The sequence below is a fragment of the Pinus tabuliformis genome, chromosome 2_2 (assembly GCF_031772625.1).
Source record: "Pinus tabuliformis cultivar Carrire ecotype Pingquan chromosome 2_2, CPIR1, whole genome shotgun sequence".
Taxonomy (NCBI): Eukaryota; Viridiplantae; Streptophyta; class Pinopsida; order Pinales; family Pinaceae; genus Pinus; species Pinus tabuliformis.
Window position 1 is genome coordinate 455,898,997 of NC_142300.1, and position 72,089 is coordinate 455,971,085.

General features: G+C 34.2%; 1 protein-coding gene across 1 annotated transcript; it reads right to left on the reverse strand.

Moving 5' to 3' along the window:
- Window positions 1-1,739: 1,739 nt before the first annotated feature.
- Window positions 1,740-45,296, reverse strand: LOC149193218 (jasmonate-induced oxygenase 2-like). The gene is made up of 3 exons (XM_089404818.1): window positions 44,625-45,296; window positions 44,142-44,415; window positions 1,740-2,151 (listed from the first exon to the last, which is right to left on the reverse strand). Exons 1-3 carry the CDS (start codon window positions 45,131-45,133, stop codon window positions 1,882-1,884), a joined length of 1,053 nt encoding a protein of 350 aa, XP_089260944.1. The 5' UTR covers window positions 45,134-45,296; the 3' UTR covers window positions 1,740-1,881.
- Between the last annotated feature and the right edge of the window lie 26,793 nt (window positions 45,297-72,089).

Consider the following 72,089-nt stretch of genomic DNA (forward strand, 5'->3'; position numbering starts at 1 on the left):
CCATTAAACTACTCACATTAAATAAAAACACAAGAATATATCTAAAAAGTATGCATCTATTGCATTTTGAGAACATAGGTTTGGGACTTCGTGTCATAGTTATCGAGTTTTTCTATTAAACTACCACACGTGTAACTTGTAATTTCATTTTTAATGCAAAAATAGAGAGAAACCTTATTGAAATATTTTGTGCAAGTAAAACCATATAAATCAATCCTAAAATATTACATTTAATTTTGTATAGATAACCTTAATATAGTGATGTTAGCTTGATGTAACTTCTCTTTTAACTCCTTAGTTTATCGGTTATCTGGATATAAATACATTGAGATTAATTTCCATACCTTAAAATATCTTTTTTTATCATTTTCCATGTTAATATTTTAATGACAGTTTCATATTGTTTTTTTATATTAAAACACGAGAATAAAACATAACACCATTCGCTCCAATTGCAATGTTATTGATCAATTTATCTTCATTTGTTTTGAGTATTATCTTTTTAAAACACTTATTGATCTTCATTTATTTTGAGTAGTATCTCTTTAAAACACTTAGAGATACACTCTTAAAGTTAGCAAACATTAACTTTGGAGTGAGAGAAAACAACCAAAGTGATCCAAATTCCCATAAGTTTTGTAGGATGGAATTTCTAGTTTACAACATTGTATATTCAAAATCTTGGCATGGGAATTTTTAGTTTACAACATTGTGTATTCAAAATCTTGGCATTCTCTATTGTAAAATGTCTTAAGTAGCCAATTCTTTAGTAAGATTTATCGAGTTAGTTAAGGAAATAATAGATGTCTTTTTAGTGTTGGTTTTCTGATTAAATGGTTTCTACACCATATCTTGATATTAATGCTTTTTACTTTGTGTTTATGTCATTTATCTTAACATGCTCCATTTTTAATAGAAACTTACTAATAGAAGATGAAAATACATTAAAGATATTCTCAAATACATACAATGAGCTTTAAATAGAAGGTAGGTGAACATGCATTCCCCATTCATGACACATGAGGGGAACATGCATTTTCCATGTGATGGCACATGGGGCTTACTACTACTGAGCCTCATATTAAACATTCCATAGTCCATTAATTATTATGCGTGTCTTAACCATGCAAAATGATATCCATTCACATTTTATGCCTTTATTACATATCTAATAAAGGTACATAACAAATTAGAATGTAAAGTTTTAAGTTTTATCACATGAGGAAAGCTTCTTAAAGAGGGAAAATTCTAGGGGATAAACTCTCATGCGTTGATTCAATTTTTGTTTCTAGAAAAAAACATTCACCAATTTCCATTTTTTTTTAATTATTCACCCAAATTCAATAAGGTAGGTTATTTTACTTTAAAATCGTCAAAATTTTATAGAAACTACAAAAAATCCTTATAAATTTGAATAATTTTACAAAAATATCACCAAATATATTATAGTTTCTATTTAAAATTTTTACGATTCACCAAGGTTTTTACATTTAAAAGTAAGCATGGATCCTTCAAATTTTCCCTAATATTAAAGCGCATGCCATATAGTCCATAATACATATCCTCACCTTATGATTGATATTACTTATCTAAAATTTACGCACTAAATCAATATTTAATATTTAAACATATGGCCAGTTCAAAGTCATAAAGAATATATTTAAACAAGTTGAAAACATTTTTTTATTGAAAACTAATCAAGATATCATTGATATTGTAAATTCCATATAATCAAATCATTCAATAAGGAAAAACCTTACATTGAAAGTACATCATTCTTATTCATTAACTAAGGTAGCTTATTTATGATCAAATATATGAGGGCTTGTTAAAACTGCAGATAATTACTCTATAATATCCATGGATAAAGAAAAATATTATTTAAGAAGAATTTGGTGAAATATAAAAGTGACGGATTTGAAGATTCTCTTTACCCATCTTCTTGAAATTGCTTTCATATTTACTCTTTAAAAACTTCCCCCAATTGTACTCTTTATATTTGGGAGGATTTTCCTCATTGACCAGCTCAGGTGCAGGTCTCACCATCACATAATGTGAAGTATTAAAAAAGAATGGAATAGAGAACCTTTCCTTCTTGTCATTCACCACCACCCTATGCTCTACACTCTCATATTTGTCATTGCTCCAAACCTGCACATTAAAACATTCCCTTAAAAATTTTATTTGTATATTGTGAATTTGCTTCTATGATAAGATAAGATGCTAAGAATAGATTAAGTCAGTTATAAGGCACCATAAACATGATCATAATATGATATAGATAGTCATTCATTCATAAATCAAAATCATTTTCCACTATACTAATGCAAAACTTACATTGTATTGAACATTTAGCAAAGAAAAAAAACATTATTTTTTTAGCAAAACAACTTATTTTAAATAATTTCAATGAATAAATCAACTAAGTATTACTATTTTTGGTCCTCTGAAATGATGATTTTGTGAGACACACACAAACACATACACAAGCACAGAAACATACACACCACACACCACACACACGCACGCACGCGCGTGCACACACACACACACACACACACACACACACACACGCATACACACAATACATTTATTGTGACATAAGATGCACACACACACACACACACGATACATTTATTGTGACATAAGATACAATTATTCCGATATAGGGTTGATGAAACTTGACAATGAGTATAGACAGAGAATTGAACGATAGAAAATTGAACCCCAAAATTTTAGGAAATGATAACAAGGTAATTTATGGGTAGATAAAATTATTAGGAAAACTAGAATGAATTATAAAGAATAATAGAGTGATATGCATCAACAAAAAGTTAATAAAATGTTAATGCACACATTAACAAAAAATAAAATATCACATTTTTCAAAAACTAAATTATCAATATAAATCATGATGAGGGCTCGATTCATCAAATTACTCACCATATCCAACAATGATTTAGCATAATTTTAATAAGGCCCTCCTTCAACCATAGATATGCATTAACAAAAGATGAATTTGTAAAATTTTGAATAGAAAATAAGAGATTCAACTCAGGTGTTCCAAGTTCCACATCTTATTCCAAAGAAGGTTCACTCGTATATTCATCAACCCCATCATACATAAGGTACAAATTTTAATTAAAATACAATAAATATTCTACCATTTGCAATCCCAACCTAAAGGTACAAATTTTAATTAAAATACAATAAATATTCTACCATTTGCAATCCCAACCTATTGTGCTTCACAAAATGAATAAATCCCTAGTTCTCTTTCTCCTCTCTACTAAGGATGAGTTTGCCACTTACAAAGAACACAAATGGACAATGTTTTCACATGTACACCAAGGCCCACCTTCAATTATAGATATGCATGAATGAAATCTTAATATGTAAGATCTAAAATAAATAGTGAGAGATCGATTTAGTTTTTTCAAGAGCCACAACTTAATCAATAGAGTATCCACATGTATATTCATCATTCTATTAATGCACAAGACAATGGCTTAAATCAACATATACACAATCCTCTTTCCTTTGCAATCATATCTAATTTTTCTTCAAAAAGTGAATAAATCCCTAGGTGCTCTTGTCCCTCTATGCTAACATCAAGTTTTCCACTTATGTAAGAATACAAATGTCCATTTCTTACACATGTACGCTACTTACCTTAGAAAGAAAAAAAATGGACATTGTTTGCATGTGTATATCACTTACCCCATGAAAACTCCATCATTGAATATAATTCATGGTCCTTTTTCCATTCCAGGATGATATATTTGAATTCTCTTGTTTCTCAACAACAAACGTTTCAAATTCTTCCTTCACTTCAGTCTATAGAGAACATGTAAATAAAATCATGAAGGTTTCCTTCATCTATTTGCTACTTTCATATTATATGTTGGTCCTTCTCCTTCCCATTTCTCTAAAAAATGAGGTCATTAACATAAAAATATATAATTTAAATCATGAGATAAAATGTGAAAAATATAATCAAATTAGTTCCACTATATCAACAATGATTGATCTCACAATTCTGCAAAATATACATCAACAAATAGAATGGTTGGAGCTTCTTGTCAAATAATTTTCATGGTTTTATAAATAATTTTATCCATGCCATGATAAACCTATCAGAAAATAATCTCATTAATGTATTGTAAGAGCTTGAATATAGGTGTTATGAACTAGAGCAATTCACTAAATCTTACTGCATCACAACTCATTAGTGACTAGTCTATGCACCATACTACCCCTTTCTCATCCAAATTTCTATAAATATCCCAAATATCACTCATTTCCATAGTCAATAATGCAAATTTCACTTCTACTTGGTGATGCAACATAACTAATATAGAGGAATATCTTTCCTTAGCAACTTCAACTTCGAGAATTATCAAGAGTTTTCTCGAGAGCAATGATGATTAAGAATGAATTTTATAACTATATAGCCTCCACTATGACATCCTCCATCCATGGTATTCTGGGATCCAAATTTTTCAAGATAAGGTTAAAATTATGGACTATGCATGAATTATAAAATATATGATTTTATTTGCTAAGTGGCTTGGAATGAATTTTATAACTATCTAGCATCCAATACAAGATCCTTCATCCATGACACCCTAGCCTCAAAATTTTCCAAAATAAGGTTCAAAATATGGACTATTCATTAAGTACAAAATATGTAATTGTACTTTCTATTCAAAATCAAGCATATGCCCTTGAAAAGTGGTGCATTCTATGTGATAACTTGTGCCATCTTAGAGGGCCTAGTGACACCCAATATCATTTATTAAAAAAATTAAAATAAAATGAATTTATTTGAACTCACCTAAACAATATTTAGCCTTCCAAAAAATATCATCTTTTGATGAAGAGAGGACACTGATCAATGTCCTATACCTCATATATTTCCACCCATTTGCTAGAATAGAAACCTATGTGTCACTCCATGAAAAACAAATGGGATCCAATGCATCCTCAATAAGTTCCATCTTCTTTGCGAGAAAAGTGAATCCAAAAATGTTGCAATTTGAACCCTTGAAACCTTAAGGGAAGTGTTATAAACTCATATCAACAAGGTGTCAAACTACGATGAAGGGGTTTCCACATGCATACATGTCCCATGGAATTCTCGTATCAACTTCTTCCTTTCCTTCAGCATTCAACATTTTTACTAGTTTACTATCTTTAGTTGGGCATTGTAATTTTGAAGGTTCTTGTTGCACCAATATCCTCCTAGCAGTTTCTTAAACAATCCTTGACTTCTACCTAATGGAAAATGGAGAAAAAGATTCAAATTGGAATCTCCCTTATTTGAGCCATTTAGCATCATTTTGAACCCTTTTTATATGAATTATTTCATGTGCTAGGGTCATTTTTCTCAAAATCATGACCACCATTATTGGTTTCATGTAAAAATGCGCATTCACTAATGTAACTCATAAGGGTCCTTGAAGAGATTCCTAAAAATAGTGTAGTTTGTGTTGGCATTATGACACAGGCTTGGCACTATGGCACAAGTATTGTCCTTGATGGCAACTCACTTGGAAAATCACTCAAATGACAGTTCAAGCTCACAGGTTCTTAGAATAAAGGAAAAGGAGGTATATGCAGGTTCCCGTTGACCAAGCCGCGTATACACGCGGATTCACAGACCAAAAGGCGCGTATGCATATACACACACTTTCATACAAAGAAAAGCACGTACAGTTTGGAAAACTTGGTTTTTGGTCCTCGGTATTTGGACCTATGGTTTTGGACCATGGTATCTCATCCGAAGTGTTGAACCCAGGTATTGGTTCTAAGTGATTTTGGACCATGGTATTGATTAAGGCCTAAGGCTATAAAAGGAGGAGGAGATCATTAGGCAAATGCACTCAAGGATTGAATATCTTATAAAGAGAAAGATCTAGTATATTGATCATTGGGTTATGGTGCATAGCTGGATCTGAATCAAGGAGGAACCTGAGCGCTAGAAGAAGGATAAGTTCTATTGGTGGGTCAAGATCCTAAGGCTTGAAGAGAAGTATCTTTGTAATTTTGATCTTTTATATTTGGCGCATGACTTGATCTATAAATCTGATGATCTGGGTAAAACTGATGTCTGAATAGTTGAAAAGGGTAAATTATCTTTTACAGATCTGTACGAAGATTCATCATAGCAAAGGTGCGTATACACGCTCGTTCGGTAATTCAAAACTGCGTATACGCATGTTTTCCTTGATATAGAAGCGTATGCATGCAGGTTCTACATATTGAAGTAGCGTACGTCCCATAAAATATGTTTTAGCTACTTCTGTTTACTGCTACAGTATTCTGGGTTCAGGATTGGTTTCTGGTTACTGTTACTGTATTCTGGATACAGCAGTCAGAGAAGTAATTGTTTGATTCAGTTTTGGTTGGTGCAAAGAAGATTGGTTGATGCAGATATATTTAATGTTTGATTGATGTTATTGATGGATCCAGTCTGAAAATTTATGAAACGTGGTCCCTGGAAGAAAAGAGAAGGTTGTAGACTTCTGTAGGCAAGCACCTATGTACTAGTACGCCAGCTAGTACAAGAGCTAAGGGGGTTGTAGCTCCCTTCCAGGAGAATCCGGAGAACAAGAGAAGGTTGTATCCTTCTGCAGGTAGAAGCCTGTGTAGTAGTATAAGACTGCACTAGTACAGAAATATTGTAAAAAGAATTTTCTTATTAAAAGAAGATAGAGACGAATTCCAGTAGGCGGTTTTCACCCACATTGGGTTTCCACCTTATATCTTGTGTTTATGTGTGTGATTTTCTGTACTGTTTATTGCACTTGATTACTGTTTTATGGTTCTGATACACAGATTAAGATCAGCTAACTAAATTATAAGTTTGTAAGATATACGCGGTTTTCTCTAAACACAGTTGCATATATACACAGGTTGAATTAACAGAAGTAGCGTATATCAACCTGTTTATGGAAATGAAAACTTGTTAAATTTCTAATACTGATTCACCCCCCCCCCACTCTCAGTATTATTTCCAACAATTGTTATCAGAGTAGGTCCTTCAAAAGAAGCTTGATCGCTTGAAGGAAGATATATCATCATGAGCAACTATGAAAAAGAGGAATCCATCATGCCACCAATTTTTGATGGGAGAAACTTCATCTATTGGAAGGTAAGAATCACGACCTATCTTCAATCTCTTGGAACAGAAGTTTGGGATATCGTGGAAGGAGGATACACATTTCCAACAGCTGCTCCTACAAATATGGCAGGTAAAAAGCAATATGAAACAAATGCAAAAGCTATCGATACTCTATTGGGGAGTCTATCACAATCAGAATTCATCAAGGTTATGTAGCTAAAAACTGCCAAAGAAATATGGGACAAGATCGTTCTAAGCTATGAAGGAGACGATCAGGTAAAATGTGCAAAACTACAAACTCTCATAATTCAATATGAAACTCTCAAAATGCACCATGATGAAAGTGTAGCTAATTATTTCCTACATATAGATGAGATTGTTAATCACATGAAAAATTTGGGTGAAGAGATAAAAGAAGTTACTTTAGTTGAAAAGGTTCTAAGATCCTTGTCTTCTAAGTTTGAATCAAAAGTTTCTTCCATAGAAGAAAAGCAGAATCTTCAGAGTATTACTATGTCACAGCTGCACGGAATCCTAACTACTTTCGAAATGAGAAAAGAGGGTCCATCAAACATGAGAGAAGCCGCATTCAAAGCTTTAGGAAAATGAGAATACAATGAGTCAAAACATACATCAAAAGGAGAGGAAAAATCAAATTTTGTCAAGAACCTTCAACGGGGTTCTAGAAGATTCAGAGGTAAGTTACCCTTTAAATGCTTTGCTTGTGGAAGAGTCATTCACTATGCAACCAAATGTCCTCATAAAGATAAGCTTGATAAAGGTAAGGAACCGGTTAAATGGAATAGAAAACAAAGCGTAAGTAAGAAGAGATATTATACACATGAAGACAGCGATGGACTGTGAAATAGTGATGAAGATGAACATGGTAATGAAAATAGACTTTTAATGCCTTTTGAAAATGATGATTTCTTGGATGCTATAGATGAAGATGATCTCTATGAAGAAATTTCTAAACTTAAAATTTGTTTAGAAGAAAAGAATATGATTATAGATACTCTGACATTCCAACTTGCTGAAAGGGAAAAACACAATGAAAAGTTAGAATGTGAAATTGTGGGACTTAGAAAAGATATTGAGAAAACAAAAGCTCTTAATCTTAGATTTGCTAAAGGATCTGAAACTTTAGATGAGATTTTCAAAGTACAATGTTCTCCTCTAATAAATACAAGTTTTGGATATACTAAAGAAGCATCTCAAGCATAGAAGCCATCCACCTCCAAAATCTATCTTGATGCAGCAAGGAGAAGTGAACAGGTTGACAATCGGCAGCAAAGACATAAAGTGGATCACCAGGTAAATCAGGGTCAATCTACTTCAAGGATGAACAGAAGCTACAACCAACCATAGGTAAATCATTCCCAATTTGCTTCAAGAATGAATGACAATGGAAACTACAATCACATGGTTAGTAGATTTGATAATCACAGGAATTTCTTTAATGGCCAATGTTTCTCATGTCATAAATTTGGACACAAAGTTGTTCAATGTGTTTCCTACAACACCATCATGACTAGAGAAACACAAATCAAAGGAGTGTGACTGGGATCATGAAGAGGACCTACAATAATTTTTATGCTCTTGAAAATGAAATAGAACGCTATATTTGTAACAACTTCAGTCACGAAGATTCTGAATGCAGGAGTAAGTTTCGGCAAACATCTCAGAAGGATCAAGTTTCATTGGGTCCCAAAACATGGAGAAAGAAAGAACTGAAAACATAAAGATGTGGTATAGCCTTATATGCATAAGGAAAGGAAAATCAGTGGTACATTGACAGTGGATGCTCGAAACATATGACAAGGATAAAGAAAAACTTCAATCATATAGTGCCTTAGAAAATGAAAGAAAGGTCCATTTGGAATGACACCCCTGCACTCATAAAAGGTAAAGGCTCTATTCTATTAAAAGAAAAGGTCAATGCTGGTTGTTATGTATGTTGATGGCTTAAATCATAATCTATTGAGTGTTAGTCAAATGTGTGATCAAGGAAATGAGGTAGTATTTCGATCAAATGGATGTATTGTTCGTGAGCTTGATACAGGAGAAACAATGATCAAAGGCATAAGAACTCCAAATAATTTATACATACTCAAGAGAGGACAACAACAATGCTATCTAAGAAAAAATGATGAACACTGGCCATGGCACAGAAGATTGGGGCATCTGAGCTTCCCTCATATAAGGAAAGCATGCAAATATCAGGCTGTTCGCGATCTTCCTGACATCAAAATTCCAGACAATACAATATGCAAATCATGTCAGTTTGGTAAGCAAACCAGAACACATTTCCCTAAGAAGGAAGGATCAGCTAGTAAGCCACTTGAACTTGTCCATACTGATTTATGTGGTCCATTAAGGAAAAAGTCACCTTGAGGAGAAGAATACTTTATATTGTTCATTGACGAATTTTCAAGGATGTGTTGGATAGGACTTCTGAATCATAAATACGAAGCTTTCGAAAAGTTCAAAGCTTTCAAAGCCTTGGTTGAAAATGAATCAGATCACAAAATCAAATGTTTCAGGTTTGATCAAGGAGGGGAATTTACCTCGGATGAATTTTTCGACTTTTGTGAAGAACATGGAATAAGAAGGGAATTCTCTACTACAAGGACTCCTTACAAAATGGAGTAGTAGAAAGGATGAATAGAACAGTTCAACAAATGGCTCGTGCTATGCTTGATGAATCTAGAACTCCTGCAACCTTCTAGGGTGAAGCTGCATTTGCTACCGTTACTATTCTCAAAAAAACAAACGTCTTGGTAAACAACACTCAAACTCCCCATGAAATTTGGTATGGTAAGACTCCTACTGTAAAATACTCCAAAGTTTTTGGAAGCAAATGTTACATCAAAATGACTGATGAAAAGCTTGGCAAGTTTGAACCTAGAGCATATGAAGGCATTCTCCTTGGTTACTCTTCTTGAAGTAAAGGATATAGTGTTACAATAAACGACTTGGTAAAATTGTTGAAAGTATTGATGTGGTGATTGATGAAGAATGCAACAATCCAAAGCAGATAAAAACTGAAGATTTTGGAGATGATGAGGACTATCCTTCAACATCAAATCAGACTAATGCTGAAGAAGAAATTTATGAGGCACCAAAAGAACAGATAAGGGTAGAAGAAAAGACTCCATCTAGGTACGTCCAGAAGAATCATCCAGAGACTCAAATTTTGGGGCAGAAAGAGGCAGGTGTACAAACATGAAGAACTATTATAGAACCTTCAAGCTATCTAGCATTGCTCTCCTCTGCTGAACCACAAAATATAAGTGAGGCATGTAAAGATGAATGTTGGGTCAAGGCCATGAATGAAGAACTTGAGCAGATTGAAAAGAATAACACTTGGGAATTGGTTCCTAGACCTAATGATAAGAATCTCATTGGGACCAAATGGATATTCAAAAACAAGCTGAATGAAAATGGAGATGTTATTAGAAACAAGGTTAGACTTGTTTGTAAAGGGTATGCTCAACAAGAAGGTATAGACTTTGAAGAAACTTTTGCACCGGTTGCCAGACTTGAAGCCATAAGAATGTTCCTTACTCTTTCTAGCTTTCAGAAGTTCAAAGTATATCAAATGGATGTGAAATCTGCCTTTCTAAATGGAGACTTAGAAGAAGAAGTGTATATTGAGTAACCAGATGGATTTATCCTTGGAAATGATCCAAAACTTGTATGCAGACTCAAAAAGGCTCTCTATGGTCTTAAATAGGCTCCAATGGCTTGGTATTATCATCTAGAAAAATACCTCCATCAACAAGGTTTTTCAAAAGGATCAACAGATAGCAATCTATATATTAAAATTGACAATGATAAATTGCTAATACTTGTTGTGTATGTTGATGATATCATCTCTGGTAGCAATGAAGAAGCCATGAGTCAAATCTTTGCTTTGGTAATGCAGAAAGAATTTGAAATGTCCCTGCTTGGTGAGCTCACATATTTTCTTGGTCTACAAGTCCAACAAAACAAAGACGGTATCTTTCTATCACAAACCAAGTACCTCAAGCAGATCTTGAAGAAATATGGCATGGAAGATTCGAAACCAGTATGTACCCCTATGGTAACAGGATGCGGCCTCAGCACAAATGATGAATAGTAGTAGTACATCAACCAACCTATAGATCCATGATTAGTAGTCTACTCTATCTAATAGGTACCCGAACAAACATCATGCATGCAGTGGGAATAGTTGGAATATTTCAGGCAAATCCAAAGGAAGCACATCTTCAGGCAGTTAAAAGGATTTTCAAATATCTTCAAGGAACTCAAAATCATGCATATACATATGCAGATTTGGCAAGAAGCGTGGATGACAAAAAAAGCACTAGTGGTGGTGCATTCTTTATGGGTTCTAGATTAGTGTCTTGGTTCGGCAAGAAACAAAGTTCAATTGCATTATCTACAACTGAAGCAGAATATGTGGTTGCTGCATCGTGTTGCACATAACTCCTTTGGATGATGCAAACATTGCAAGACATATAAATCACTTTTACTCCACCCATCTCCATTCTATGTGATAATACAAGCGCAATCAGCATTTCAAAGAATCCTTTCATGCATTCGAAGACCAAGCACATACCTATCAAATATCATTTTCTTCGGGAACAAGTGCTTGAACAAAAATTCAAATTGGAGTATGTTTCCTCCAAGGAACAAGTTGTTGATATATTCACCAAACCACTGCCCAGGGAGACATTTGAATACCTCAGACAAATGTTGGGAGTAGTTGATGCATCATCTTGTTGTTGACACTTATCTGTTTTAGAGAAAAGTGGGTGTACGTGAGTATCATGAAGCGTATCCGCATACATACGCCGGTTTCTATGGATACATTTGCATATATGTTGGTTTGATGAATATCAGTGGGTCAGACTCATGATGAAAAAATTCTAATGTGGGCCTGATCATCTGCCACAGGTTCAAGGGGAGCATATACTTCTAATAATGCATTGTTGGCATTATCTTAGAAGATCTTGGTACAACTTCACAGTTTTTTTTGTTTCAGGTGGAATAGGTGTAGAGGGAGATCATGGTTGATGGTACAGATGGTGATTGACAAATGTTGCTAATGATAGTTGCTAATATTGACTTAGATATTTGGTCTCTACGTCATGTATTTCTTTTAGTATCAAGGTCATGTAACAACCTATTTTGTTTCCCCACTATGCCTGGGATGGATGATGTAATGTTCTTGTTTTATCATGTATATACTTTTGGTATATCCCCACTTGGTTGGGAGATGGATGTATGTATTAGTCTTTGGTGATAAGAAGGTCATCTATGATGTATAGAGTCATGTTATTTCTTGTATAACATCTTTTTGCAGACCTTGCCTACAGTCAAGGGGAGCATGAACAGCATAGCAGAGCAGAGATTTCAACACGTACTCAAGGGGAGCATATCCCTTTGCCATTGATGACAAAGGGGAAGAATGATTTGGGGTTGCCATCAAGTCCAATCCTCTATCCTTTGCAATCATATCTAATTTTTCTTCAAAAAGTGAATAAATCCCTAGGTGCTCTTGTCCCTCTATCCTAACATCAAGTTTTCCACTTATGTAAGAATACAAATGTCCATTTCTTGCACATGTACACTACTTACCTTAGAAAGAAAAAAAATGGACATTGCTTGCATGTGTATATCACTTACCCCATGAAAACTCCATCAGTGAATATAATTCATGGTCCTTTTTTCATTCAAGGATGATATATTTGAATTCTCTTGTTTCTAAACAACAAACTTTTCAAATTCTTCCTTCACTTTAGTCTATAGAGAACATGTAAATAAAATCATGAAGGTTTCCTTCCTCTATTTGCTACTTTCATATTATATGTTGGTCCTTCTCCTTCCCATTTCTATAAAAAACGAGGTGATTAACATAAAAATATATAATTTAAATCATGAGATAAAATGTGAAAAATATAATCAAATTAGTTCCACTATATCAACAATGATTGATCTGATAATTAGTTCCACCTGTCAACAATGATTGATCTCACAATTCTGCAAAATATACATCAACAAATAGAATGGTTGGAGCTTCTTGTCAAATAATTTTCATGGTTTTATAAATAATTTTATCCATGCCATGATAAACCTATCAAAAAATAATCTCATTAATGTATTGTAAGAGCTCGAATATAGGTGTTATGAACTAGAGCAATTCACTAAATCTTACTCCATCACTACTCATTAGTGACTAGTCTATGCACCATACTACCCCTTTCTCGTCCAAATTTCTATAAATATCCCAAATATCACTTCATTTCCATAGTCAATAATGCAAATTTCACTTCTACTTGGTAATGCAACATAACTAATATAGAGGAATATCTTTCCTTAGCAACTTCAACTTGGAGAATTATCAAGAGTTTTATCGAGAGAAATGATGATTAAGAATGAATTTTATAACTATATAGCCTCCACTATGAGATCCTCCATCCATGGTATTCTGGGATCCAAAATTTTCAAGATAAGGTTAAAATTATGGACTATGCATGAATTATAAAATATATGATTTTATTTGCTAAGTGGCTCGGAATGAATTTTATAACTATCTAGCATCCAATACGAGATCCTTCATCCATGATACCCTAGCCTCAAAATTTTCCAAAATAAGGTTCAAAATATGGACTATTCATTAAGTACAAAATATGTAATTGTACTTTCTATTCAAAATCAAGCATATGCCCTTGAAAAATGGTGCATTCTATGTGATAACTTGTGCCATCTTAGAGGGCCTAGTGACACCCAATATCATTTATTAAAAAAATTAAAATAAAATGAATTTATTTGAACTCACCTAAACAATATTTAGCCTTCCAAAAAATATCATCTTTTGATGAAGAGAGGACACTAACCAATGTCCTATACCTCATATATTTCCACCATTTGCTAGAATAGAAACCTATGTGTCACTCCATGAAAAACAAATGGGATCCAATGCATCCTCAATAAGTTCCATCTTCTTTGCGAGAAAAGTGAATCCAAAAATGTTGCAATTTGAAACCTTGAAACCTTAAGGGAAGTGTTATAAACTCATGTCAACAAGGTGTCAAACTACGATGAAGGGGTTTCCACATGCATACATGTCCCATGCCATTCTCGTATCAACTTCTTCCTTTCCTTCAGCATTCAACATTTTTACTAGTTTACTATATTTAGTTGGGCATTGTAATTTTGAAGGTTCTTGTTGCACCAATATCCTCCTAGCAGTTTCTTAAACAATCCTTGACTTCTACCTAATGGAAAATGGAGAAACATATTCAAATTGGAATCTCCCTTATTTGAGCCATTTAGCATCATTTTTAACCCTTGTTATATGAATTCTTTCATGTGCTAGGGTCATTTTTCTCAAAATCATGACCACCATTATTGGTTTCATGTAAAAAATGTGCATTCACTAATGTAACTCATAAGGGTCCTTGAAGAGATTCCTAAAAAGAGTGTAGTTTGTGTTGGCATTATGACACAGGCTTGGCACTATGGCACAGGTATTGCCCTTGATGGCAACTCACTTGGAAAATCACTAAAATGACAGTTCAGGCTCACAGGCTCTTAGAATAAAGGAAAAGGAGGTATACGCAGATTCCCGTTGACCAAGCCGCATATACACGCGGATTCACAGACCAAAAGGCGTGTATGCGTATACACACACTTTCATACACAAAAAAGCGCGTACAATTTGGAAACTTGGTTTTTGGTCCTCGGTATTTGGACCTATGGTTTTGGACCATGGTATCTCATCCAAAGTGTTGAACCCAAGTATTTGGTCCCAGGTATTGGTTCTAAGTGGTTTTGGACCATGCTATTGAGTAAGGCCTAAGACTATAAAAGGAGGAGGAGATCATTAGGCAAATGCATTCAACGATTGAATATCTTATGAAGAGAAAGATCTATTATACTGATCATTGGGTTACAGTGCATAGCTAGATCTGAATCAAGGAGGAACCTGAGCGCTAGAAGAAGGATAAGTTCTATTGATGGGTCAAGATTTTAAGGCTTGAAGAGAAGTATCTTTGTGTGATTTTGAGCTTTTATATTTGGCGCATGACTTGATCTGTAAGTCTGATGATCTAGGTAAAACTAATGTCTGAATAGTTGAAAAGGATAAATTATCTTTTACAGATCTGTACGCAAGTTCATCACAGCAAAGGCGCGTATACACGCTGGTTCGATAATTCAAAACCGCTTATATGTAGGTTTTCCTTGATGTAGAAGCGTATGCACACAGGTTCTACACATTGAAGCGTACGTCCCATAAAATATGTTTTAGCTACTTCTGTTTACTACTGTAGTGTTCTGGGTTTAGGATTGGTTTCTAGTTACTGTTGCTGTATTCTAGATACAACAGTCAGAGAAGTAATTGTTTGATTCAATTTTGGTTGGTGCAAAGAATATTGGTTGATGCAGATATATTTAATGTTTGATTGATGTTATTGATGGATCCAGTCTGAAAATTTATGAAACGTGGTCCTTGGAAGAAAAGAGAAGGTTGTAGCCTTTTGTAGGCCAACACCTACGTACTAGTACATCAGCTAGTACAAGAGCTAAGGGGGTTGTAGCTCCCTTCCAAGAGAATCTGGAGAACGAGAGAAGGTTGTAGCCTTCTGCAGGTAGAAGCTTGCGTACTGGTATAAGACTGCACCAGTATAGAAATATTGTAAAAATAAGTCTCTTATTAAAAGAAGATAGAGACGAATTGCAGCAAGTGCTTTTCACCTACATTAGGTTTCCACCTTATATGTTGTGTTCATGTGTGTGATTTCCTGTACTATTTACTGCACTTGGTTACTGTTTTATGGTTCTGATACACATATTAAGATAAGCTAACTAAATTATAAGTCTGTAAGATATACGCAGTTTTCTCTAAACACAGTTGCATATATACGCAGGTTGAATTAATAGAAGTAGCATATATCAATCTATTTATGGAAATGAAAAATTGTTAAATTTCTAATACTGATTCACCCCCCCCCCCCAGTATTATTTCCAACAGTTTGATTCCAAAGAGCCACCAAAAAGAATAAAAGTCACTTACGTTGTGTAATCTTAGTTTTGGAACAAGACAAACACCACTTTGAGAAACCATGGATGCTCAAAAATCAACAGAAAATGATGTTTGTTGTTGATAATGAAGCCAACAAGAATTCTATCATTGCAGAAAATACATTTGTTACTAAAAGTTCTCTAGAAGTCATTATCAACACTGAAAAAACTCACAATAAAACCTTGTTGTTATTGTAGGAATTTCTCATTGATGTACAAAGCTTAAGAAGAGAAAGTCAAACACATTTCTTTTATAAGCAATGAAACCTTCTTATGGTTTACTTTTTTCCTTCTCAATAAATAGAATTAATTTTGAATTTCTGCAAACAAAGTTACATTCATTTCATTTTTTAATATATTAAATTGTCACTATAGGAAATTTCAGCCTAAAGGTGGTCTCCTAAAGAAAAATAATAAAATAATAAAAAGAGAGTTATGATTTTTGGAGGGAAAAGAAGAAAACTATTGTTTTAATTGTATTTTTGGCTTATCTCCTTATAAGTTTCCTCAAATTTTAAGTGTAGACAGTAATTGGATGCGGAATTAAATTCCACATCCAACGAGTACCCATTATGCATACTTCTGAGAAGACCCGCATTGATAAAACATGAATACACATTAAAACGGCGCAGTGAACAAACTTTTTTAATCTTTGTTCAATTGTTAACAATGTGGATCTTCTCAGAAGTATGCATAATGGTTACTTGTTGGATGTGGAATTTAATTATGCATCCAATGAGTGTCTACACTTCAAATTTGAGTAAACCTATAAGGAGATAAGCCAATAATTAAAAAAAAAAAAAAAAAAATCTTCTTTTCCCTATGAAATATTTGCATGTACCTCATTTTAAATTTAAAGGATTTTGATTGTTTTGCATATTATGACATCGCAATTACATGAAAATTTCATGGGCACTTTTACGCTAAAATTTCCTCTAATGCTTTCTTGATTTTAGGCGTCATGCGGGATCACACTATTATGAAACCAGCTCAAGAAAAGATAGAAAAGATAGATCAACGCCTTAGAATTCAGCCTCTTCGAGGGGGAAACCTCCTTTATATTACATAAATGAACAATTCTTGGATGATACAAATGAAAAGACCTCCTTTCTATATATAGAAGTCTAAGGAGTCACAATATAACCTAGCCGACCTAACAATAATAATACAAAGCCACAATAATAACAATAGTGGGCTTCTATGGGGCACAATAGTAACAATATGGGCACTACATGGGTACATCAATATAATAAGTGGGTTGTACTAATAACAATAAGGGGTTACACTAGTAGTATAGGGGCCTAACATGCCCCTCTCCTTCAAAAAGCGTTGTCCTCAACCCTTGAGTAGTTCTTGATGCTTCTATATAAAATTCTTGTCCTCCCATGTGGAATCTTCAGTGGGTAAGTTCTTCCACTTGATAATATACTCTGAAATTGATCGATTTCGTATCTGTCGGGTTCTTGTTTCTGTGACTGCTCCAGGTTCCAATATGATTTTTCCTTCCTTTTCAATATCTATCAATATTGTTTGAATTGGGATCTTTTGCAAGTTTTGAATAAGTGGCCATACTTCTTTGTCCTTCTTCCATTCATCCCTTGCTTCGTTTATCCAATTAGGTTGGATAATAGAAATAGCACAAAACAATGCTTCCACATCCTCATCCTTGAAGAGTCTTCCCATTCGGTAAGGTCGCCATTTTTTAAGTGCATGTAGTATTGCCAACATTTCCTTCTCATAAATAGTTTGCTTTAGATGTAGTAGTAAAAATACCCAATCGCCTACATCAAAACATTTTTCACTATGATGTTGATCTACCTGTTGTTTCATTTGATTTTGCACCGAAGTGGTGCTATCCTTTAAAAGTTGGATAACTTGTTGTTGATGCTCGATGTGATCTTTCACTGCTTGAACCTTTCTCTTCTTGATATGTCCTTCTATCTTTAGATTTTGAGGAGCGGTAATTTCTTCCAATCCTTTACAAGATATGGTTGGATTCATTTCTTGACGCTCGATGTGATCTTTCACTTCTTGAACACTTTTCTTCTTGAACACTTGTCCTTCTGTCTCGCTAGTTTGAGGAGTGGTAATTCCGACCAGTGAATTACAAGATACGGTTGGATTCATTTCTTCTTTCTTGATGTGATCTTTCACTTCTTGCACCTTTTTCTTCTTGATATTTTATTCTATCTTGAGAGTTTGAGGAGTGGTCATTCTTGCCAATAGTTTACAAGATATGTTTTGATTCATTTCTTCTTTCTCTAGGGTCGGGTCTTGGCATATATCCTCTTCTTTTGATGTTTCTTGATCCTTTTCTTCCTCCTCTTGATACTATATGTAAAATAATTTCTTCTCAGCACACTTATGACCTTTAGTGCATTTTCTATCACAATTATAACAAATCCCTTTCTCTCTTTTTTCTTCCAATTGTTGTGGTGTAACCCTTGTAGGTTGTGGAAGGCTAGGAGGAACAACACGTCCATCTTTATAGTTGTGAAGGGTAGACTTCCTTGTTGCCATAATTTTACTTTCAAATATGTCACAAAGCCCTTTTACTCTTTCCAATTGTTGTGGTGTTGCTCTAAAGAAGGTGTTACTCTTTGTATCCTCATAATGTGTTATCATTTCCTCCGTGAAAATTGACCACGTAACAAGTTTTTTACGAGAACAAAGCCCTTTATACCATAAAATTGATCCGGTTCTAAATATGAAGATGCAATACATACCTTTTGTAACAGTGGTACACCATGTAGATCAAAATATTGCTCCATCTGAAGTATCCAATTTACTGGATCCTTGCCATCAAACTTCCTCATCTTGCTTTTTCTAGATTTTAGGACCTCGAACTTGAAACGACTGTAACTCTGTACTTGTGGATATTTAAGTTTTGAATTTTCTACCTGTAGTAGCCCTCTCTGTCCTCTTTCCAATGCCACCAGTCTGATCCAAATTGGATTCTCCAAGAATGAGTTATGCACAATCTCCCGCAGTGACCTGATTATAGACTAGTTCAGTAGAGTGAACTTGTATTAAGTGCCACGTGTCACTGTTTCAACCTTTGACTCTGAAAAATATTTACAAGAAAACTACAGCCCGTCCTCTTTCTGTACCTTCTTACGAAATTTCAATCCGATGCTCAGAAAGAAAGTTATGACGATTTTCCCCAGGTCACCTGTTTTGAATGTAATTCAGGAGTCTGCAAAAAGACCAAGTTCCTCAGATCATATCTCCGAAAATATCGCGCGAAATGCTTTGAAATTCAGACCCAAGGTTCAGCGCGATTTTGTCTCAAATAGGTTTTTTTGCGACTTTTGAAACGTCACAGAAAAAAAAGTTATAGCGAAAATGCCACGATGACCTGTTTGGAGCAGCGAAACCCTAGAATCCAAAGCTCTAATACCAAATGTTATGAAACCAGCTCAAGAAGAGATAGAAAAGATAGATCAACGCCTTAGAATTCAGCCTCTTCGAGGGGGAAACCTCCTTTATATTACATAAATGAACAATTCTTGGATGATACAAATGAAAAGACCTCCTTTCTATATATAGGAGTCTAAGGAGTCACAATATAACCTAGCCGACCTAACAATAATAATACAAAGCCACAATAATAACAATAGTGGGCTTCTATGGGGCACAATAGTAACAATATGGGCACTACATGGGTACATCAATATAATAAGTGGGTTGTACTAATAAAAATAAGGGGTTACACTAGTAGTATAGGGACCTAACACACACAGCCTAAATTAGTCACTAGAGTATTAGAAATGTGTGGGAACATGGATGAAACACATGAGGACAATATTAACACTCACAAAAACAACTTTGAAATATTTCAAAACCATTTTTAAATTATGAATCATATTTTAAACATTATTACCAAATTCCTATTCAATAACGATATGAATATCAGATTAAATAGGATACTATAGAGAAACCCATGAAGGATAAAATATTTAAATTGATAATATAATTGATTATGATTGAAACAAAGGCATGTGACCTTTAGTAAATACATAGATGGTATCACATTGAAAAGATAAGGAAATTTATCATCTAAACATTTAAAATGATACCTTACAAAAAAACAAAAACAAAAATGAAGAAAAAATATGAAAATGGGAGTAAAAGTTATCGACAAAGAAACATCAATTAACCTAGTTGAATAAACAATACTTTCAAAATTCAAACTAAAAATTATGAATAGAGAAGCCTTCATAGAATTAATTGAAATGGAAAATCGAGTTTCATTTGAAATCATTACAAATTCTTTTGAATACTTGAAATGTTTTCGGTCATCAAAACAGACAGGACCAAGTTTCTTGTAACTTAGATTCCTATAAGTTTGGACTAAGTTGGGAACAACACCAATATTCCAAAAGAATGTGCAACGGAAGTCCAAGAGAAAGGTACAAACAATTCCCATTTGAAGGGTGCCCAAGTGTAAAATATCACATTGCCCTCAAGATGCCTTTTATGTTCCTAGAGGAAATGATTGCATTCATTGGGATGTAGGTAATTGTGTCTCCCTTTATGATACAATTATCCCTATTACATCGTAGATCCTCTACATCGTACTCTACGTTCCTACATTTTTATGCTAGATCTGACCATCATGATGAGCCAAAAGTGTCATGTTGATGTATCTATATAATGTATTTATGCCATGTTGGGATGACTTATTTAGAAGTGTTTATCTAGTTAATAGACTAGACCCCTTTAGTGTTTGGCCATGTTTGGTCCTCTTACTCCCCTTTCTAAGCTTACCAATCCCTCTAGATATAAGTGTTCCATTTCCTTTCCTACAAAAGTAGATTAGTAATTCTACCGGTGTTGGTGTTTATCTTTATCCATGGATGGTTGAAAGCTAAACGAGCGACCCATCCCTGTTTCCAAGTGTGTTTACTTTCCTACAAACGTTCTTACCTTGCTACAAATATGTTCAATTTCTTGCAAGTAGATTTAGTCAATTTACTTCTAAATTTGTAGAACATTTCCAAGTTTATGAACAATATATACTCCCTCCTAAAAAGTATTCATTGATATTAAAATTATTTAAAAGAAAACCAATGGAAGTAAAAAGTGTGATCTGCATATATAGTTCATAGGAACTTTCTAGCTCCATATGAACCTGTTGACGATGTTGGACCCGCCAACATGAGGGGATCTTCCCAGTATGAAGTCCCAACTAGACCTCACACTGATTGGTGTAGGAGTCACATCTGACACGATGACCTGGTTTCCATTATCTTAAAGATATTCCTTAGCTCTTGCTTGTCAACATGTGAGAGTGATCTGCTTTTCCTTTGAACGGTGAGGTTCGTGTGCCTGGTGAGTCTTAGTGTTACTTGAGTCAAGGTTCTTTCACCGTAGAGGGAGAGGGTGGAAGTAAGTATCTAGTCGGAAGGAAGGAAGTCCCAACTCTGTCAGAGACACACAACACAATAGGAAATTCACAACTTTCGGAAGAGAAATCCATACGTATGCGGCAGTCACAACACACAAGGAAGATAGCACGTACAACACCTAGCACGACATTGCACACAAGTGCGATGGTCATTATAACAAGTTTACGTGAAAGGTTTTGTCTAATGTCCAGAGAGGTAACCAACATGAGCAAGACAATGCTAAAAATTTATACAACACATTTTCATAAATATATGCATTAGAACAGCTGAATGAGTTTAATTGTTTAATACGAGTAAAAGCAACATGTATTACAAGTGTTCAAGATTAATTCTTACAAAGAGTTACAACACGTGTGAAAATGTGTTGGCCTGTGAGCAGGCTTATGAATTAAGCGAAAGTTCCAAGACACATTGATATACCATACATAACTAACCCCGTAGGTGGGGTGTTGGAGCCACTACTCCCTCCTCAAAGAAAATATTACAAACTCTAAAGGCTATGTGGGAGGAGCCAAGGTGAAAAGTCCTTTGCATGTACAAATGAGGGGGTATTTATAGTCAAGGGTGAAATTGGCCCTTGTGATTGTTCAACTTCCCTCATGACTATTTGACTTTCATGAATTTTTAGATTACATGAATCTTCAGATTACAAGTAGGTCTCTTGGACTTCCATGTTACATTACATTGATTGAAAATAGTATGGCCCATAGTAGTGATGTGGCCAACATGACTCATGAGATGACTTGACATGATAATGCTGATTTTTTCACACTACTGTTGGTGTGCATGTCAAGTTGCAGTTCTGTTGAGTGATGGATGTCCTCTTGGTGTATCACAACTTCACCTCTGCATGGAAAGGTGTGTGGAGTCCTCAATGGTCATTGGGCTTTCTTGATGTTGCATGTGCACATTTCTCCTTTGCTTGTACTTTAACATGCTTGACATGTTTTTCCATTTGCAAAAATATCTCCTTGAATGTTCGCTCGTTCGTCCGTCCACGAACACATCCTTGCATTTTCATTCATTCATCCATTCATGAACACATCTTCACATGTTCGTCTATTCATGAACACATCTTTGCATGTTCATCCATTCGTGAACACATCTTCGCACACGCATCATTTGTTCGTTCGTTTAAAAAACATATCCTTTTGTATGTACTCTCCTTGTTCATCCCATTCGTTATCACATCATGTTTGTTCATGTACCTGTATCTGCAATCACTCATGACGAGACGACATCAAACCCATAAACCTCCTGGTTTACCATGATGCATGATCGTTTCCTTTTGGATGCAGGTGACCAATAGAGAGGACAAGGCTGTGAAACTACGTGGGGAAAGTTTCAAGTTGGGATGTGGGATCCATGTATTGTTAGTGAAAATTGTGCAGAGGTCACTAGGAAACTGAAATAGAAAATTTGAACTAGCAATGACTATCTTCGGTATTTGGTTCGGTTGGAGGGAAAATCTGTACAATTTCTCGGGTCAAGCAGTTTGTGTAGCAGAGGCCCTTGGCAGCAAAAACTACACAATTCCTAGAGGGAGATGGTTGTGGGCTTCAGGAGGCTTGGCAACAAAAACTGCGTAATTCCTAGAGGGAGCTAGTAGTGGGCTGCGGGATGGCTTGGCAGAAAAATCTGCATAATTCCTAGAGGGAGCTAGAAGCAGGCTGTAGGGTTTGCCGGAGACAAAAATTGTGCAATTGTTGGGAGGTTGACCTACTGAATACCTCTGTGCAGTTCTTGAGTTGAGTGGGATGTTGGGTTTTTGATGGGCTTGCTCAGAAATATGCGCAATTTTCTAAGTGAGTAGCCCGCCGACTGACTAGGTGACTAGTTGGAAAAACTGCACAAGTTCTGGAGGGAGACATGGATAGGCACTGTGTGTTTGTCCAGCCTGTCTGCATAATTTTCTCAGTGAATACAGTGGGTAAGGTTTGTAGCTTCTGTGTAATTTTTGGAGGGGCTGAGTCCCGTGGTGACTGCCCTCTCAAACAGTCTGGTTGACCAGTAGGAGGGTTGGTTGATTTTCTTGTGGGCAACGCAGATTGAGATGGCCTACTGAGGAGCTTCTACTTTGTTCTGGATGAAAGTTGGTTTAGTCGATTCCATGATTGCACAGTGCAGGCTACCTGTGACTCAACCTCAATCTCTTCGCAATTCTAGGTGGTAGTACATGTTCACTGAGTGCTGACACTATGTAATGTAGCTCAGTGAGGGTCTATCTATTGGAGGGTGATCTGGTCATCAGAACTTCAATAGAATGAATAAGTGTGTGAGTGAGGGGAATTTTGCATACATGACCTTACGAAAACACACTCAACATGACTTGATGACAAGACGCCTCAAACCATCAAGAGAACATGTACTCAGTGTGACTGACCGACAGTGCGAGTGACAAGAGCGACGCTTGTGATGGATCATTGAACAGTTGTGACGATGCTTGCGTGACATTGCATACAACAGTGTGTCTGAGTACGATAGATGTGTACACAACTCACACACAACCTTCAACATCACCAGAATGAGGTCGCAAGCATGACGTAACAATCAACATGCGGAAGATGACAGTTGGTCGAACACGTGAAAAACAAGCAAGACATGTAGAAGAAACATACATGTTACTGAGGATAGGTTGATATGACAATGACAAGAAGTCTTGCAAAATCAACTAAGAAGTGTACTTCAAAATATGTTATTTACTTACCATACTTACCCTCGGGATGAGCATATGTCCGACAAAGTTTTCATGTGGTCCCCATATTTTCCATTACTTTGTTCCTTGGTCCTTCTCCTCAACTCCTTGGAAGTGATTTCAGCATGTCACATTTTTTTGTAGTCACTGAGAGGTATATCTGTGCAATTTCAATGGATAGTGACTGTTGCTGGAATGAAGCCCGTCTGTGCAGTTTTTGCATGCAAGGAAAACAAGAAAACTTGGACAAAATTGCGCAATTTTGAGGCTCAAATCACTGCTATGGGACAGGGGTCTCAAGAGGACACCTCTGTGCAATTTCTACGTGTAGTGTAATTGGACTGCTCAGATAGAGGAAAAGAAAAAGGGTAGAAACACCCAAGCTCCCATCTAGAAACAAGCCAATGGACATAGTTTGGAGGGACATTCCTTTCAACCCAACTAAGAACTTGACTAGATTGTCACATTTCACGGGAGCATATGCAACAGCCACCATGGACAAAGCCATTGAAGTCTCTACTTTGTTTAGAGAAAAGCAGGAGAGGATTGCACATCTCGAGCAGCAGCTCAAAACAGAGAAAGCAAGTGTGAACAAGTAAGTAGTTGAGCAGCTTGCCCAATTGCAAAAAAGCATGGAGGTCTTGAAAATAAGCCACAAAGTCAATATATCAACTAAAAACATGCAACTCCAAGAATTGCAACAAGCCATGGAAAGATAAAAGGATGTTCCTACTACCGAGGAGTTTGTTAAAGAGGCACGAGAACTAAATTCCCTCCTAATGAAACATCAGGAGCATTTATGCCAAAAAATGTCACACATTACTCCTTATCTGATCACTGGTGACCAACTAACATATAAGGCGATCGACTAGAGAACCGATTTTACTGATCTCAACACTAGAATCTCAAATTTCATCAAATGGCAGGAAACAAAAGATAGAAGGAAGGCCAATTTGCCTGAAATTGAGGAGACACACAAAGACATTCTTTTCATAGATTGGGACACGAGAATCAAGCAAGCTGAGCTAGTAGTGGAAAGGGTAGCTGGGGTATTGAAGAATATAATCAAGGTGGTGAACCACACTCTGTTTGTCACCAACCTTCTAAAGGAAGGCAGTCTAAAAGAAATGCTCGATTTAGGTTCTTCGCATAAAAGCTGGAAGGAAAAGGCAGAGACTCAAGGGGATGCAATCGAAAAATTGACCAAGACAGACTGGGAGTCATATTGGCAATACATCGTAAAACTGCACAGCTAGATCATGACCCTTAAATGCTCACTTTATTCGACTCAGCAGATGATGCCACCTCTCACCAATGCGATTTTCGTAGGACAGCACATGACACATTTTGGGGCACCTCCTCAATTCAAACCAATGGCTAATATATGTGATTTAAAGGACAAGCTGGCAGACAACAAATCATCATCTTAGTTCTGCTCATTAGGCCATTGTTTATTTTTAGAGTTAGTTAACTAGTTAGGAGGAAGGTTGTTTGAAACCTCCTCAAATTTTTGTATAATCTATTTTTGCACATTAGTTAGAATAGTATTTATACCCTTCTCATGCATTTAGAGAAGGGTCCATAATTTTATCAAAAACATTTGCAAAGAATTCACTGTTGTAAGTTTGTGAATGATTTGGTGAAATTATGGAACATGATCATTTATTTTAGATATCAAACTACTTTCCTTTGTTGATGCACTATTGTGTTCTTGGGAGATAATTTTATTTGAAGAAAGGATTTGATCCATGTCATTAGTTAAATGAGCAGAACTTCGCACATATGGTACTATTATCTTGTATGATTGATTATGTTTTCTTTTAATCAGTGACAACACTTTACTTTCATGAATTATATGTGAGATTTATTCTTTCTATTAAGCGTTAATTGCACTATTGTATGATTCTTAACTGAAATTGTTAATTTTCATATATATAATTCATCATATATGCGATATATTTTATAAATTTCTTTGACTAACTATTTATTCAAAGAAATTACTTATACGTTATCATCTCAGTTTATATGTGATTAATATTTATTATCACATGTTACGCAGATATCTATGTAGATCGCATACCACACAGAAATACCCGGGTTTATATTAGGATAAGTTAGTTAGAAGATTTGCATGATAGAATAGGTCATTTATATTATCATTATTCTATTTCAAACACTCATGAACCATCCACTCTCATCTTAAAACCCACACTAGGAAATCGGTCCCATTATCCCCAGTCTAAGACACCACTTTAAACTGAAAAGGAGCTATCTTAAGGTCTGAACCAGGTGGTTATCCCCCATGTTGGGGCAACCGAAATCTGAGGCCTTTCAACACAATGATATTTAAAGAAGTACTTGCACCCAAATAAAGAACGAGAATAAATTAGGACACACAAATCACTATGAACAAGATGCAAAGGGGCCAAGGCATGCCAATATCCACATTCATTAAAACTATCCCAATGATCTTTGTCAAGAATATAGCCAACACATTGACCATTTCTATAAGAAACAAAAGAAACACCAATCACTATATTTTGACTGCATAGACTTTGCAATGAGTGATAGTAAAGATGACTACAATACTCATGCAATAATTTTCTCAAGTCATCGATATGAGAAATAAAATATAATGGAAAATACGATGAACCAAAGTTGTCAAATGTGTACAACCTGGTAATACCATCAACAATTGTACTGGTAAGAACACTCTTAGAATATTTTAAATCCCGAATCACAACCCAATGAGGCAAACACTACTATTTTACCTTCACTTGAATGAGTGATCTGATGTATTGATAAAAGGTTGTAGATAATACTTAGAACACATAATACATCATTGAAATGACCATTATGTACATGAACTACTCCACGTCATACAACACTAATATATCTATCATCACCAATGAATATTTATTTGGTGTTACAATCATTTAGAGAAAAAAAAATGGTTTTATCCTTAGACACATGATAAGAGGTTCCAAAATCACTAAGCCTCACATTCAAAGAAATAGATGTTGAGTTAGAGGAGAAACCAGAAGCAAAAAGTGCATGTCCATGAGAAGGAATAATAAGAAGAAGCAAAATTTATGTTGTACTTCTTCATTTTTGTTGTTAAGGCTTCCATTTTTTTTAAACATTTAGAATTTAGATGACCATCTCATGCAAAAAAATTGCAATGCTTGTTAGTCTTCTTACTCTTTGGTTATATTTCTTTGTAACTAATTTGGGTAGAAATTGAATGAGAAGGTTTGGGAACCTTGTTTTTCTTGTTTTTTTGAGGATGTTGCTCCTTATGATGCTTGGTTTTGATTTTTATGTTGTGCTACTAAGGCTTTGTTGGATGTACATGTAGTGTTGATCATTCCAAGATGCAAAAGCATGTCTTTCTCTCTAATTAGAGAATCACAAAAGACTTAAGATTGAGCTCTTGATACGCATCCCCTAAAGCTTATATAAGGACATAAAAAGTAGATAGAAAAATAAAATATGTAGTACCAAACTTAGCAATAATAACATATATGTATTGATCATCTTTCATATTGATTTTACAATCTTTAAATACAATTCTAAGCCTTTTGAACTTAGATAAATAATCTTTGATACAAGAGAAATCATTAGGAGTAAAGAACATTATATTATTTTCAATCTAATGGGAATAAAATGACAGTATGTTGGCCAAATAATTTTTTATATTTTCCCAAACGTTATTTGAGTCATCAATTTCTTGAAAGTTAAACATAAATTAGGAGACATAGACATGTTCATTAATCCATGCACTTTATCATTCTTACTATCCCATTTGTATTCCTTTTGATTATTAATGGGGGGTTTTCCTTTCCCAAGATAATCTAATACAATATTTTACTTCTTATTACATTTTGTTGATGGTGTTGGATACGACCAACATGTAAGGGGATCTCCCCATGTGAAGTCCCAATTAGATCTCACATCATCTAGTGTAGAAGTCCCATCTAACAGTATGGTTCGGGCACCATTGGAAATGTTTCAAATATGTGTCTTGGTTACAAACACACACAATAGATCACAACACCTCTTTGGGGCAACATGTATGTAAGCTTTGTGAGAAACCAAATGTAAGGTGCACAGGGAACTTCATGGCTAGTAAAAAAATAAGCCTCTGGTTAGAGAAGTAATAGTAATATCCTAAAGGGGGGCCTAAGAAAAAAGAGAAAAGTTTTTTGTTTACTTGTAGATTTTTCCAAATAATAAACAACAATCATGAAACAATAACAACACTTATTCAACAATATCCATAGCTAAGATCAAATTATTTCATTAAACGTAGTATGTAATTAAACTAACATATACCACAAACATATTAAGAATAGTCCTATTGTATCCATGATACATGTGTGAAGAAGTGTTGGCTCATAGAGCTTCTGGTTATGAATGGAAGATCCCATGTACATTGTTACATAGATGAAACACTAGATCCAGTAGTGGAACATGAAACCATAACTTGCTTCTCCAAAGCATGATCCATCTCCTATGCACTACAAGAGAGGCCAAGGTAAGACTCCACGAATCTAAGCCCTTAGCTTGAGTTATGAGGAGCTATTTATAACTAATGACAATGAAATTTGAGATTCACCATGACTCTTAAACTCCTATAACTTTTCATATTCTATACATGACCCTTTACATTCCATATGTGGCTATTCACATTCAACATATCTCTTGGACTTTATTAGATACCATTTACTACAAAAGATAGATTACATATGAGACTATGGCTATATAAGACAAAACTGATAATAGGAAAAGGTCTTATCAAATTGGCATATCATTTTCTTCCTCATGGAGCTCATTGGTGATGTATGTGTGCCATGCTCTGAACTCCATAGAGATGACTTTGACCCAAACTGGCAAGTCTCTTGCATAATGCATCGTCACCTCCAGTGCCTCCATCAATATGGTATTGGAGCTTGATTGTACATTATTCCATAGCAATGAGAGTTTCATGTGAGCATGGAAATACATGGCAATACATGGCAATTGGTTTTGGTAAGGTGAACAAACTAGTTCTCGGTGCAATTACATTACAACACCAACCGCACTTTAGCTTAGCGCACATTCCTTAACCCATATATCATAACTACAATACATATTTTTGGGTGCATAGTGTTTAATATATGTCGCATTAAACTTAATACATGATATATATATCTTATAACAAACTTTATCACCGAAAAAACTTGGCGCAATAAGATTCGACCCAAACTTTGAAGATGATAACTCGACGGTCATGATTGAACCTGTGGCACCTAACCCCCGACAGTCTCTACCTGATCTATGCCATGTAATCGCTACCTCTACCACCTGCGTGTTGTTTGATTGCAGACTCCGACATCACTAGACCTCAACTAGTGGCACATCAATATTCTCTGGCAGATGAAATCAAACTTCGTGGAATGACCTTGGCAGTGACGTGCTACCCGTAGTGTTGGTGTGTTATGGCACTGCACCATTAATGGTTGACTCTGTGTTGAATGGACTACATACTCATCATGACACCATGACACATATTTGAAGACTCCACCATCGAAATTTGGTGAATGTGATATTGCCACATTTACATCTCGGTGGGTACAAGTTTATGTGACAGTATGTCACATTTATAAACATAGTGTTAACCAACACATTAATATATATATATATATATATATATATATATATATATATATATATATATATATATATATATATATATATATATATATATATATATATATATATATATATATATATATATATATATATGCTTCACTGTGAACCTATTTTAACATTGTAATAATTCCACCTTATGACTGTAGAAATGGGTTAATATATATATGCACCATATTTTATTACCATATCACATTTACGCCCATCATTTACTATATGGTTTTTAACATAAAGTTTGACATTTGAAATCGTGCCACCATGATATTTAGGTTTTTTAATACATAGTTTGTTTCCTTTGTTCACCAAGAACACATTAATGCACCCACACATTAATTTATGCACCTTCAACCAATCAAACCAAAAATCTCACCATGCACCCAAAGTGGACTTTGACTTTACCATTGCCATGTGTCGAGCTATAGGAACACCACATGGCTAGCGAGGCCACATTTGCACCTATTCACCATAAACTTCAACGAGAAATTTCTCCTTCATCTGGAGGCCAAATGAGAAAATGAAGGTACTCTTGGATTCAATGCAACGAGCTCTACAACTTGGCACTATTTCTGAGAATAATTGAAACCTTTGAACTTGGAGAAGTTTGAGGATCCTCCTGGATCAACTGCTCCCTCTTGTCAAGTTCTTTTATCACCAACAATTTAATTAATGAAAAATGGAATAGGATAGGTTCAATCTGACTCCCCCTTGCTTGAACTCTGTCAGCCATTTTGCTGAGACTTCTAAACAAATAGTAAGGCACATTCAAGGTTTTCTTACCTGTAAAAGGCATCAAAATTCTCATGTGGTACTGATAGATTTTTTTGAACCTCCCTTCACATGTAAGATACCTTTGAATCACTTTCAGCATCTTACTATAGTGGTCCAATGGATAAATATTTGGGATGATGGACCCATGCCCCTCCTTGTATTGTGGTTTCAAAAAGTCTTTAGAATGAGCTAGATCCAACTCCATGCCTTTAAACCACTCTTCACCATGTATAGGGATATCAGTGGCAACAATTATTGATTTCTTAGAGACAACAAACTCCAAATTTCCAACCTTAACTTCTTTTCCCTCAAAATTCAGTGAAAATTGTTTGTTGAGCTAGAAGTCATAACCATGGCTCTAATCTTCTCACAAAAAGAAATACACCCAACTTGTTCAAATGAAACCCTGATGGCAGGGTCAGAATTAACTAGAATGAGATCTTGGGGTTCATATCTTACAATGTATCCTCCTTTTACCTTGTTTTTCATCTCTGGAGTTTCCATGGTTGTATGTGCAAGCTTACAATACTTATTTAAAGTGATGTGCAATGTTATTCAATGGTGAATTTTGTAGTAAAGTGGAAATAACTAAATGTGCAGCAAACAAGGGAGATGTGCAACAACAGTGACTAGAGTTTCTTTGGGAAGCAATAACAAAGATCTGATCGGCATTACTCAAATGAAAATCAAGCAAAAGGTATGTATGGCTCACGACAATACTGAACATAGCATAAGAACAAGTTTTATGTGTAGTGGTTGGTAGCAAGAGCTTTTCGCAGCAACTTGTGTAGCAAAACATGCAACATTCGTAGCTTAGGATGGTTAGAGGAAATATGAAGGTCTCTCATCAGTTTGACAAGATGAACTAGGACACATACAACATAAAAAAAAAATCAAAGAAATGAGAGACACCCTTACTCATGACTGGCTTAACAATTCTTTGAAATTCGCAGTAATTCTCAGTTACGTAACACCTCCCAATTTTCACAGCATCTCCTAATGGTGAATAAGAGCATTCCTTTATCATCCTCCAAAGTATTTCATAGTAGATGATAGCTTTGAGTATCTGAAATGAAAATGAAAAGGGACTTTTGTAGCCTTCTTGCATTTCAAAGATCTTCTTTTGAAGTAATGATGACCCACTTTTTAGATGTGAAATAATGGCAACATGACATGAATGACCATAATTGATTCCCATAACTGATATGACTTAGGTAACTAACTAATGATGACCAAAATATGTCATGACATGAACTTTTAATACTCTTTCATGGTGACCAATGACCCCTTATGATTACCCTTTTAATGATGGTCCTTCATGACATTACACTTTGGATTTTAGCAAATAAACCCTTTTAACTTAAAAACTTTACATGACACTCAATCCAAAGCTAGACCTCTTATTTAGAAGATACCCCTTCAAACCATAATACTTATGAAAATCAAGACTAACATTTACAAATTGACCTCAAATCAATAGAAAGATTGAAATGACTAAGATACATATAATATAGGACCCTAACGTAGGCTCCAATGGGGATGGCATCCTCCCTGTGATGTGCCAATAAAACCATAGGTCGTGTGCCTTATCCATTGGGCACTTTATTGACTCTTAAATTTGACTCTTAGCTGACTAAGACTAACTATGACTTTTATTACATATGGTAGCATCTCATTGGAACCTTAGGGCCTTCACTTCGAGCTTCAAATTATGATGACAAGCACCCACACCTACGGTACTGAAAGTAAAAAAGGTATGTATAATGATGTGTTAAGACCAACTAAATTCAAGTAAAATAGTGCTTGATAAGCCTGCCATTAACAGATCCTCCACCAAGTAGTTCCCATGTCAAGTCTTTCAGAAAATGGGCATTATTTCCATGGAAAGATGAAATTTTAAAAGATCCCTTCTAAAGATTCTCAAATTTTTCATGCTAACACTTCTCTTCATTTCTAGCATCCCATTTTAGCACAGGATCATCAATTTCATAATCATAAACCTATATTATTTTATCATTGAATCTTCCTGATATTGTCTTGGATTAATTGAGTGTTGTTATAGACCTCCTCTCTAGTCTGTTGCAATTGTATCATATGATTAATCCTCCTCTACATATCATTAGGTTCTACCTATGCTTCCTACAATAATTTCATTACTAGAACCCCTAGGGAAGTAGGAAAGACAAGATCAACTAAATAAACTAATTGTAAGGGAGACGTCCCAATTGATTTCTTGGTACTAACCCTATCAACCGATAATGCATTGATTAACTTCTTATGTCAAGTCTTCTTGTTCTCTTGTAGCAATTTATTTATAATATTCACTAGCTATTATTATAGGACTCAGTGAAGCCATTACCCTGTGGGTAATAGGCATTAGAGTGACCAAGTACTATGTTATATCTATTACAGAAATCAATCAGCTTCATAGATTTAAATGCAACAGTGTTATCAATAATAATCTTATGAGGACAACCAAATCTTGAAAGAATGTTACCTTCCAAGAATTAAGTAATAACTGAATATGTGGCCTTCCTAATCAAAATGAGTTATATCCACTTAGTGAAATAATTCGTGGTTGTTAAGATCCATTTGAGTTGAGCTTATGAAGATGGGTGAATTTCTCCAATGAATTCTAAACCCCACTGCTGAAATCTCCACTGAAATAGGTTTCAGAGGTAATGGTAAAAGTTTCTTCTTTCCTTCAAATATCTAATGCTCGTGACAGTTTGAAACCTTCTCGTAGACATCAACAAACAATGTAGTCTAGTAAAATCTAGCCCTCAAAATTTTATTAGCTATGGTCTTCTAGAAAATATGCCCTCCACAATCTCCTTTGTGGAATTATTACATTAGATTATGTGCCTGATATTCCAACAAATAGTTCATAAATATACCTACTAAATCCTTCCAATGTAAAGACTGATCTGAAATGCAAAATGTGATAGCTTTCAACTTAAGAAACCCTTCTTTTTCCTTTGTTAATCCAGGTGGAGATTGTAGGTGTTGCAAAACATAGATGATATCAATGTACCAGGGAGAAGGGATGAGCATTTCTGACACCTGTTAAGCAGCTACCTCATCATTGTCTTCTGATAGGGAAACAATGAAATTAATATCCAATGCATGTAGATTTGACTCAACCATCATTTTTTCCAATACTTGACCCTTTATCAATTTAGTGGGCTTAATTTAAACATCATATTACAAAATGATTGTTATCCACTTACCTATTCACCCTTCTGGGTCAGTTTGGGTAAGAATCTCCTTCACTACAGCATTAGGAACAAAGGAAATTATATGAGAATACAATATGTAAACCCTGAAATATTTCAAAGCCTTCACCAATGCAACAACTTGCTTCTCCATTATGTTATATTTCATAGAAGCATCACTTAATCTCTTGCTAAAAAATGTTATAGGTTGCTATGGTCTTGTTGGCTTTTCTATATCAACACTCCTGCAATGGCGTGCTCTGAAGCAAAGGAGAAAATGATGAAATCTTTTGTGAAATTAGGGATACCCAAAATAGGAGCATGAGTTAAGACTAACTTTACCTCATTGAATGAATTCTTTGCTTCAACATTCCACTTGATTTCATTGTTCTTCCTTAACATATTTGTCATGGCCCTTATGATTTAATCAATATTTGGAATGAACCGCCTCATAAAATTAATCCTTCCAATAAAAGACTGCACCTGCTTTTTCCTCAGGGTATCAATCTTCTGGATTGCATCAATTCTGCTTGGATCAATCTTGATGACATCTCTTGAAATTATGTGTCCAAGCAACTTACCTTCTTCCATTCCAAAAATGGACTTATTTGGGTTCAAAGAGATACCATACCTCCTGCACTTCTAAAAAACAATCTTCAAATGTTGCAAATGATCTTCATCAAATTTAGAGTACACAATAATATCATCAAGATAAATAACAATAAACCTATATTTATCATGAGCAAAGGAAATGTCCATGGTGCTCTAGAAGGTTTTCCCTACATTCATTAGTCTAAAAGTAATTTTTACATACATGAATGTCCCCCATGGTGTAGTGAAAACAATTTTATCCTGATCATTTGGATGTACCAAAATCTGATTGTACTCAAAGAAACCATCAAGTAATGAAATCCTCTTGGAACCAACTACCCACTACAATATGTGATCCATTTTTTGCAAGGGGTAATTGTCTTTAAGAGACACCTTATTAAGGTTTATAAATTCAACACACAGTCTTATCTCTCCTGTCTTTTTCCTTACTAGGACTAAATTTGACAGCCACTTGGAAAACCTTAAAGGGATAATAATCTTTGCATCAAATAGTTTTCTTACCTCCTTCTCAATGAGGGGCAACAAAACAGGGTTGATTCTCCTTATCTTCTGCGTAAAAGGTTTATGACCTTCATTGATAGGAATGGTGTGTTAGATAATGCTCCTATCTTAGACTTTTAAGTCCTCATATCCCCATGCAAAGGCATCATAATACTCTCTCATAAGATCAATATATTTCTTCTTTTATTCAGGCTCTAAGGGTTTAGATAGCTTTACAACTTTAGGTATTTCCTCTATTCTTATGTTGCAATCTTCCACCCTAGCCTCAATAGGAAGTATTTTAGGCTTATGAGCCACATCATTGTGATCAAACAACTCCTCCAGTGGGACTAAACCTCTCGGGGTCGCATTATCTTTCAGCTACAAAACTTCAAGATCTACTATATGCTTGTCAACATCTTCTCTGATTTGATTTATGTAGGCTTCCCATTCATCTTTGTCAAAACCATTTTCTTCATCAATGTGCAGGCTTGAAAATTCGCCTTTCATGTTTGCAGAAATTTTTCTAATTGTTTATCATTATCAAATACTTGCCAATACCTTATATAGTCTGGGACATGTGGCATATGTTTAACTTCAATTTCATACTTCTTATTAGGGTGAATGGGAATCCTAAATGTACTGGCTAAATTGGCCAATGCATCAGCAATTGAATTCTATTCTCTAGGAATCACGAACAAATTATATTTTGAAAATAGTCATTGAAACACTTTCTCTATTAGACTTTGAAACACTTTCCAAAATACAATTTGTCCATGATTCCTAGAGAACATAATGCAATTGTTGACGCATTGGCCACCTCAGCCAGTACATTTAGGATTCTCATTCATCCTAAGAAGAAGTATGAAATTGAAGTTAAACACAGGTCAGTTGTCCCAGACACTATAAGGTATTGGCAAGTATTTCATAATGATAAACAAATAGATAATTTTCTACAAGTGAAAGGAGAATTTTCCTACAAGTGAAAGGAGAATTTTCAAATCTGCACATTGATGAAGAAAATGGTTTTGAAAAAGATGAATGGTAAGCCTACATAAATCAAATCAGAGAAGGTCTTGACAAGCATATAGTAGACCTTGAATTTTTGCAGTTGAAAGAAAATGCAACCTTGAGAGGTTTAGTCCCAATGGAGGAGTTGTTTGATCCCAATGATGTGGCTCATAAGCCTAAAATACTTCCTATTAAGGCTGGGGTGGAAGATTGCAACATAGGAACAGAGGACAAATGTAAAATTGTAAAGCTCTATAAATCCTTAGATCCTGAAGAAAAATATAAATATATTGATCTTATCAGTGAGTATCTTGATGTATTTACATGGGGATATGAGGAATTAAAAGTCTATGATAAGATCATTGTCCAACACACCATTCCTATCAAGGAAGGTTAGAAACCTTTTTAGAATAAGCTAAGGAGAATCAACCTTGTTTTGTTGTCCCTCATTGAGAAGGAGGTAAGAAAACTATTTGATGCAAATATTATTATCCCTTTAAGGTTTCTCAAGTGGTTGTCAAATTTAGTCATAATAAGGAAAAAGACAAGAGAGATAAAACTATGTGTTGACTTCAAAAACCTTAATAAGGTGTCTATTAAAAAAAATTACCCCTTGCCAAAAATGGATCACATATTTCAGCGAGTAGTTGGGTCGAAGATGATTTCATTACTTGATGGTTTCTCCGGGTACAATCAGATTTTGGTACATCTTGGTGATCGAGATAAAATTGCTTTCACTACACCATCTGGGACATTCATGTATGTAAAAATGCCTTTCGTACTAATGAATGCAGAGAAAACCTTCCAAATGGTCATGGACATTGCCTTTGCTAATGAGAAAGATAGATTTACTGTTATTTATCTTGATGATATGACTGTGTACTCTAAATTTGATGAATATCATTTGCAACATTTGAAGATTGTTTTTGAGAAGCGCAGGAGGTATGGTATCTCTTTTAACCCAAAGAAGTCCCTTTTTGGAAGGGAAGAAGGTAAGTTGCTTGCACAGACAATTTTAAGAGATGGCATCAAGACTGATCCAAGAAGAATTTATGCAATCTAAAATATTGATACCCCAAGGAATAAAAAGGAGGTGTAGCCTTTTCTTGGAATGATTAATTTTCTGAGGCGTTTCATTCCAAATCTTGCTGAAATCATAAGGGGCATAACAAATGTGTTAAGGAAGGACAATGAAATCAAGTGGAATGTTCAAGCAAAGAATTCATTGGATGAGGTAAAGTTATTCTTAACTCATTCTCTTGTTTTGGCTAGTCCTAATTACACAAAAGATATCATTATTTTCTCCTTTTCTTCGGAGCACATCATTGCAGCAGTGTTGATGCAAAAAACTAGCAAGACCATGAGAAGCTTATAGCATTATTTAGCAAGAGTTTAAGAGATATTGCTTTGAAATATAACATAATGGAGAAGAAAGTTGTTGCATTGGTGAAGGCTTTGAAGGATTTCAAGGTTTATATATTGCATTCTCACATAATTTTCTTTGTTCCTAATGTTGTAGTGAAGGGGATTCTTACCCAAATTGGCCGAGAAGGGAGAATTGGTTAGTGGATAGTAGTCATTTTGGAATATAATATTGAAATTAAGCCCACTAAATTGATAAAGGGTCTTGGATTGACTAAAATGATGGTTGAGTCAAATCTACATGCATTGGATATTAATTTCATTGTTTCCCTATCAGAAGACAATAATGAGGAAGTTTCTTAACAGGTGTCAGAAAGGTTCCTCTCTTCTCCCTAGTACACTGATATCATCTATTTTTTTCAGTAGCTACAAGCTCCACCTAGATTAACAAAGCCAAAATAAAGGTTTCTTAAGTTAAAAGCTGTCAAATTTTGCATTTTATATTGGAAGGATTCAATATGTATATTGTTAAATTGTTTGTTGGAAGATGAGGCACATAAGCTAATGGAAGAATTCCACAAATAATACTATGGAGTGCATCTTTTTTAGAATACCATAGCCAATAAAATTTGAGGGTTGGATTCTACTGGCCTACATTGTTTGCTAATGTAAGGGAAGAAGAAAATTTTACCATTACCCTTGAAGACTATTTCAGTGGAGGTGTCATTTCTGCAGTGGGGGTTAGACTTCATTGGAGAAATTCACCCATCTTCATCAACTCAACACAAATGGATCTTCACAACCATAGATTATTTCACTAAGTGGATAGAAGCCATTCTGACCAGGTAGACCACAAATTCATTTATTATTCAATTCCTCTAAGGTAACGTTCTTTCGAGATTTGACTATCTTCGTAAGATTATTACTAATAATGTTGTTGCATTTGAATCTAAGAAGATGATTGATTTCTGCAATACATATAACGTAGTACTTGGGCACTCTACAGGGTAATGACTTGGTGGAGTCCTCTAATAAGAGCCTAGTGAATATCATAAGGAAGTTGATACAAGAGAACAAGAAGACTTGCCATAAAAACTTAATCAATGCATTATGGCATGATAGGGTAATCCCTTGGGATGTCTCCCTTCCATTGGTTTATGGAATCAATGTTGTATTTCCTACTTCCCTAGAGGTTCTAGTAATGAAATTATTGCAAGAAACAAAGGTAGAACCTAATGATATGAAGAGGAAGATTAATGAAACGATAAATTTGCAGCAAACTGGAGAGGAGGTCTATAACAACACTCAACTGATCCAAGACAAGATCAAGAGCATTCATGAGAAAATGATAAAGGATGATTATTTTCATATTAATGATTTGATGTTGTCTTTCCTACTTCCCTAGAGGTTCTAGTAATGAAATTATTGCAAGAAATAGAGGTAGAACCTAATGATATGAAATTGGTGGATTAATCAGATGGTACATTTGCAACAAACTAGAGAGGAGGTCTATAACAACACTCAACTGATCCAAAACAAGATCAAGAGCATTCATGATAAAATGAAAAAGGATGATTATTTTCATATTGATGATCTTGTGTTGAAATGGGATCCTAAAAATGAAGAGAATTGTAAGCACAGAAAAATTGAGAATCTTTGGAAGGGACTTTTTAAAATTCCAGGTTTCCATGGAAACAATGCCTATTTTTCAAAAGACTTAACATGGGAACTACTTGGTGGCCGAACTTTTAATGGCAGTCTTATCAAGCACTATTTTACTTGAATTCAGTTGGTTTGAACACATCATTCTACATACCATTTTTATTTTCAGTACTACATGTATGGGTGGTTTTCTTCGGAAATTGAAGCTCAAAGTAAAGGCCCTAAGGTTCTGATGAGCTGCTATCATATGTAATGAAAGTCATAGTTAGTCTTAGTCAGATAATATTCAAATTGAAGAGTCAACAAAACACCCAATGGATAAGTCACATGGTCTATGGTGTTCTTGGCACCTCGCAAGGAGGATGTCATCCCCATTGGAGCCTATGTTATGGTCCTGTATTATATGGAACTTAGTCATTTTAGTCTTTCTATTGATTTGAGGTCGATTTGTAAATGTTAGTCTTGATTTTCATAAGCATTATGGTTTAAAGGGGTTTGTTCTGAATAAGAGGTCTAGATTTTGGATCGAATACCATGTAAAATTTTTGAGTCAAAGGGGTCTATTTGCTAAAATCCAAACTGTAATGTCATGAAGGATCAACATTAAAAGGGTAATCATAAGGGGTCATTGGTCACCATGAAACAGTATTAAAAGATCATGTCATGAAAGATTTTGGGCATCATGAGTTAGTTGGCTGAGTCATGTCAGTTATGGGAATCAGTTATGGTTAGTCATGTCATGTTGCCATTATTTCACATCTAGAAAGTGGGTCATTATTACTTGAAAATAATATATTTGAAATACATGAAGGCTACAAAGTCCCTTTTCATTTTCATTTCAGTTACACCCAACTATCATCTCCTTTGAAATACTTTGGAGGATGAGAAAGTAACGCTCATATTCGCCATTTTGAGTTGTTGTGAAATTATTAAGCCTTTGCCATGCTCTTTCAACAACCTCTACACAAATTACTTGGCCTCTAAGGCATTGTACTGTTGCTTTCTTTTTTGGGTTCATGAAATATTGGAAAACAAAGGAGAAGAAAACTTGCATAGCTTACTTTTTTTTATGGCACTACACTCTAAGTTGGCTTTCTTTCCCACATCTTACTAAGCCTTTGCAATTCCTTTTCTACAACCATTGCACCAATTACTTGGTATCTAATGTGTTGTACCTTTGCTTTCTTATTGGGTTCATGCAATATTGAAAAACGAAGGAGAAGAAAACTTGTAGGAAGTTCCGCAAGATATGGTAGGTGGATAGTGTAAGGGTGATATAATAGCAAAGAACGTTCTCAAGAATAGTGATGGGACACATTATTGAAAGGCACATATCATAGGATTGAAAGGCCTACATTGCAAGATGAGGATTGAAAGGCGGATTTTGCAAGATGAGATTTTTTCAATCATGTTTTACCTCAACTATCTTTTGAAAAGTGAACAATTTATTTCATTGGTCATTTGCTATTCAAGTAAAGAGAAACAAAACAATCTATATCATCATTGCAATTATTTTTTTTACTAAATTTGCAGAGGTTAAATCTATGCAAGGTTGTACCTTCTCATACATGGTTGTACTAGCATTAAGTTAACAAAGATTGCACTACCAAACAGTATGGTTGGGTTAATCAAACAGGTAGACTTATATGGACATCTAACTGATGGAATTGCATATAAGAGATTGACTGCTCATACCCCTTTGAAATTGGTTTGTCATTGAGAAGTTCTAGCCCCATTGTAGTTTTAGTCTTGTCACATTCAACTAGAATTGGTGATGAGTTGGGATGATAAAAGTCCACTTAAGAGAATCTTTAACAACTAATCAATTAGATGAATTCTAAAGCCCTCTATATTGCAATCTTAGGCATCACATATTTGGTTTTAAAAAAACCCAAATTTAATCAGCAATCAACTATTGAATGCCCAGTAAATCAACTAATCAATTGTTAAGTATTTTAAATATTAAAACAATAATTTAAAGAGAGTATTACAAATTATTATTTTTAAATAATTTCCTAAATTTTACTCTAATTAAGAAAAAAAATAATTTTAAATTATTATATTTACGCAATTCGAATACTTGTAAAAGATTTCAAATCACTAAAATTCATTTTTCATTAAAAATAAAATTTAAATACCAAGACATTATAATTTCACAAAGACCATTATATGGCATCCAGACTGTCTCGTGCATGGTTTAAAATATATGTATGAAAAATGAATGTCTAAGATGGGTTAATTCTGAAAGCTTACCATATAAGAGTCATATTATACTAACACTCAGCCCAGGTCTGTCACTTTCATTCTCCTCGGAAGCTCCTAAGGGTAGAAATTTTGTATTAGATTTCAAGAAAACCTTAATAGTGGTAACTCACATAAATCTGTATACAATACTTGGTGGAGCTCATAGGGCAATAGGTTTCCACTATGTGGATAACCAGTAGAGGCCCTCCTCAGCAACAGCAAGCTAGACGTAAAAAAACACACAGAAGGGTTCCTAACGCAACCATTCTAAATGAAAATATAAGCTACTAATAGTTGGAAGACCATACGTAGAAAATTTTGAGGCTTGGCCCAGATGATCAAGCAGGCTAAGTCATGAACATGGACATAGATGGGGCAGGGCATGGCAGGGCAGGGCCAGGGCTGCAGGGGCGGAATGGCTTTTAGGTTTCTCTATTATTTCATTGGATGGGTTGCCTTTCTGTGCTTCGTTTTTTTTTTGAGACATTTATTTTCTCTATATTTATTGGGGGCAGAGTATGGAAGTGAATGTTCTTCTAAAATAGGGTTTTTTTGGGCAGAATGTTTTTTGTGATTATGATTGTGTTGGGCTCCTCGTTAATGGTAGTGTAGAAGGATAATCTAATGTTCCCGTGTGTTTCGTGGCATGTGCGTTAATGGTAGTGTAGAAGGATAATCTAATGTTCCCGTGTGTTTCGTGGCATGTGCTTAAATTTAGCGATGTGTCTGTTTGCTAAAACCTGTGGGTTTTGGTGTAACGGCAATTGTATCTCCAACAAGTGGTACAGAGCCAAAGGTCTCGAGTTAGAAACACACCTGACTTGCGTTGTGGGGGGAGATTTTTGGGCTCCTCATTAATGACAGTATAGAAAGATAATCCATTGCTCCCGTGTTTTGTGGGATATGGTTAAATCTAGTGCTCCCGGCTAGTGATGTGTCAACAAATTGATGAATCTATTTTACTAAAAATCTCTTTTGAATTCTGATTACTGGATAGCTATTCCTCTGTTTTTTCTCATGGTTATGGTGTTTTTCCTCATGGTTATGGTGCTGTGTTCTCGGAGATGTTTTTTTGTACGGTCTTTTTATCCTCAATCTGGAAATATGTAACTTCTCGTTTTAATATGAAAAAGTTCTGTTTTTTTTCGGCTGAAAAAGAAAATGTGATAGGGCTTGATATTGAACTACCCGATGTGAAAATTCCTGTGCCTTGTAAATGATTGGATTATATTTGTAGTATAGTCGATTGGCCATGGCTCAAATTTAGTTAATGATCTTAGAAATGAAACACAGGAGCCACTCCTACGTATTGAAGAATCCACTCCCTGGAATTCCCCTTTTTCAGAGAGCAGGACAGATGGTATGGAATGTTTGTTGATTGCTTCGGAGGATAGAAAGTAATGCTGTATTATAATTACCCTAATGTCCTGTGTGTTTTTATTTTATTTATATTTATTTAAAATAAAACAACATATAATTTTGATATTTTTAATGTTATAAGTTTATTGTTTATTTCCCATGTGATATTGTGAAAAATGTGAAAATTTATACATTTTTCACAATATCGAAATAAAATTGTTATTTATATATTCTGTAAAATTTTCAAAAAACTATAAATTTCAATATTTTATCACATTTGATTTACTATTTTATTAGCTATTATTTTAATGCATAATAATTTAATTTTAAAGTGGGAGGACACTAAATACATATATGAGATTTCTAAAATATGAGACTTTTATTTGAAAAGATTTCCATAAGATTTTTATTTGAAAATAAAAAAAATTGTTAAAATCTATAAAATACAAGTATTTTATTTTTTCTTAAATTCAAATTTTTAATTTTTTATTATAAAATATATATTTTTAACTATTAAACAATCTCAAATCATTAGAGATTTCAGGAATAACATTGTGTAATATGTGTGATGCCTTCAAAGTTTCAGATGGGAACTCCATTCATCATCAGGGATGAAAAGAGCTTTGCAGATATCTCTAACAAGATGAATGACTAAACCCACGAAACAGCAGTTCAAATCTCATTGAGTATCCACTCAAAAAATAAACTCCCCTTATCCGCAAGTGGTTAATTTTTTTTGGGATGAAAATCTCCACTCACTCACTCTCAAGTTATCTACCCAACACACCATTATAAATTTTATCTCTATATTTTAAACTATTTTATAAATATATTCCACTCACCATTTCCTAAAAAAATCTAGAATCTAGTTAGGTTTCTGAAATTCCGGGGAGGTCTGGAAGGCTTTCGGGCTGCTCCAACATATATTCCTGTGTTCAGCATTCCTGAAACTCAGGTAACAACCGCAGATTGTAGACCATTGAACTTTGGACCTGGTTCTATTTTTATGTGTTTTTGGTATTTGGATTTTAGAAAAGTCTTGTTTGTTTGTGAGGGTGGTCAGATTTTAGGTTTATTTTAGAATTGGGTGGTTAGAAAATAAAAGATTTGTTTTTGTGAAATTCTAAAATATTTTCAGAATTTACTATCAATAAGCATGTGAGAGCAGTTATAATTGTTATTTTATGATTTTGAATCAGAGGAGATCTGTATTTATTATTAAAATACAAAATTTTCTATCAACTTTTTGAATATTTTAGAAATTTATAATCAAAATTCTAAATATTCTTAAAATTTATAATTGAAATAAATTCATATAATATAACCCATATTAATTAAATTTTTAAATATTCGAAATAAATTAGTCTATCTTATCTTAAAAGTAATATTAGAGGTATTTCGGAATTGATGAAAAAACAAAATCTGCTAACCTGTATGCAATCCCCCACATTGATGACAAATGAATCAGGAATAGGCTTCACTCCAATCCATTCTCCATCCTTCCGCCTGACTTGCAGCCCTACAACCTCATCCTGAACCAGCACAGTGAGAACCCCCGCATCCTTGTGTGGACCCACCCCGAGAGCCAGCTCGGGCGCAGGGCATGACGGATAATGATTCAACCTCATAAACGAAGTATGATCCTCAAAATTGGGGCTGAATGACAACTTCTCCACGGCCTCTGCATATTTCTCACAGGCTTCCCTGTATAACAAAGCCATTGCAAACAATTCAATAACCATCAAAGCTTTTGAAGCCATGGATCTATCTATAAGTGTACTTATTCTTATTCCAGATGGTAAAGTTTCAAATTCCAATTTCAATTTCAAGTTTTGAATTTCTTTAAATGGTCGATCTCAAGAATATTTTAAAATTTTATAGAGATTTGAGTCATTGAAGGTTATTCAGACTACCTTAAATGAGGTGGATTCTCTGGCCATTGATTTGTCAGTGGCCGGGTCTCGTTGGAGTCGTCTTCTAGATTTGAAGGAATAATAATTGTGTCTCGGCATGCGAAATCAATGACCTCTTTCCAGTCCCTGATGTTCTTTGTGTGCTCTGTGTCGTAGTATCCCAAAGGATGCTCGAAGTCTCTCCTCACTTTGGCTTTTTCTTGCATGGGTAATGAGAAGAATTTGGCTGTTTCAGACTGGAGTCTGTGAAGAAGGTGGAGGGAGACGCCATGGTTGATGACTTGGAAGAAACCCCAGTCCCTGCAAGCTTCATGAATTTGGGTAACCAGGTTGTCCAAGCTGGTTGGGTGGGGAAGAGTAGTGGAGTTGAGAGGAGAGAGGTCTATGAGAGGGATTTGATCGCCAGTTAAATCGGAGTGTTTGGCGTTTGGGCGATGCTCTGGGGATTGGATGAAGGCTGGATCAACATTTACAAACGATTGAGCAAATTCTATTTGGCTTACCGCCATGGATTCTCTACTGTGAAGTTCCTGAAATTCACGTTATGAAAGAACTTTTAAGCTCTCCTGCAATTCCTGAATATTAACAGGACATAAAGCTGCTGCCAAAGCCAAATGATTGCACTCTCTTTTAATAATGTCCAACATAGAGAAGTGATTTCTGTTCATTTTTCGTGCAATGTACATCGAATTTGGACATGGTTATTCAATTTCGTGTAATGTACATTGAATCTAGACGGTATTTGATGCATTGGATATGGATAATATTCCATGCGATTATAAATTTTGGTTGATCTCCATTTTTATGAATTTTAATGGGTGTTTTCTGTATCGCCACATAGGATCCTCAACATTTTTTATATTTTTGACAATAAAGACAATAACTTCTGGGAGATTTTTATGAATAGATGAATCAAGTTCACACCCTCTAGAAAATTGATAATGTAAGCATTGACATCATCCTCCACTTTACATATTTTCTCTGAGCTTTATGTAAATGTATTGATTTTAGACATAAACACTAACGTCATCCTCCATTATATAATCCATTTGACATATTTTGTTTTATATTTTTATGTAATTAATACTTTCTTTGAGATTTATATGGCAAGCACTTACATCATCTTTATGTAGTTCACTTTTTGACTTGGATATGTAATCACTTGCATCATTTTTTATAATTTATTTTTTATATCTTTCAGTTTTATACTTTTTTTTAGATAGGTTATAAAATATTTTAATTAAATTAATTGTATTAATTTATGAGGTGTATATTAGTTAGTTTTAATAGGGTTTAATTTTTACTAAATTTTTATTTAAATTTTATGGGAGGGGTTAAAAATAGATGCTATTTTGAGGAAATTAAGTTATCTCAAGAGATATATGAACTTCATACAATTTTAGAAATATCATTTTATTGTGGGTAAATCATGTTTCCATCTAATAGATGGGTGAACCTTGTTCTAGGCTCAACCTCGTTACAATAAATAAGTTAATTCTCATTTAGAGTCAACCTAGTTTGATATTGTCAGGCCAGGAGGTAACTTCACAATGCGAATTGTGTCTTTGCATTAAGATTGCTCATGTATATATACAAGGAGGGAGAAACTCTTGGGCGTCACCTCTCAGTGTCTCTTCATATCCCTATTCTCCATTATTTACTATTTATATTATTCTCATATATTCACCCAATCCCAATGATTAGGTGTCAACATTCCCCCCTTAATCTGAAGGGATGGTGAGTCCAAGCATCGTTCTGAACCTTTCGAACTTTTCTCTTCCAAGCGCTCTGGTGAAGATGTCTACAATCTACTCATTAGTGGAACAATGGCGTAGATGGATTGTCTTGGCCTCAACATGATGCCGAATCAGATGGTATTTTGTATTGATGTGCTTCGTTTGATCATGGAACTTTGGGTTCTTGGCCAAATTTATTGTAGAAGTGTTGTCAATCATGAGTGGAGTTGAATGCACTTGTTTCACCTGCAAATCTTCTAGAATTTTCTTGAGCCACACAATTTCCTTTGTTGCCTCAGCTGCTGCCACATATTCTGCGTCTGTTGTGGAATCTGCTGGAACTGAGTGTTTGCGTGATCTCCAAGAGATAGCTCCCAATCCAAGACTCATAGCATAACTTGAAGTAGATACCCGAGTTTCTTTGTCTCCATCGAAGTTTGAACCAGAGTATCCAATCAAGCTGAAGTCGCCCACCTGTGTATACTTTAGTCCAAAGTCTTGAGTTCCCTTCAAGTACTTTAGAACTCCTTTTGCAACATACCAATGTCCCTCATAAGGCTTTTGCATAAACCTAGAGAGGATTCCAATAGCAAATGAAATGTTCGGTTTGGTAGTGGTCAGGTAGTTGAGACTTCCTACAAGTTGTCTATACTTTGTTGCATCCTCAAATTATTTTCCTTCAATGGATGTGAGCTTCAAGTTATGTTACATTGAAGTAGTCAAAGTATTGCATTCAGCCATGCCAAACATGTTTAACAGATCTCCAATGTACTTCTTCTGAGAGAGGATATAGACTTCGAATGTTGAGTTACTTCAATACCAAGATAGTAGTGAAGATACTTTATGGATGCAATGTAGCTCTCATTGTTCCCTGTCATCAAAATATCATCTACATATACCACAACATATATAATTATTTTGCCAACTTTCTTGACAAACAAAGTTACATCATCAATATCATAATGTTTGAGGTTGAGTTTTAGAAGATGCTCAGTTAACTTTTCATACCAGGCTCGCGGTGCTTGCTTGAGTCCATACAAGGATTTCACGCTTTTGCATGCTTTTTTTTCTTGGCCCTTTACAACAATTCCTTCTGCCTGCGACATAAAAACATTATCTTTCATATCTCCATTCAAGAAAGCAGTTTTTACATCCATTTGATGGACTTTCCAATCATTTTGAGCTGCCCAGGCAAAGAGTGTCTGGATGGTAGCCCATTTTTCTATGTGGGCAAAAGTCTCCTCATAATTGACTCCTTCCTTCTGTTTAAAACATTTTGCCTTTGTGCTTGTTAAGTGATCCATCAACTTTATACTTGTTCTTGTAGACCCACTTGCAGCCAATTGATATGGTTCCCAATGGAGGCTCAACCAGCTTCAAAAGTACCATTCTTTATCAAGGCATCATATTCCTTTTGTGTCGCTTCTTTACATTCATCATGAGAAGCAGGTTCTTTGAAGGAAGTTGGTTCAACATCTGTATACAAATTCATATCACAATCACAAGAAACATCCATATCAACAGGTGAATCAAGATCGTCTACATCACTTCCATTTTTCCTGGTTGAATTTCTTGTTCCTGTCTTTCCAACCTCATCAGGGTAAACACTTTCAAATGTTTTTTTCAACCGTTTTGGAGGACCTTTTTGAGATGGCTCAGGCTTCTCAGTTGACTGAGTTGGGACCAAATCAAGATTGAGTCTCCCAATTCTGTCAATCACATCACTCAAAGTATCATCAGTGGTTGGAACTTCATGTGGGGGAGAGAGTGTTTCAAAAGAAGATTCCACAAATTGATCGAGTGTAGGAATCCCCCTTCAATATGTGGAATCTGATTATCAAATTCTTGAAACGATTTTGCATGGTCATATCTATTTTTAGCGATCAAGTTTTCGCTCAACAACATTGCCATCTTTGGAAGATTCAAGAAAGATTACATATCTAGATACAACAAAATTCTTATTAACTTCACCATAGAGATGGTATGCTTTGGAGGTATTTGAATACCCCAAGAAGATAAACTTACGACTCCTTTCCGTTGGGGATTATAAGGCACAGTTGTTTGATGTTTGATCCCATGCTGGCAAAGATAATTTTCAAATTCATTTGAAGTGTACTCTTTTCCATTATCAGTGTAAATGGAGCCAATATGAGATTGTGCATCATTTTCAATCCATGTATGAAAGTTCTTGAATGTTTGAAAAGCATCAGATTTGTTCTTCGATAAATAAACCCAACACATTTTGGTGTAGTCATCAATAAATGTCATCATATATTTATTTCCATTTGCAGAAGGGGGAGGCATTGAACCACATAAATCTGAATGAATGTGTTCAAGTTTTCTTTGTGCTCTGGAATGTGAATCATGAAAAGATTGTTTGATATGATTTCCTATAATACAAGCATCACATTTCTGAATTTTCCTAGGAATTGTAGGCAAACCAATAACACCATTTTTCTTCAACAAGCAAAGGTTGTCATAGTTCAAGTGTCCAAATCTAACATGCCATAAAGGACTTGATGGAAATGTACCTTCATCATAATGAGAACTGTATGATAATTTTTTTGCACGAACAAAGGTACCTTGCAACTTCAAAATTATTTCTTCTTCTATCCCCGTCATGATAAGTGGGTGATCTTATGCTTTTCTGACCTCAACCTTGTCATCAAACATATGAGTGGAGTGTCCTTGCTGGAAAATGTGGACGAAGGACAACAAGTTTCTCCTCAACTCTGGGAGATATAAAACATCATGTAGAATAAAGTATGGAAGACCAGGCAATTTGAGCCTTATTGTGCCAAGCCCTGATGGCTTTATTTTTGATTTGTTTGCAAATTATACTACTCCATCAACATTGTCAGTAAATTATTCAAAAAAATATCTTCTAAAGGTCATGTGGCAAGTTTCTCCTGAATCAAGTAACCAATCATTTTTCCAAGAAGCAAGTGTTAGCATTAAACAATTCTTCATTTACTCCAATATTACAATGTGCCACAACATAGTGAGAGGATTCAGGTTCTTTACCTTTCTCTTTGTCATTGGTTTTTCCTTTGGCTTGATTTCTTTCCTGCTCAATTTTTTCCCAAGGCAACTTACATGTAGATGCATCATGTCCATCTCTATTGCAATGTATGCAATGAAGATCACACTTCTCTCCTTGAGAGTGTTTGCCCCCCCTGCCTCTGAAATTTCTTCTTCCTCTTCCTCTTCGACCACCTTTTCATTTAGAATAATATTGAGCATGATTCTTCTCTCTATGTGCAAAACACATAACTTCTTCAGAAGAATGAGGAGTTTTATTCTTCCCAAAAGCTTTCTCTCTCTCAACAAACTTATTCAGAAGGGATTCAAAGGTAATCTCCAGTTTCCACTTGCTTGCAATGGGTCAAGATAATTTGAATAAGTGGGATATAGTGCCTTGAAAAAAACTATGAGAGGAATGTCAAGTTGAACATTAGTGGTTTTGATATCATGCATAATAGATATTACTTTTGATGCTAAAGTAAGAGAATCATCATTTTTCAATTCAAGGTTGAACAATTTAATCATTAATTGGACAACTTCAAGTTTAGAGTGTGAGTCATAGAATTACTTAAACTTCTATAGGGCTTCAAAATCATTTGAACATGGTGAAATATGACAACTCACCTCTTCATTTACAGATGATGCAATCAAGGCATAGGCCTTGCTATTCTTGTTTTCCCAAATGGAGATCTCCTTATCTGAGGTGGTCTTTGCAGGTTCATTATCTCCTTCTCCTACACAAACGCCATTCCACAACTCATTGAAAATGAGAGTGTACTTTATCTTCCTCAACCATTCAGGATAGTTCTCTTTTCCCGAGAGAAATATTCCAAAAATAGATACCAATGAATGCATTTTAAATGTGTGTACTGTGTAAAAAAATGTACTTTGTTGCCAATATAATGTAAGAAATTGTACTTTTGGTGGTAACATGTGTAAAAAATGCACTCTGATATATTAAAACAGAGGTATATTTAGGGGAGGCTGTATATGGGGAAGGTAGTATGGAAGGGGAGATAGTAACGTATGATTCATTTTAAATCACCACAAATCATAAATGAGGCAATGCTATATATAGAGGCAAGTGAAAGGGCAGATTTATATGAAATGAAAAGGCAAAGTTATGACAATCAGACCTGCGTTAATGGGTAGTGTTACACGTATTATTCAACACAGTAATATACAGTGGTATGGGAGCATGGTATGGGAGTTATATATATATATATATATATATATATATATATATATATATATATATATATATTGAAAGCGCAGTTAAAAACCTCACAGCGGTGCCAAGCGGTATGGGGGGGAGGCAGAAAGGTATGACGATGGGAGGAGGTGGTATTAACCATATGACAACATTCAATGTGTATGCAATGATGGCGGAGTTATATTATATTGAATGCCCGTAGTTCAGTCCTGCATGTAGCTATATGAGCGTGGGATTATTAGTTCAATGCCACAACACAATATTGAATGGCGAGGCCACGATGGGAACCAAGATAGAGTAATACGACCAACCTAGGACAAGCGGAGTATAACCGGTATGGTGTTAACCATATGAAAGTCAATGCAACATCGGGTTCACGGGACACAATCACAATATTCACAGTTGCAATGTTAAAAAAATAAATTAACACAATCACAATATTCAAACTATGGTGCTTTAATACCAACGACGTACATACCATTCTTGCCACCACCAATACATACCCCAACAACATAGTCACAATGGTGGCAAGGCCACAGTCATAGCGCTCTCGGTAGACGCACCAGCTCACTGCTCTGGCTTCAATGCACCATCTTCACTCTGCTAGCCACACCATGCCAAGACAAAGATGAATCTTCTCCTTATGTTGTGAGAATAACACCATGGCGCAGAAAGCAGAGAGAGAGGGTAGAAATGTATGGAGGGGTGTTTAAAATTTAATGCAATTAAAAATCCATTGTGGAGAGGGGAGCAGAGAGATTTGAATGATAGAACAGAGTTATCAATCTACAAAATATAGGTAAGACAGAGGCAAAGAGGGAGTTACAAGGGTAGGAAGAGAGCCAAAACTAGAGGTTGTGACCTGTGCTCTGATACCATGTCAGGTCAAGAGGTAACTCCATAATGTGAATTGTGTCTTAACATTAAGATTGCTCATGCATATATACAAGGAGGCAAAGACTCTTGGGCCTCACCTCCTAGTGTCTCTTCATATTCCTATTCTCCATTATTTACTATTTACATTATTTACATATATTCACCCAATCTCAATGATTAGGTGTCAACATAAATATATATAATTAAATTATTTTCCTTTTTCAATTTTCATTTAAGAAACTGAGAAATAGATTAGTTGATGGTGAAGGAGTATTGTGGGAGCTCAAAAGTTTCCTCTTTGTAGTTTCTCAAAAAATTATTTTAATGTTTCATTCGTACATTTTATTCTTAAAATTCTTCCCAACAACTATTTTTCCATTTAATTTTTTATTAAAATCCAATTCCCTAATGCAAAATTATAATCCTCTAGAATTTACCTAGGGCTTCTTTTCTCTCTCTTCATTCCCTAGTTTTCTTCGCTCTACAGTACTATTTGTCAAGCATGTGTTGTCAACCCATTGAGAAGTCTAACCAAAGTGACACTAAAAGGGAAAATATCTTCTTCTTTCAACAACGTTTTCTATGTTTCATTAGCTATAGCTTTTCATCATTCTTGGTCAATAATACAATTGTTGCGATTACCCTCCCCTTCTTCTCACCATCCTTTTTGTCTGGTTCAAACCCTGGCCTTCGGCTCAATCATTCCCTTCTTATGATTCGTTGCCAAGCATGATATTGTAGTTGTAGAAAAGTCTTTCTCATGTTCAAATTGATCCTACCAAGCAATATATTGTTAGCTCAAGATCTTTCAAGTGGAGCAAGATATTACAGACTTTGAATATTGTAAGCCAAGAGATACATCATTGGCATTTGAAATTTTTAACTAACATATCAATGGTGAATAATTATTTTCACTCGACATATAGTTAGACTAGAGTAACCATATAAATTAAATGGTTAGTAAATGTTGATAGCCATCAAAACACTTACATCATGATATATCTCACATTGTCAAAATTAAAGAAAAATTATAGAAAACAAAGCAGCCATATAAATTAAATGGTTGGTACATGTGGATAAACATTATTGCATGTTAAGAATGAAAACACTTACCCCACCACATTTCATAAAATTAATAAATCATAAAAATTAACTAATTCTAACATTATTATTATTATTATTATTAATTATGTAAAGAATTAATATGCGTTAATACTCTTAAGGATGGAAATTTCCCCACTTGTCCATGGAAATTTCAATAGTTATTCTTAACTTGTTAATAGCTTTTGCTACAATACCATGGCTTATCAATACCACATGCCTAATATAACATATATTGGCATGACATTTTCTTTAATTAATTAGTTTGAAATAAATGAATTAAAATAACATAACTAACTTAGAGATAAATCTTAACCCTTGATCTCTAAATACTACTATGAATATTTCGGTATATTCCATGGAGGTCAAACCTACCATCCACCTAATAATTATTAATAATTAAACTAAAATTGTGGAAAACTTATTCTAATTTCCAAAGTAGACATTAACTAAATTATAACTTTATTTTAGAATTATTATTATTAATTATAAAAAATAATAATATATGAGATAAGTATATATACATTTATAAGAGTAGTATTTAATTGTGACTTTTTGTAGTTTCCTGCAAATTTCTGGCTGGAATTTGGCAAAAAAATTGTGGTTGGAATCTGGCAACAAAATCTAGCAAAATCCTCATTTGTGTTTTTTAAACTAGTTTTTTGAATGTATATATGAATTCCCCAACCTCAAAAACCCTAGGGCATTTATTGTGAAGAGTTCACTCCTCAAACTTGTGATTTCAATGAATCCCTGCTAGATTCTAGACAAACTAGATCTAAAAATAAATTGGAAAACTTTCCAAAAAGTCGCACTTAAATACTACTCTCATTTTATATAGGCTTATACAAGCTTATAGAAAATAAACCGAAAAACTTTACAAAAAGTCACACTTAAATACCACTCTCATTTTATATAGATGTATTCTAACTTATAGACAAAATGACCTTTTTCAAGATATTTTTCTAGTTAATTTTAACCAAAATCAGAGATTTTTTTAAACTTGAGTTTAGGTTGTTTAATTTATAAAATCATGCAGAGATTTTTTAAAACTTGAGTTTAAGATGTTTAATTTATAGAATTTGTGTGACACAGGGATTTTTCAGAGTGTTGAATCCATTTATGCATTCAAAAATGCATTTTAGACAACAAAAAATCACATTCTCTCTTGAAATTGTTTTGTGGTGAAAATGTTTATTTAGTCTATAAGTAGGATTTTTTACAATAATATGGGTCAATACCATGGCTTACTAATATCATATGTAAAAAAAAACCATAACTCATGTTCATATGAAACATGCTCATATGAACATTTTCTAATTAATGGATTTCAACTTTTGACGTGTGACTACTACAAAGAATATTTTAGAATAGTCCAAGGAGATTAATTCAAAGAATATTTTAGAATACTCCAAGGAGATTAATTCCCTACCATCCGCCTAATAACTATGATAGTCTTATAAATTAAATGGTTGGTAAATGTTGATAGACATGAATCTATAATAAGCATAAAAGAAAATACTTCATAATATACCCCACATTGCTAAAATCTTAAAAATCATAAAATGGACCAAATTATAACTTCATTTAAATTATAATTATTATAATTATTAATTATAAAAGTATTAATATATAAGTTAAACATATATACATTTGAAGAAAGATGAAACTAGATTCCTACCAATGGAGATTTAACCCCACTTTACGATGGAGATTTTTCATCTGTAAATAGACAATGTTATAATATCATGGACCAATACCATGGCTTATCAATATGACACGCCCAAAAAAATCATAACTCATTTCATATGTCACTTGTTCATATGAATTTTTTTTAATTAATTAGTTTAATTAGAAGAGTAAAAATGGCATAACTATTTTGGAAATAGATGTCAACCTTTGATCTTTGTATACTACAAAGAATATTCTTGAACATTTGTTGAGATTAAATTCCTACCATCCACCTAATAATTATTGATAATTAAATTAAAATTCTAGAAGCCCTATTCCAAAATAGGTGCACCTATCCACGTAAAAATGAACTCCCTAAACTCCCTGGCAACACAATTTGCTTGCCACAAGATTTCTAACTTATGGCCAAATATCTCCTTAGGCATGACTTTTTACAAAGAGATTAACTTTTGCAAGTGACGTGTTAAAGAGAAAGGATAATCTTATCTCCATGACACAAACCCTTCATTAACAACAAGAATAAATAAACTAGTGCAACCATATAAATTAAATGTCTAGTAAATATTGACAAACATCCAAACACTTACCTCATGATACATTTTGCATCTCTACGTTTAAATTTTTTTATAACAATTAACTAAATTATAAATTTATTATTATTATTATTGTAAAATAAATTAATATATGAATTAAATATATATACATTAAAAAAATGTAACAAGATTCTTAACCATGGAGATTCACCCTAATTTACCAATGAGATTCTTAAAGTATAGATAAGCTTTGTTACAAGACCATGGACCATGACTTATTAATACCACATGCATGAAAAACCATGACCATGTTCATTCGACATTATTTTAATTACTCAATATAATTAAAAGGAGAGAAATTGCAAGGAAATTGTTAGGGCCAAAGTTTCCCAAATGGGTTATTTTTCGGACATTTCATTAAAAATTTGCCTATTTTTTACACACAGACACACACAGACACACACACACACACACACATATATATATATGATTAAATGGATGATATTCACCAAAACAATTACTAATTTTAATAGTAAATTACATAACTAATTTTGAGATAATTATCAACCTTGGATGTGTGACTACAACTAAGAATATTTTAGATTATGCCATGGAGGTTAAGCCTCTGCCATCCACCTAATAATTATTAATACGAAAGATTTATTCCAAAATAGATCAATGTAATAATGATACCCATGGCCTCTGATAATGGTGTATGTCATCCGTCATTCCTAGGAAATGAATAGGGACACATTTGAGTAGGATTTATTGTTGAGTAATAAGGAACTAGGGCTCCCCTTGTTCACACTTAATAGTCAATCTAAAGGCATATGTGAAATTATGTTGTGTGGTTGTTAAATCCTACTTTACCATGCCCTTGACTTATGTATATGCTTCCTGTGTTGGTTAATCAAAACGAAGGCTTAAGTCTTGAAAACAAGATTCCAACTTGTCATCAACTAAAGATGTGGGTTAAATGGGCTTGGTTTCAACCAATAAAAGACTTAAATTGTGCTACGTATAAATGTTAAACACATAGGAAATTGATAGGAAAACTTAGGACAACCAATGTGATTCATTAATATTCACAAAGATGTACATATTAATACATTGTATGATCCTTGGTTTCATATTCCAATAGGTCTCTTGGACTTCTATGATAGTTCACAATTTTCCATACCAACCCTAATGGATTAGGTGTCCAACATTCCCCCCTTAATCCAAATGGGTGTATATGAATCAAAGAAGAGAGTTGAAATACAATAATTCATGGTAGTCAATGGCTAGATATGCTCTCTAAAATGGTTATTTATAAGGACGACCACAAACCAAAAGAGAGAGAATAATCTCTACTTGTGGTGGTTTAAGGTTGACAACCAACTCTGGAATTAAAGCTCAAAGAATTTATTAGAAAGGTAGAATAACCAAAGGTCTCTATTAGTCGTGGTTTAAGGCTAACCACCAACTCTATAACTAAAGCTCAAAGTAGTTCCCATAACAATTCCAAATCTAGCTAGAAGCTGAAATCTTATGTCAGTGGAAGTGCTCCCTGCTACTAGTTAAACTTGATCATAAAATGATGTAGTAGAAACTGAAGCCTTCTATCGGTGGTGGTTTAAGGTTGGTCACCATCCAAAAACATGTTCATGAAGTATCAATCTATCTCTAGCTACAACTTTGAATCTGGCTACAATCGACTCTATCTCTAAGCTCTGGAAGCAGGGAAAATTTTAAGAACCACCCTAAATTTATATGTATAAGAAATGGGCGAATCCCCATGATACATAAGAAAAATGGGAGGCGATTTTATCAATAATATAATATGTATATATAATTTTTTTGGCTAATATCTCACCATATTATATTATCATGTAAAGTCAGGGTGAATCTTTCACTGAATTATAAAATCTCGTAAGATCTTGGAAAATCTTTCACTGAATAATAAAACATTGTGAACTCTTGGTGAATGTTTTGTTAAAGTATGAAACCATATATGATAATAGGAAAACATATTCATTAAATTGTAATATACTAACATACATGTTTGGAAAAAAGAAACATTGTTTTATCTTCCTACAAATAATATTGTAAGTTTCAGTGGTCGTGTTTGTCAAGGCTGTTATTGTACACTCTTTCATATCCTTCTATTAGTTTTGATAATATTCAACAACAAAGTTCTTGTAGGTGTTGAGCTTGACCACTAGTTCTGTTAAGGTAGGAGAGATTAATCTTTTCTCTACCACTTTTGTCAAGCTATGAGAGATTAATGTTTGTACACATTTTGTTTTACTTTTCTCCCAACTTTTGTTTCCTTGAGTGTAAACATCACTACCTTGTTGATTCCATGTCAAGCCAATTTCTCAAATTCCAGCCTAACTGTGACAAATGACTTTCTTGCTTCTACAAATTTGCAGCCTCATTGTAAGGATAAGTTGTTATATTTGCAGGGGCAATCTATAAACACTTTCATTCGCTCTCTGGGTAGTTTTTAAGCCATCTACCTTCAAGTAGTTCATCCTTCCATATGATATTTGGTCATTACACTTTGTTCTTCAAGAAATATATAAGTTATGAAAGTCATTCTACCATGTCATGAAGTGTTGAATTGAGGGAATTCGATACCCGTGAACCTTACCTGTGGTCTTACAATGCAATCTTCTCTTTTGAGTCATTGTGTTAAAGTCCCTCCCCTTTAAGCAGGCTTTATGCAAGTAGGAAAATGAAATAGGACCCCCTTACTTACCGACCTTCCTTTCTCTTGCCTAAATAGTTGTATCTTACCCAACCAACAAATGGTTCCTACATTGAATTATGGAGTTTAATAGACCGACAATAAAATATTTATGTAACTCTGATCCCCACCACCTGAACACCTTATGACCCAACATGAATGAAGGCATGTTAAGGATTTCTTCATTAGTCTTCGTAAAGATAATTTCAATTCATATTCATCACGGCTTCCGCTAACCACTCATGTAGGGTCACTTGGCTTGGCAATGCAAATTTCTCATTAATGCTTCCCATCACTCGACCACCTTCAATCATATTCATTTCAACAATTTCATTTTGATTAGCATTTTTAAAACTTGTATCTGGTTTTTGTCATCAACAACTATTTGTTTTTCTTGAATTGCTCCATCATATTCTTAAGTAGCATTGCCACGTCCATCATCATCACCTAATAGATGATAACATCCTTGAGTTAGACTCAACATGTTTATAAAAATGTTTGAATCTTTATCACCAGGTATTTCAAAAACTTGGCTACAAGCCTCATCATTGGTAAGAACATCATAATTAAGCACCCGAAACAAGAGGTATCCTCTGTGCCCACTTCAAAATGAGAAAAATAATCAAATATCGGGAGATATGTGAATCCAGAACTTGATGTATTGGAGATAATTCTTTGGCAGAGGTAGACATGAAAGACACCAAAAGAAGCACTAGTTCGAATTTTCCTCCTGCACGTTGTTGACTTGGGTTCAAATCAAAGATAATATACAGAACAAGAATATCACACATGCAGGAGCAGCTGACTTGGGTTCGAATCACAGATAATATATAGAACAATATTATCACACATATTCGCAGATAATATATATAACAATAATATCACCTTGGCAAGAACCAACAAAGAAAGGCCATGGATAAGTTTTATCAACCTCTAGTTTGCAACCCACCTTGTAACTTTAACCTTTGGAGTCATTTTTATGCCTTCATATAGGTATTTTATTTGATGATGTACCTGAAAAGGAGGGATCTCCTTGTCTACAAAATTGTTATTCCTTCTTTCCTATCCAAATGGATCTAGAGGCAATTAGGGGCAATGATCTATGTTATTTGAGTGCTCTATCATCAAACATTCCAACAAGGAAGCCTCTTGCCAAGTACCCTATCCTCAAATAAGGGGAGAATAACACCCCATACCTCCTAAGCAAAAATACAAATGAACACCAGCACGTGGTGTATTATTTCCCCTTCATATTTGCATAGAGTACAAATTCCAAGACCCTACCTTGCCCTATTTTGTAGAACCTCTCACGTCAAAACATTATTCATTAGGGCCAACCACATAAAAATCATGGATTTCATTGAAGATTTAACTTTCCAAATATTCCCCACCACCAAGCTACTACTATTGCTTCATCATCGAAGATAACCTTGTACCACAAGCTAGATGTCAACAGTCATATAGCAGGATCGTTGGACAATACAACTTTCTTGCATGAAGAAGGCATGGAGACAACTCTTTGCTCCTAAATGCAATCAATGTTGAGTTAAAAAAAAAATTGCTTGATTTTGTAGTGAGCAACAACAAAATATACAAAATTTCCTTGTGACAGAGTTGCTAAGATGGAATATTTGTCTACAAACATTTACCTATTAGGATGAGAAAATACAAATCAAATTTCTTTCTTATTCCATAGACTCCAATTGCGAGATAAAAAAAAAAAAAACAAATCAAGTTTGTTTACCCCAACACACGAATAAGTAGCAAGCCCTAACTAAATAATATAAGAAGGAAGTAGTAGGTAAACCAAAGGCCTGAAGGGGATCTAATGGAAAGAAGTGGCCAATCAATATATAAATATATAAATGTAGATTTATTATTATTTTAATTGGAAATCTTGAATTAAATAATAAAAATTAATATGTCTCTCCCAACATATATTGCTTATTAGCATAATTCACTACCTTCACACGTCTTGCATTTTTTAACAACATTGTAACATGTGGACTAATTTCCTTTTTGGTGCACAATCTCTGCCTTTTAGGCCAATATGATGTAGTGGCCCAACCCCTACAAATCATTATGACAAACTAAGAATAACATAGAAGATGAAAGGTTGTACAAACCAACATATTTTTCAAACAACTAATCCAACATCAATACATTAACTTTTCATAAAGATATCATATTGAGAACGTTTGAAAAATGGTGGGAAATCTGGGCAGTGACTAACTCTCTTCTGCGAGGGAGATGCGGAAAGAGTGACAAGATTTCACGACTATCTCTCTTCTGCAAGGGAGATGCTGAAAGAGTGATAAGATTTCACTGTTTAATTTTTTTTTTGTTAAATCAGAAAAACCAATATTAATGGAGATATTGGTATTTTTTACTAAATTTTGTGAAGTGACTAAATGCAACTTTAACCATTCACCTAAAAACCAACCTATATCCATCTTAACTCCACATCTACCACTCTTAGAGGGATGCAATCTATTTATCCCTCTCAGCACGTGGTAGACTCAAAATTAAGATGGATCTACGCTGATAGAATTTCCCCTTTAAATAGTCTATGCTCACATGAATACCATGGTATTACCATGGTCAATAACATGGGTTATCATAAACCTGGATCTTAAAAACTACTATTAGTAATTTATAAAAATTAATAAAATTAATAATTTATTTATTTATATTTATATTTATTTTATTTTAATCGAGTAAAAATGTTTAAGTGACATTAAATTACAAGATCCATTTTTACTCTTGATCTACCAAACCCCAAGAGGGATCAAATATTTTTTCACTCTATGCTAGTTTGCATATCTGATATTTGATCCCTCTCGGCGTTTAGTGGATCTAAAGTAAAGATGGATCTATGATGGTTTAATTCCCCCTTTTAAATTGGCTACATTCCACGTGAATACCATGGGTCAATACCATGTGCCATCTTTATTTTTATTAATACTAATATTAGGGTTAATAATGTTTTTTGGCATGGTATCAATAATAATTTAGCCCATCGTATTTGGCCCATAGGCTTCACCTAAATATATTAACACATTTTTTGAGTGTTCCTAAATATAAGGTGACTTATGGAGTAAAAATAATTTATTTATTTACCAAACCTCTCGTTTATTTATATTTTTATTAATTTACCATACCTCTTTTATAAATATGGTATATGGCCCATGGGATTCACTTAAATAAAACCTCTTTTTTGAGCCTTCTTAAATAGAAAGAGGGTTATGGACTAAATATAAAAGGAGGTTTTATTTATTTACCATACCTCTGCTTTATTTATATTTTTATTTATTTACACCCTTGTGTGTCCTTAAATATAAGGTGACTTATGGAGTAAATATAAAAAATGTTTTATATATTTACCATACCTCTCGTTTATTTATATTCTTATTAATTTACCATACCTCTTTTATAAATATGGTATTTGGCCCATAGGATTCACTTAAATAAAACCTGTTTTTTGAGATTTATTAAATAGAAAGAGGGTTATGGACTAAATATAAAAAGAGATTTTATTTATTTACCATACCTCTGGTTTATTTATATTTTTATTTATTTACCATACCTTTGGAGTAAGTATAAAAAAAGGTTTTATTTATTAACCATCCCTCCACTTGATTTATATTTTTATTTATTTACACCCTTCCCATCGATGAAAATCAGATTTGAAAACAAGAGCCGTTCACAGAACAAAAGAAATCAAGGCGATTGGGACCAAATACAACCTCCCAAACCAGAAAATGGGTGATTGCAAACGAATTTAACATTGCAAAGCAGAAAATCGGTGATTGTAATGGAATATAACCTCCCAAACTAGGTGAATCGGGTCAAATGAGTCTTTTCATAGTTTATCTGCCCCTTTTTTGGGGCTAAAATGAAAAAAATAATTATTTTTTAAATAAAAGTTGGGCTAAATATATGAAATGGGTGTTTTATAAAAATTTCGCCCCTCTAAAATGAAAAACCCCTTAAATTTCGCCCTTGGGCTAAAATTAACCCCTAAAATTTACCATGTCTAGTAGTTGTCTCTGGTTTAGGTTGTGGTTCAGGCTCACTTGATAAATATTTGAAGCTTGTAACTAATCATTGATTGCCCCCTATCAGATACAAGATGAGAAGATGAAGAAATATGCATTGCAAGTCATGTCTATACCCAAGAAAAAATTGTGTGGTATGACCAATATATAGTCTTGGTTGTTGGAGACCATTGCCAAGAAGTGATCCATCCAAGGTGAATCATTGTTCTTGCAAGGGTCATGTTTCTAGAGCATTTGTCTGAATGATTTGTGTGATTTCTACAATGCTTACAAGGGTGAATATCAGAATACCTATCTTTCACAAGTCCAACTCGATTTCAATGTTGGAATCTACAAATTTGTTGTGGTTGTGGAACATGAGCAAGTGAAAATGCATCATCTTGAAGAAATCCAACACTCTAAAACTAGATAGGATTAGAATAGTCTTGAATATGAAAGGACACATACTTATCATGTCCAAGATAAATTCTATTTTGGTTTCTAATAAGTTCTTCCCAAGGTTTGATGATTGGCTTGGGAAGTGCAACCTGAAATTCTATATCTTTCTGCAACTACTGGAATCGACTCATTTTATGAGAAATTTATGGTTGCTGATGGGAGTCAAATTCAAATTCAAAATGGGATTTTTTTTAGACTAGTTCAAAATGATGACTCTTTTGATGTAGCTTACTTTGTTGTAGTTGAGATTCGAGTTGCAAAAACTTAATATTTTCTTGTGCATTTTGTAAACATGTTCAAATTTCAAAGAGAGTTTCGTTGATGATTTTGATTGTGTTTTCAGTAGAAGAGTGTATCAAAGTATTCTGTAACTCTAATGATTCACCAATTAGAGCCATTTTCTCAACAACTTATACTTAGTAGATGAAGGTTATCAATGTCATCGATGCTTGAGTCTTTAAATTACTAGAGGAGTACTATTTCAACAAATCATTATAATCCACAACTAAAGGAGGCAGCCACATAAGAGTAAATAGACAGTAAATAATACTAAGAAACAGATGAAAATTATAACATATAGAATATCGAAGATGATTTATATAATAGGTTGGACGGTTTGTACATAAAGACTTGTCATGATTTTAAAAATTTGCACACTAGATTTCCCACGTGACTTCTAGCAACTTGGCAATAGAATGAATCCTGAACCCTTTCCTGACAAAGTGAATGTGATTTTCACAATCTCAGACTCCAAAATTCTTTTGACATGTTATTTACATTGGCATTTCCAAGCGGTGGTTGTTGTTACTTGCTAACTATCCTCAGGGATATATTGTCCACTTGGAGGGAAATGAAATAGATAGAGATGGTGGTTCTGGAAAATAAGATGTTTGGTTTTATCAAATGATCAATGACAAGGTCATTGTTGGCCAATACCTACTCATTTTTTCAACATTGTGTCGATTCTGAACATTAATCCTCCCATCATGGTGTTTTCAAAAACACACGCTTCAAATGATTTATATTAAGAGGGTGACTTAAATACATCCTGCAACTTTGATTTCCAAATGAAACACTCAATCGTCAACTAATGCCAAAGTGATACCCTAGTTGAATGGATGAAAACTCCTTATTTTTCAAATTTTGCAGCTTTTAACGCATAAATATGGTTTTCACACAATCAAACTATAAAATGAGCACTCAATGAGATGTGAGCCAATTTTAAGGATAAGCGTGAATTTTGTTTCCCTTCATTCTCATATACCTATTGAAACAAAAGGGTATGGGCTAAAGTTATTCTACAGAAAACCACTTAAGCATGAAGCTAGCAAAAATCTCAATGGGACATGATTTGACTCGTGAACCTAACTCTAGAATTGGAAATAAAAAAGTGAGCATAGTAGGCATGGAAATGAGTGATGGAGAAAGGAGTGTGAGGGAAGGTGGGAGTGCAAGCATGTATAATAAATATCAAGGGAAGAAAGCCTAATGTTATTAGAAATGATAGCTATTAGTGAGCCAGAATGGCAGAGCTCAAAATTACAGAGGTATTTATGATCATAAATGAAACTAAATCTTGGAATTAGAACTCACTCCAATATAACTATGCCAAGAAGAAAATGAACAGAAATGGACACATATAAAGTTAAATTCTAATACAAAGAGAACATAACTGCAAGGGTAGAGAGCATTGGATAATGGCATTACATTAATGGATCCCCAAGATGCATATGCAACTACCAAAATGTGGCATTGTCGGGCATGGGTATCTCTATTGAGGGTTTTGTCCTACAAAATGATCGCATACCACTTAGGAGATATATTAGATACCAAGATATTTTAAAGGAGTGTAGCAAGGAAACAGTTAGGTACATAGTGAAATTATTGATGATAGTAGTTCTTCCAGGAAAACATGTCAAAATGTAATAGGTCTGAGTAGAGTAGAATGTCAAGCCAATCTGAAAACCCATAATAGGTTTCTAGGTCTACGAGGGCCACAAAACCACGTCTCAAAAAAGTTACGCTCTGATACAATGTTAAACACATAGGAATAGGTAGAATTAGGATAACTTGTGTGATTAATTTCTATTCACAAATATGTACATATTAATACATTGTTGAACCCTTGGTTTCATATTCCAAGAGGTCTCTTGGAATTCCGTGAATATTCACATTCGTCCACAGGATTAGGTGTCCAAATATATATATATATATATATATATAACACCTACAATAAATCATTCCAAATCAAATAAAAATTAGGCCACAGAGTCTTGATCTTAGGTCATTAAAAGGTGTCTAAAACTAAAAGTCTGCTTCTAAGCAATAGAGAGATAATACACACTCTAAATCCTATTATAAGGTAATTGTAGTGCCTTAAATATGTGATATAGCTTGTCTAGAGAATGAATAGAAAATATAGGAAAATAAAGGGAACACATAGAAAAATATAACAAAGAGCTCAATGATGTAGTGAAAACCAAACTTCTATTAATGAACAAAATTAAAAAACGATGTAGGACACGAAGTGGCTAGAATAGTGGTAGCTTATGTTTAAAAAAGAGAGATGTTGGCTATGAACATTCACAAAAATATATTAGAGGAGGCTAAAACAATGACCTTTTAACATTAAGAAAGAACCCTAAAAGTTCAAATCCTTAACCCTAGATGACAAAGCATGAGAAGGTTTATGGGATTTAGGGTGGTTAGTTGATATCTCAACTTCCTAAGGGTATAAATTTTGCATATAAATTCGATATGGGGTGATTGGTAGTTCATTAGAAAGAATTATCGAAATATTACAACTTCTGGTAGGGGCTAGGGTATGATATTGCATCTCCTAGCACCTTGAATGGTCAAAAACATTTTTTAGGGACTCAAGATGGCCTCAAAAGTTTGGGGCCCAATATATCATAGAAAATTTCCAAGGAGATAGCAAATCGTTGATTCAGCAGAAAAGGTAGGTGGTGACCTATATTCACTTGGATCAATCATCACCCCTTAGGAGGCGATAGTCTATATTGCATCGAGTTCTTACATTAGATGGGAAAACATCCAGAGATGAGGCCTACATTTTACTATTGACCTCCTAAGCCGATCACTGAGGTTCGGATGCACATGTGGGGGCAGATGATGCCCAAGAGGGGCATGTAAGATTATCCAGCCAAGATTTCTCTCGAGGCACTAACGCTACTGGCCAATGACGATGACCATGCATTTGTCACGTTGTCATTTCCATACTTAGGGATTGATTGGAGAGGGTGTCCCAACATCATCTTCAAAGCGGTTGTGCCTATAGATGATAAAGTTCATACTAGTGTTTTATTTAAATTATTCTAGTTTCATTTTCTTGTTTTAATAAATTAGAATAAAATTTATTCTAGAACGTTCTTTAATTTGTTTTATTAAATTGTTTAATAAAATTGTCTATTTTTTTTTTTTTACTATATGTTGTGTACACATCGACCGATTCGATGGGGACATGCCTCCTCCCCCACTGGATATTAGAGAACATGAGGAGATGGGTGAGGCCCAGGAGGGTGAGGCACATAATCAAGGGGGCATGGGCATCCGGGGCCGTAGGGTTGGTCTGTGAGTTCAAATGCACTACTGCGACAAATTGGCTAGAGTTTTGTTTGATGCAGGAGTCTATCCTATGAGGGATCAAGATATCACCATAGATCTTAGGTTCGCAGGTTTGTAAAGAGACTGTCTGCACAAGATGATGTCTATTATGTGGCATATCATTGGAGGTAGTAGGGTATTGACAATGGTGAGGGATGTAGGCCAACATCTTGCAGTGGAAGATACATCAGATGAGGGTGGTGATGATGATGACCACGGTGATGATCATGGTCATGATGATGAGGGTGGTGATCATGATGCTTCTGACAGTACCATGCCATCGTATCATGGTCATAAGGGTGTCAATGATCCATATGGAAGTACACCACCTTAGTCACCTGATGACGAGATTCTAGAGCTAGAGGATGTGACTCATGTTTCTTCGAACATAGCAGACCAACCAACTCATCCTCCACCTCAAAGTTTAGCGGACCACATTTAGGGCACAGATGTAGTTTACCATTTGTCATCTCCTGCTCATGCAGACCAACCACCTCCTCCTCCATGTCAGTTGAGTTCGAAAGATGTTGATCATGCGCCAGTAGTTAACCATCGATCATCTTTTACTACAGATCAGACTGACACTACATTTATTTTATCTCATATTTGATTGCACTTATTTGACTTGTTTATATATATATATATGGTGCATTTTTTTGTTCATGTTCATGTACTTAATTTATATGTTGGTGTTGATGTGTATATTGTTAGGTCATGTTAGATATGTTCAATTAATGTGCTTGCAGATAGATGTGTATGTGATAGCATTTATTTGAAATGAGATTTATATTAATTTGAGGATGTTTTTGGTGATGATGTTAGATTACAATGTTTTTTTTTTTAGATGTGATCATGATGATGGTTACCTGTTAGATTATTATATTTGTGTGCTAGCTAATGATGCTTATATGTGATAGAGGTGTATATAATTAGATGATGGTAGTGAATTCAAATGTGTATCTTACATAATGTTTACGATTGTTAGATGGTTATCATCATGATGTTTATTTTTATGAAATAATATTTATTGCACATTATCTATTGGTGAGCTTATATCAAACTTTTATATATGAAATTGCATGCAACACAATTTACTTTTAAAAAAATGCAAAGATATTTTTATAAATTACAAAGTTTAGTATGGTTGAAACTAGGATTGTATAATTACGATAAATATTTTATATTTCTTAGATAGTTCATTATATTCAATCTAACTTAATTAGTAAAATATTTCAATACTGACAAGGAAAAAATAATTAAAGGTGAAATAATTCTTAATAAGATGAATATGTGTAACTCATTCAAATTTTAATATAAAATATTATTGATAATAAATTATTCAAAAATACAATTTAACTAATTCAATATTAGTTTATAAAATTCATTCTATTGTTAATTTTAAAAAACTTAGGTCACAAATTTTTATAAATCTGGATCTACTAAGCATCGAGAGGGATCAAATCCCTTGAGATGCAAACATATTTTAAAGTGAAAAGATATTTGATCCCTCTAGGCGTTTGGTAGATCTAGAGTTAAGATGGATCTAAGCCGATATAATATATATGTAGTTGACATTAAAATATTTTATTTATAATTCACATTCTCCACATTAAAATCTTAAAATATGCCCCCTCATAATTTTTTTCCTATATGTATACATTAAATTATTTTTGTTATTAGTATTTTATAAAATATTACATATCAAATCCATATTAAACATTGAAAATTTCCAAATATCCCTCATACATTGAATTAAAAAGCAACTATTAATGGAAAAATAATTCTCTTAATCTTTCTCACTAAAGTGAAAATATAAGAAAATTTTCAATTTAAATTACTTTAAAGTATCTATAAAATTTTCAATTTAAAGTATCTATAAAATTATGTTATTTAATAAGGACATTGAAATATTTTGCTTATCAGTGAAATATTTTTTATTATAAATATTTTTTGTTTTAAATATCACATGTAAATGGAACATAGAATTAATTACAAATAAAATAATATCAATAATATTATTTCTTGTAATATGGCCAACATTAATTTCTTTTGTTATTACTTTTTTTAATTTGTTAATTTAAATTAATATTTTACAACTTTTAAATGTAATGTTACGTGAGAACATCTCTCCCATATTGAGTTGTAGAGCGCCTCTTGACCCAGTTAATTTAAATTTAATATAACTTAAAAAATTATATTTTGATGCTATTTTTGTTCTTTATTTTCTATTGTACTGGTTTAAATTTAACTCTTTTTAATAATAAATATGAGTTAAATAATACAAAAATGATAATATATTAGTTTTAAACTTTTGACAAATAATATATTTGATTGTTTCTTAATGAACAACTCAAAAAATATTATCTTTTCCACACATTTTCATGAGATAGTCAATAAAATTCATGTTTTTCACATTCCTCCTAGCTAATATTACATCATGTTCATAATGATAAAGATGTGTCTACTTTAAATAAATTAGTTATAAATACATAAAAAAATTAGATATTTATTTCACATAATCTAAATAGGAAACAAAAATGGATCACCAAATCTATTTGAAAGTTAAACACACTCCTCTTAATCACCATAAAAAATTCACTATTTTGTTCTCATTTTCCTATTTAGGAAGGGTAATTACCTTGAATCCTTATTATCATACATAATATACCTAGTTGGAAATACTTAGTTTTAAGTACTGTAAAAATGTTTCCACTGCAAAAAGAGTGTAAAAACATTTGTGAATATTACCAATTATATTATAAAATTCCAATAAGATGAATAAAAAACAATATAATTAGCAGAATATTGATAACAAAAACATACAACAATAGTATAAATGATGAAATAACACAAGTATATATCACTCTCCATTGCCATCACCTTGATTATCTTCCTCACTTGGCATGATAACATTATTGTTCTCAAAAATATGTTTTGATCTAGGGTCATGTCTTAATGCGAATCACCAATCCCTATCCAACAAATCTGGTAAAAAAACACCTAGTTGCAGTGTTTTGGGAAAACATAAGGCTCGATAGCTTCATGACACATCTTTCTAGAGTTGATAGTTATCAACCCACTATTGCGATCTTCCTTTACATTATTCTGATCAAATGTGTCCCACCACTTGTACCTAAAAATATCATATTGAGACGAAGAGAATTCCACTTAAATGATCTCTTGTATCTTTCCAACGAAACATAATATCCCATGCATAAGTTTTTTATCACGGTGGCTAGCATGAATAGAATGGTCAAACTCGACTTCCACTCCATAGTCTTGTGTCATGCATCCATCATCGGTATCCTCCGTGTGAAAATGATGTCCATATACCCACTTAGATGAGAACAAAATGCATCTCCAAAAAAGTGAAAAAATCACAGTGTCATGTGTCTAATAACCCAAACATAATTAAAAATATAAAATATATAGATCGTCAAAGGATAAATTAGGATCTAATTAGATAAATTAGTTTTTTATTGAAAAAAATGACAAAAACTAAATTTAACTTGTTGTTATAATTTATTGTGAAAAGGGGGGATGAAGGCCATCGGGTTGACCTTAAGACCTCCCCGCCAATTGGCAGATCTGCTGAAAAAGCTAACAATCCACGTGATCGACTGCCAAGGCCATGTGATTCATATAATTTTTATGGTATATGTCGTATATATAATGGTTGTAATATCAAACCAACGGGTATATAAATTATAACATATGGTTATTTTTAACATAACCAACACACCAAAGTTTTAATGTATGCCATATAATATATGGTTGTAACGAAGGGGTCACAACCTCCATGAGCTCGACCCCGAGGCTACAAGTTCCCATGCAAAAGGAATCACCACAATCATTTGACTGTGAAACCTTTTTAGTGTCGAGAGCTTTAGAGCTCTATCTTATGCTTATAATTTTGTATACAAGGAAATTTTGGAGCTTGTTTTTGTAGTCAATTGGAGTTGAATGGTATTGTTTAACCAGTTCCTAGTAGTAGAGGAGCCCATTTGTAATAAGATTTTGGAGGCATATTGCTTATTTTTAATTGCAATTTTGGGGGAATAATAAAGAGGCCACTCCCCAGGAGGCAGGACCTGGAGACATATTTCACAATGGAAAAACTCCATTATTAATGGATGCTGTTCATATTTTCTTATTTTCTTGATCATTTATATTTCTTTAGGTTGCGTCTTCTTTAAGTCCTTTACACTTGATTTCAATTTATTATTACACATTTTTTAGGCCAGTTTATTTTAATCATACACACTTGAAGATTCTTACGAACCAAGCCACTTTAAAATATCCTAGATCAAGTGGTATCAGAGCAAGTTTGAGGACAGTTTGTGAGTGTGCGTAATAACTAGGAGAAAATTCAAGCAAGGTGAATGAATACATGTTGAAGGAAATCGAAAAGTTGGATCGAGAAGCCTCAGTCAAAGAAGAGAGAAGTTGTCACATGAAGGATAAGAGAACCCTTCTAGTTTCGAAGCAAGGTTTTGTGAAGTTTTCATGGCGATGAAGCCCATGGTAGAATAAATATATCGGGAACAGGAAAAGTTTGGAGAAGGAAGCTCATTGAAGAAAGTCAAAAACAAAGGAAATGAAGATGATTTGAAAAAGTCTCCTCCTGCTTCTCCTCCTTCTTCTACTTCAAATCCTTCTCATTTGTCTCCTCCATCTCCTTGTGGGAAATCCACTTCAAAGAAGTTGTTGTTGAAGTTGGACATCAAGTTCGTTTTTCTAGTCTATGATGGCTAGCTTAATGTTGAAAAGATTGACAATTGGATTGACCTTATGGAATTATATTACCATGTGCAAAAGATCATTGATGATAAGGTAAATATTTAGTTGGCCTCACTTTTATTGGAAGGTACTGCGCTAATAAGGTGGGAGACTACACGTGAGGAGGTAAAAATGTCTCCTCATGGTTTGAATTTACGTCAGCATTGGAAAAGAAACTATATCCTTTGGCACATGACTAGAAGGTAATAATAGAATGGAATACTTTGTAATAGTTTAAAGGCCAAAGAATGCAAAAATTTATAGAGGAGTTTAGGAAAAAGATGTTTGAATTAAATATTCCACTAAATATACAAGAGACTTTTTTGAAATATATTGGTAGTTTGCATATCCACAATACTATTTTTCTGTTGAAGCCATCCAACCTGAATTATGTTTGTGTACAAGAAACCTATATTGAATTAGGTAAAATAGGTGGTGGAGTTTCTATAGAAGAGTTACAACTGAAGGAATATAAAGAAAAAGTAAAGGATAATTTGAAAAGAACAACTTCTATGAAGAAGGGCGATGACAAACTTTCTTGCTCCCATTGCAAGAAAGAGGGACATGATGATGATGATTATTGAAAGCTACATAAGTAATTGATGCCAAAGTGGTTTCAAGATAGGAAGAAAAAGAAAAAGTTAAAGGTGGCAACAATAGTCCAATAGGAATTGGGATCATACTCTAGCAATGAGACACAAACCATGGCTATGGGTTTAAAAGGAATATTTTCTTCACATATTGTTTTGGTTCTTCTAGTTTGTCTTCTATTTTTGCAAGAAAGAGAAATTATATCTTTCATATAAGGGTGGTAACCAAACATTTAAAATTGGATGCTTTATTTGAAATTGGTTCTCAAACTAACCTGATACCTGAGGTAATTATTAAGGAACTGCATTTGGAAACAACACCACATCCTAAAATTTATCCACTTGGATGGGCATGTAACAACACTAAGTTGCAGGTGGCTGAGAAGTGTAAGCATAGGTTTGATATTACATCTAAATTTATGGATGAAGTTGAACTAGATGTGGTTCCACATGATATTTGTGGAATTGTGCTTGGATGTCCTTACTTGTTTGACAAGAAGGCTATCTACTACAGGAAGATAAATGTGTATCACCTTTTCAAGGATAGAGTTGTGTACATTTTTTGAGCTCATAAAATGAAGGATGAGTCTTCACTAGTAACCATATGGTAGCTGAAGAGGCTTGTGAATGTGAGCTAGGCCTTTTTTCTCATATCTATAAAGGTGGAAAAAGCATGTGTTCTAGAGAATCAAAATTTGTCAATAGGATCAAACGCGTTGTTAGTATATTGACATTGACATTGACATGATTGAATTTGTTATTGTTGCTAATATATAGTGCACGGGTAGTGGCTGAAGTAACACATGCAGAAAGATGTGGGAAAGCACAAATGACTAATAATATGCTTTCAATTGCCATAAGTTTTAAAATGTAGTTGATTCTGGTTAGTAAGATACACAAAATATAGTGGATAGACACTAGATAAGCGGGGAGGTGGATCTTGCACTTGGTGTCTGACTAATAACCTTTTGGAGGTCCAAAAGCCTCTCAGGGGCAAGGATTGATCCGAGAGAATCTAAAAAGGCCTAAAAATGCAAAATTCCCAAAAGTTAATTGAAATGGTGTCATAT

Coding starts and splice junctions, on each gene's coding strand:
- LOC149193218 (XM_089404818.1), bottom strand. CDS start 45,133: ATGGCGGTAAGCCAAATAGAATTTGCTCAATCGTTTGTAAATGTTGAT. Junction 44,416..44,624: donor GAGAATCCACCTCATTTAAG/GTAGTCTGAATA, acceptor TTTGTTATACAG/GGAAGCCTGTGAGAAATATG. Junction 2,152..44,141: donor ATGTGGGGGATTGCATACAG/GTTAGCAGATTT, acceptor TTTAATGTGCAG/GTTTGGAGCAATGACAAATA.